At 40.8% G+C, this 60,002-nt stretch overlaps 2 protein-coding genes across 5 annotated transcripts; both read right to left on the reverse strand.

Annotated features, from left to right (window-relative positions):
- Positions 1-318: 318 nt before the first annotated feature.
- SLC19A2 (solute carrier family 19 member 2) lies at positions 319-11,635 on the reverse strand. The gene is made up of 6 exons (XM_059837970.1): positions 11,365-11,635; positions 10,595-11,200; positions 7,672-7,894; positions 4,048-4,240; positions 3,023-3,164; positions 319-2,788 (listed from the first exon to the last, which is right to left on the reverse strand). Exons 1-6 carry the CDS (start codon positions 11,548-11,550, stop codon positions 2,663-2,665), a joined length of 1,476 nt encoding a protein of 491 aa, XP_059693953.1. The 5' UTR covers positions 11,551-11,635; the 3' UTR covers positions 319-2,662.
- A 6,466-nt stretch (positions 11,636-18,101) lies between these two features.
- On the reverse strand, positions 18,102-56,985 carry F5 (coagulation factor V). 4 transcript variants are annotated; one of them, XM_059837966.1, is made up of 26 exons: positions 56,771-56,985; positions 53,547-53,732; positions 50,294-50,385; positions 49,187-49,309; positions 46,591-46,803; positions 43,654-43,797; positions 42,509-42,730; positions 41,812-41,977; positions 39,949-40,126; positions 38,783-38,885; positions 38,195-38,406; positions 37,290-37,440; positions 36,408-36,620; positions 32,722-34,663; positions 30,538-30,703; positions 29,143-29,376; positions 28,443-28,653; positions 27,480-27,659; positions 26,273-26,389; positions 25,718-25,789; positions 24,555-24,646; positions 22,751-22,906; positions 21,761-21,905; positions 21,461-21,609; positions 20,535-20,717; positions 18,102-19,710 (listed from the first exon to the last, which is right to left on the reverse strand). In XM_059837966.1, exons 2-26 carry the CDS (start codon positions 53,705-53,707, stop codon positions 19,483-19,485), a joined length of 5,853 nt encoding a protein of 1,950 aa, XP_059693949.1. In that variant the 5' UTR covers positions 53,708-53,732; positions 56,771-56,985; the 3' UTR covers positions 18,102-19,482. The 4 variants fall into 4 exon arrangements, with proteins under 4 accessions (XP_059693949.1, XP_059693951.1, XP_059693948.1 ...); XM_059837968.1 differs by lacking the exon at positions 53,547-53,732 and having other exon boundaries at positions 56,771-56,984; XM_059837965.1 differs by lacking the exon at positions 56,771-56,985 and having other exon boundaries at positions 53,547-53,802.
- Positions 56,986-60,002: the final 3,017 nt, after the last annotated feature.

The following is a 60,002-nucleotide window of genomic DNA, read 5'->3' on the forward strand; positions in this document are numbered from 1 at the left end:
AGTTAGACAGGAATGTCCTGACGAGGGCTACCCTGCATCGATGATCTCCCTCTGCAGGCCAGTCTGCACTGGATTTAGAGTGGTGCTTATGGACTGCTCAGCAATTAAGAATCCCCAAAACAAGACACTTGCACAGAGTTATGCAAACGTACACAAGCCAGCCAGCAACTATCAGCTTCTTGAAGCCTTGCTTCTTTTTGCATGTTTTGTTTTAGATTGTTTTTCTCTTTGTTACAAAGATGCTCAGAACAATCTGCAGCAGCAGTGCGATGGATCAGCAGGGAATCAAAATAGAAAAAAAACATCTTCCACACAGGATAGCTCAGAGTATTTTTATTTAACAAAAATAGCTGTTTAATTAGAAACCAACAACATCCACATGGTTACAGGTTTTCCTAGGCATCACCGTTAAGTCTGCATACAGCTCCAATCAGGCTCTATAGTCACCTCATCACCAAAGCAACAGCAGAGCTCAGAACCTGAACGACATCCAGGTGTGGCTGCAATAACTTGTGGGCCTGAAGACACACAGCGTAACAAGCCTTTCTATTGTAGTTGCCAGTTTCATTACTTTGGTACAAAAATTACTGATATTGCTGTAAGTCAATAGTTAATTTGTGACTTGCTTTTAAAATAACTGCGCTGTTCCCCATCAAAGATTTGACCTCTGTAGGAAAAGTATGATTAAAATTGAGCTGCTCCTTTTGGTCACTTGACAGGAGTGCTGTGTACCCATTCCCCCTGCTTTGCTCCAACTGCCATTAGACCAAGGAACTCAAAAGACAGACTATCCCTGTTCCAGTACAGCTCATCAGCTAGCATTTCATGGCTTCAGATTTTATTTTGTTTAAAAACAAAAAACCATAGAGAAAGGAATATATACATGGGTGGCTTCAAGTTTCCATTTCAGGATAAGGCAGTTAAGTTTACACATATAAATGCCAGTGCAGCTGAGCCCCTCTTTAGGGGGCTGTTTCAAGAGGCAGTGTGCAGAAAGAAAAGGTTTTGGGGAGTGCTCTCCCCTGAGCAGGTGGCCTGGAAGGGCTCCCTGGATCCCAGGCAACACATGCCAAACACATTAATCATGCACCTTGTGTAGTAAAGGCTGAGGCTCACAGAAAATGATGGGAAGTGTCCCAGCCAGGGGGAAAACACCTTCCCAACCCCAATACTGTGAAATCTCCTTGGCAGTAAAAGCAGATGATGAACCAAAGCTGCTTCTTCTGAAAGAAGAAAGGAGCTCTAACGAACACAGAGAGAAGGCATGGAGGGAAAGGCTGCATTGCACCTTCTCCCTTGCCACGTCTCCTGTACACTTAAACTCACCACAACTTGCACAGAAACAGGCACACTCCATAGGCATTTGTTGCTGTTCTGGTCATGCTGCCTGAGTAACCAGGTGCCCAAGCCCAGGACAACTGCACAACTCATCCTCAGTGTTGAAGCAATTTGGAAAAAATAAATTATTTTAAAAAACCGATATGAGGCAAGTCCCAAATTACTTAAACTGGACAAAAAAAAAAGAATTGCCTACTCTAAACATTCATTGTTCTGCTCATGTGGAAAGAAGAGGCAGAACTAGTGGACAGAGACCCACCAGAATCATAAAGGCATTTTAAAATAACAGTGGGAAAATGACAGACCATAAATCATCATTTTCCAAAGCCTCAGGCAGTCATTCTGCTAACTACCACAATTGAAGGTGTCAATTTAATCACCACAGCCACAATTTTCTAAAAGCACAAAGAATAGCTTAAAATCCTGTGAGTTACCTTCCTTCTCAGTGCTATGCTAACATACACCACCCCTGAAACCGTCCAGCCTGTGGGTTGTGAGGCAATGACTCCTATAATCACAGGAATCTGCAGCCCTAAGGGACAAAGTCAAAGTTAACCAAGGGTCCCATGGATTAGCATTTTGCCTATTTCAACTCCCTCTAAGTTTCCCCTCCAGTTACAGTCCTTCCTAGGAACAGGCCTTTGTGGAACAGGTAGTGCAGCTAATACCCCATCTACCAGTGCCACAAATTGCTCGAGGACAGAGTTATGTTTTTGGGGAAGCACCATGATCAACTAAGGTAAACCTCTGGCAGCAAGGATGACAGACAGGAACAGGAGAAACAGTACAAGCTCCTCTAGGAAGCATGTGCGTATGCAGAAATGTAAGTGTACCAGTCCTCAAAACAGAGCATCCAGCATCACAGGGCAGCTTCAGTGAGAGCCACACTGCAGAGCACAGTCCTCAGGCCACCTCCTATCCCAGGCCTGGGGCTCTCCACAGAGAGGTCTGTTAGTGTGCCCTCATTTCTGCCCTGTTACAGCACCTCATGACAGAGAGCAGCAGTTGACCAGACAATCATAAAACTGTCTGCAGATGGACAGTATTATACTAAAACTTCCCAAGGTTCTCATTCTTTGAGAAAACTTACTGTTCTTTGCTGCACATCCCATACATGCAACAGAAGAACAAAAGGCATTTTAGAAAGAAGATATTTGTTCTTACTTATGTAAGAGCTAATACATTTACCTTCTAAAATGTGCTACTAATATAGTATAAATATGGATCATATACCATTAAGGTGATTGCCTTGGGAAGAAAAGGCAGAGATTAAAAACAGACCTATATCTTCATACATAATCACCAAGAGTCTTTGCTTAGTGCACTACTGGCTTTCAGGAGATTTGCTTTGCACCTGCTCTTGTCTTCTGTAAGCTCCCACAATACTGCAGATGCCACTGACCAAGAACACCAGTGAGATGGCCGCAAAGTAAGAGGCATAAATCATGAACTGCAGAGAAGAGGAAAAGAAATAAAAACAAGTGGTTAAACCAACAGTTTCCAGATTCATAGGAATGTTAATAAAATAAATGAGTTCCCTTCCACTTCTAAAATATCAGGATTCAGTGGTTATTTCTCTGTCATATCCTTGACCCAGAAACAGGTAGCTGAGAAGCTTTACAGCTTGGTTTATCTTCCTCCCTTCCCCACCTCCCATCAATAATAGTAAGAGCATCTATCATACCTGGGTGAAGATGTCCAAGCCAAGACCACTGGCATCCACAACAATCACAGTGAGCAGAGTCTGAAGTGCTAAGGCAATGAAAGTATTAACCCCAAATACCAGGGCATACCGCTCCACACTGAGATTTGTAGCAATCTGGAACCTGGAAAGAAAGGGACAACCAGAAACATAAGGGAAAAAGCAGAGGAATGCATGAAGGGCAGGAATGTTTCTGAACAGAACAACTATGCAACTTGAGGAGTTACATTGACTGCTTTCATATTTTCCACAGCTAAATTACCTTGCTCAGATAGTGTCCTTTTCTAAATAGGATCACAATGGACTAACTTAATAGCTAGAAGAGACTCACCTACACATGCAACCCCTCTTTTTAAAAGCAAACAAACAAACAAACAACCCAACCCACCACTAAGGAAACTCTGTGGGTTTCAGTGTCACTGAAGCAGCCCAGCTGTCTGACGTAAAGGGTCTGGTCACATGGAGAAGATGTAACCCACTCTGACCCCAGAGAGCAGCTGGCAATCTCAAAGCTTCAGTCTGTTGCTCTGTGGTCCATAACCTTTTGCATCTTTCTAACCAGAGCTCCCTTTTTAGTTGCTAGTTTCAGCATCACCCCTCTCCTTGTGCTTGAGCTGTCTTGGAGTGATTTTGTGGTTCAAAACCAGCGAAGCTTTCCTCCCCAAAGTGACAAATAACATTGAAGTAGTTTTCCTATAGGTTAGGGGAAGTTGATGCTTCAATCCAGGCAAAACATTGTCCTTTCCTCATCTGTTAACACTTCACTCCAGCCATGTTTATGAAAAACGTCCCCCTAGCAATCAGCACGATCTAATATTTAGAAGCATTCACTTCAGTATCACAAGACTTTCAAGCTTGGGCACACTGCCAGCCAAATATATCTCCATGCTTCAATTTCCAACCTGACTCACAACACAAACCCTTGCAACAGACTTGTTACACAGGAAAGGCACCACTTTCACACCAGCTGTAACCTTGAGAGCAGTTTATGTTACAGAGATACTCACGTTGCTATGGTGATTAGCATCATGTAGATAATTCTGAAGATGACATAGGATGAATAGCACACCCAGATGTTACGAACAGTGTCCATGACATACACAGCAGCAGCAATAAGAAGGGAGAACAGGGCAAGTGCCACTTCACCCCACATTGCCCAGGATGTTTTTATGTGACCCACAACAACAACTGCAACTGCTCCTGTGAGGGGAAAGAAAGCATAAATCTTAGTAATTACAGTTGGAGCAATTTGGAGATGGTGCATTGGGAGCTCTACAGCCCCTAACAGCCAAACATGAATGAAGTGGAAGACACAAATGGGAATACCTCAGCAGCTCTCCTTCCTGACCCCTCCCTCACCTGGAACACTGCTGAAAACTCCCATTTACTTTTACAGAAACAATACAAAAAATACAATGCTGACTGCCTCTAAAGTCTCCTCTCTGGCTCCAGAAGCATGACAGCCCCAGGCCTAAGACCACTGCCACTCACTCCTCCGTGCTTGACTGTGGCAGTGCTGTCAATAATTGGGAAATTTCTGTTGAAAAATGCAAACCCTGGTTCTCAAAAGCATTCACCTAATTATTTACTGGTGCTTTAGCAGAGGGTAGGAGGGAGAAAGGTACTACTCACTTTAATGCATAGCTGATAGAGCTCTCTCCCAGGAAGCAGAAAAACCTACATTTTCTGTCATCTCCACACTGGGCTATAAGATTAAGTAAGACGAGGAGTCCAAATCCACATCTCCTGGAATGCAGCCTAATTACAGGTTATAATCATGTACTACTGATTGTGCCAGAACAATCCTTTACAACCCAGACAGGTTTGTAACTCTGGCTGGATTTTGTGAAGAGGGGATGGGAATAAAAGACAAATCAGAGGATGGGAGAGTATGTGGTATTTTATGCAATTCAATGAGCAGACAAGGTGTGTTTCAAGCATTATCACAGTTGCTACTACTGAGAATGTCTAAATACATATTACATTAATAAAAAATTCCCATTCCAAGTAGGCCTTGTTCTGCAAATAAGCCAAATAGCAACCAACAGCATAATGGTGGTACACAGCAAACCAGAGAAACAGCATACTGACAAAGGGAGGTTTACAGGACATCTGTGAAAAACAGGATTGTGTTCAGCAGTAGACCACTGCACAAAAGTGCTACAGTGCACTGTCTAAGCTCTTTGTAGCCCTTAGACGGCATGCTGTCTTAGAAAACCATTAAGCACACCAAGATTGCTTAGGCACCACCAGTTTGCACAAGCCTGCAATCCTGTCAGACCTTACACCAATCTTGCAGACTAGTGAAGAATGGCACTATGCCAAGGGAAAGGATTTATTTTCCCTCACTAAAGTCTGACTAACATCTTGTTCTTTGGAAGTCTGGCTCCTCCAGTAGCAAAACTCTGAAATGCAAAAAGAAGCTCAGTCCTAGAGCATTCTTCCTACTGTCTCAGCAATTCTGAAATTTGAGAACAGACATGAGGATCTCATGGAAATTCACAAAAATTGTACTCTCCTTATGTGCCAAGGTTGTATCAGCCTGATACCTAATTAAGACATTCAGTCTCTGTCCTTCAATGAGACACATTCAGCTGATCAGTGGTTTCACAACCCAACCTGATAAAGGATTGTCACACCGCAAAGAAGGTGCAGGGATGCAACCTAACAGTCAGCTGATCTCCCTAGAAGGGATACTAATTCTCTTTCCCAGGACAGGGATCTGACAGCTACATGAGTCACCATACCAACTTAAACCCGTCTGCAGGGTAGGGACGGCAAAAGCACCTTATGAAAAGGTTGCCAAACGTTGCTCCTAACTAAGAGCAATGAAAATGGCAAATCAGATCTGGGACACAGCAGGAAAGATTTCTAATACAGGGGAAAGAGTGAACAGCATGTTCTTCTGTAAGTCTGATGCCTCACTGAGTAAAGTTGAGTGCAATTCAGATTATCCACCTTCAAAAGGAATGCAACTCAAGCCAGGTTTGGTGCAAAGATGGGCACATTGTGTTCTTGCAGAATTAAGGAACAGAACAAAGAGCTTAACTTTACCAAAGAACAGCTAGAAAAACCTGGCTTGTCTGGCCCAGAGCAAAGTTTTTGTGCTAAAATACAACCTTGGCACGACATTAGAGATAAATAAACAGCTCATTAATAAATTCAAACTGGAAACCAGAAATTAGAGCATTTGCCCTAGCGCTAGGAAGTCAGGTCACTGCATGCTCATTCTTAATGGATGTTAGGACTTCCAGTCCTGTCACACACTTCAAGCTTTTAGTGGTGACTATTAATTCTTTAAACTGCTTCTTTCAAACAATTAATCTCTGTCAACTGGAAGGATTCTGTCTTTTGAGCTGTTCAGGCTAATTCGCCTGAAAACATCACCCAAAATGATTCAACTATTTATAAAAATGACACTTGAGAAAAAAAAAATCAAAATGGGAAACTAAAAACTTCAGTATTACAAGAGTTTAGGTCCATTGTTCACAGGACTTTTTAAACAGGACCTTGTTATCAAAGATGTTCATTATAAGGTTTGAAGAATACCCTTCCCCCCCCTTTTTTTTATTTTTTAAATTCTGCTGCTATTAGGCCACATTATGGGTCTTCTTTTCCTTGATAACAATTATTCTCCTACTGGGACAAAGGTAGGATGGTAGAGGAAGCCAATCCAAACAAGAAGTAAGAGCCACAGGCTCATGCTAGAGTGGAGAAACAATGTATGACAGCAAGGTATTTAAGGGCAGGTTTAGCACACCAAGGACTGAATAGACAAAGTCATCAAGTTGCCAACAGTTTCAAACCCAACAAACAATGGGTTGTGGACCAGCTTTTAGAACTATAAACCAGCCACAGCTTCCTACTGAACTTCAAGAAGGGGCTGAGCAAACCCAAGGAAGCACTAATAATTTGTTTGTGTACCTTGGTTTCTTTTGCCCCCAAGTAAGTGATGTGCACAGCAGATGATGGAACAATGACTCCATCAAATAAAAGAGATGCGCTGCAGCAACATCTAGAAAAACTCTGCAAGGGTATGTTAGTTTTTTTAAAACAGTATTGTCCTAGTTCTGGTAATGAAACAGTATTAAACAACTTCATAAACAAACACTTGTGTTCACTGACCTACCTGACCCTTTCAAGTCAACCAACTTCTTTCATCTTAATAGCTTCTGCTCCTAACAGTGCTGAAATGACTAACCATGGCTCACTGCATTCTGGGTACATACAGGAAACCTTCACAGGCTCCTGGAGAAAAACCAAAATCACAGGACCCCATGTCTGACTCTGAGTGGCTAAAACAAACACAACCCCACTGTTATGGTGACAGTCAAGAGCACACAGTCAGCCACATGCCTGGAGCCTTGTGCCAAGTATTTCAGAATGATGATTGCCTTGGGAGATTCCTCTAAACACCTACATACTGGATTACAAGAATCAGAGCTGCTCCAATGACTAACTCACAATGAGTACCCTACCTGTGCATGTCAGGGAAGATTCATCCCAAATACCAGGGTTTACCTCTCCTGCATGCTTGGGAGAACGCATGGCACTTCCAAATCATGCTCTAGTGACCTTGAGGGAAGCAAGACATTTCTCACAGCAGAGCAGGAGCTAAGCAGGAAGCTTACCCAGGAGCGTTGAGGCTGCTTCCACAGCACCATTGTAGATGTCTGCGCTGTGAGAAGGCAGCACCATCTCCCACAGGCCCTGAGCGTAGTTGATGACCTGAAAGTAGCCACAGGTGGACAGTGCCCACCACACGGACCAGCAGAGCATGGTCCTGGAGGAGTAGCACTGGAGGAAGTCCTGCCAGAGGTCTTTGAGCACCTTTGCGATGTCTACTTTCTGCTTCTACATAGATTGGAGAAGGAAGGGGAGAGAAATGTTAAGTCTTTTTTATGAACACTTTACACTGCTCCACAGAGTTGCCCCTTTCAGGTGGTCTGATCACTAGTGAGTGACAATACCGCTCTTGGATACAAACCCCCACACAGTAATGAATAAAAAGCTTTCCCATTCCACAGTCTCTGTGTCAAACAGGGCCGTACCCTTACCTGCAGAGGAAGGGTTCAGTCCCAAGCACCTCCCCTTCTCTGGCTCTGCCTGGCAGACAGCAGGGACTGCCACATATTATGTGAGCAACTGAAGGGTACCACAGAAGAAACACCAGAGAACCGGACACAATATCCACTTTGACAAGACAGGATCAGAAGCCTGTCTTGTCATGATTTACATCATAAAGGCAAAAAGTATCAATGGCACTTTTAAGTTCTGATTAAAATTCAACCAAATTTTGTAGCACAGAGAACGACATCTGTCCCCAAATAAGTTGATTTTCTTTAGAACAGCAGCAGAGGAAAAGAGCATGTCTTTACTTTGTAGACAAAAGCTCCTGGTTACATTCGCTGCACACACACATGTACAGACATAGAGTAGACTCTTTAGGGCAAGACCCCTCTGGTCTGAGTAGAGGACCAGTTACTTAATGCGAGACTGGGCAGAGCCCCAAGGCCCACACGGCATCTCAGGCCCCTGTGAACGTGGATTCCCTGCAGGGAAACACACAGAATTGTCACAGGACTGAGCTATTGCACATTGTGCTGTCACATGCCCAGTTTCAGAGTGGTTTCCAGACAGCAGCAGCAACTTTGAGCTCTTGGCATTATGCCCTTTCCCTGGGGGAATCATGCAGTATGTTCCTAGGAAAGACTATTTTCCATGAGCAGTAAAACTCATTTCAAAAGGTTTCTACTAAAAGCCCAAAAGACCACAGCCTGAAACCTGTCCTGAACTTCCTTTCTTCCACCCCTTCAAGTGTCACTGATTTCTAAGCATCTTTATTAAACACCACACAGTCCCACCAGTGCCTTGCCAATGGCATAACTCTTGCTTTGCATAAGCAAAACAAAACTCAACAGAACAACTTGGGAAAAAGTGACTTGTGGCAATGTGACCTTACACATAACTCCCATGCCGATGATTTCACACGAAGCACAAGTTTAGACACAGAAAAACAAGAGAATGGAACAGTCACACACAATGCAAAAACTGATATGGCTGCTCAGCCCCAAGCAAGTGTCTGGTAAGGCAGAAAGGCACACCTGCTCTGCCCTGCACTGGCAGTGCCTCTTCAGTACAATTATTCCTACAGCCATCCATGTTTGTGAAAAATGCCTGCTGTTACCTCAGCAAGAAGGACAATCATCATGCTCCAATGCTTCTCAGCCTTCAGCACCTGGTGTAAGTGACCTTAGGGGAGTTAGGCAGGTGTATTCCCTCCTTTTCTAAACTCTTCCCCACTACTTTGGTACTACATGTACTCTCACAGGAGAGGAGTAAGGTAAACAAAAGGAATGGATAAGTTACATGTTTATGGCACAGAATTTGTCTTAACAAATACCCTTCAACATGCAAACATAACTTAGGTAAAAACATCCTTGGTCACACATGATCATGCCGGATGGGTCAGGATTAAATCCCTGGAATGTTAATACTTTTAATTCCCAGCTGTAGCTGGAGAAGCAGAAAGCCCTGGATGCTGCCTCCCCCAAGCCAGCTAACTGTGGCTTACTTGCTAAGAAATACCCACTGGTGACTAATCCAGCAGCTGTGCTTACCTTCTTGCTTCTCCTCAGAAGCAGCGCAGCCTCCTTCTGTCTGAGGACAAGGCTGGCCTCTCCCCAGGGCCTCGAATCCCCCTGCCAGGAATCTTCACTTATTTGCATTTCCTGAAGCAATGAGGCCAGCAGGGACCTGCCCAGCAAGCAACTACACACACACACCACTCATACTGGGCCCCAAAACTGGAGGCTGCTCACCCATGGGACCCAGCACGTCTCTCACTGCACTTGTTTCCATACAAATGACTTTGCCAAGTTACGCAGCCCACAAAAGCCTCAAGTCAGGGCACTACCTTGGCATTCTCAGGGGCTGCATTAAGCTGATATTATGCAGATGTGCTTCCTGCAATTTCTCACATTCTGCCCTTCTATTACTAATCAATGTCTGCTTCCAAGTGCCTCCAAGAACTACTGCAGTTTCCTTCCTAGAGCAGCTTCCTTCCAGAGTCATACGATAAACCCCAATTATTACACAGCATACTGCAGCACAAATCACAAAACAGTTGGAGTAACAATGCCAAAATCTGAGTACATGAAGAATTGCCCCTTTTCTGCAAGTCACTGGGTGCATCCAGAAGCACACATAGAGTTTTGACATATGCTCAATATTTAGTGTCCCAGAGATGTCCCTTGCTTTGGACCACTGGATGGCAATCTGATGCCCAGAGCACTCAAACTGCAGCCTTGGTGAGACATGAAGAGCAGTTTCAGAAAAACTAAGGAGCAGACTACTATGCTCAAAGAGCAAAAGGATGACAGTAATAATTCTCCCTGTGCCATAAGTAAAGAAGAGGGATATGTAAAGGGATACTTTTTTGCTGTTATGAGATATGTATAGGAGATAATCTCTAGTGCTATGTAGGTATATGCAGGTGTGACAACCACATCAGTATGGCATCTTCTACTCATGTAAACTCAGGGCACAACTCACCTGTTTCTCTGCTGAATGACCCTCCCCATTTAAGGGAACTTTTGTCTCATCCTCCCAGCCAGGTGCCCTCTGCACATCGGGATGATCTTGGACAGCTGCTCCATTTTTACAGTCCATGACCTTCATTTCCAAACTACGCCGCTGACTTGATAGGTGGTGAAAGAAAAGGCTTTTTTGTGGCATGGGCAGGAACCACGCCGTGGCAAAGGCAATGGATATGCTGGTTAAGGAGACAACGTTCAAGCTGAAGAGGGACCATCCTGCCACTGACACAAGGACCTGCCCAGACACTGAGCCCACTGTGTAACCCACCAGGGTGGCACTTCGGCAGTAGCTGGTGACCTGCTGGTACAGGTTGATATCGACGACACTGTAGATGTAGGAATAATAGGCGATGTCGGTGGCAGTCCCCATCCCGTAGAAGAACTCAAGGAACTGGAAGGCCCATAGCCGCTGGGCGTACAGCAGCATGAACCAGGTGACGATGAGGCTCAGGCCCTGCAGCAGGACCACAGGCTTGTACCGCAGATAGTCCGTGGCCAGGAACACGGGGAAGAGCAGCGCCAGGTAGGAGTAAGTCCACACCGGGTAAATCTCGTTGAACACCTGCGGGAGGGAAAAGACGGCGGTAACCGCCAGCACTCCCGTACTGCGAACAAAGCACAGACATACAGACACACAGCACACAGACAGACACACACCCTGCGTGTTGGGCGGGGGGGGGGGGTGTTGGGAGAAGGAAGCCACCCGGGGACGCGGTACCGCGGTACCTGGGTCTCGGAGAGGTTCTTGTGCGGCCCCAGCAGGTACCGGGTGAGGAAGGGCTCCGACGGCCGAACGCTGCAGAAGAAGCCGTAGACGCAGAGCAGCGCTGTGGGCAGCGCCCAGCAGCAGGCATTGCCGCTGGCAGCCCGGGCGGAGCGCCGCGCCGGCCGCCCCCCGTGCGAGTTCGCCATGCCGGGCCCGGCCGAGCCGGGCCGGGCCGGGCAGCAGCCAGAGGCGCTGCCGGGGCCGGAGGCGCCGGTGGCGGGCACGTCCCGGTCACCTCCCGAGACGAGGCTCCGGCCCCGGCCCGCGGCGCTGAGCCCCACACTGATTGGCCAAACGTGCGGGGGGCGGGGCTACGCGCCGCGCTCGGATTGGGCAGACCGTCCCCGTGGGCGGGGCCAGCAGCCGCGCGGGCGGGAGGGGAGGGGCAGGGCCGGGGTCCCCGGGGGCCGCTCGGCCGCGGAGGTTCTCCTTGGTCCGTTCTTCCGGGGCAGGTGCGAACCTTCTTCGGAAAGCTGCTCCCACAGAGATCCCGGCCGGCTGTGCTGGGCTTGGTCGGGCTTTCCAGGCCCGGGCGCGTTCGGCCGGTGACCGCTGCTGTGTTCTTCCCTTTCGCGAGATAAGAGCTTGAATCACTTAAGTGGTTTAATAAAGCAGAACCTTGTTGTTCAACCAGAAGAAATAAAACTGTTGCATTCGATTTCGTTACCTAAAGTTTTGCCTATAGCTTTGCCAATCCTCTGAACTATTTTCTGTTTTTCTGTTCAATCTATTCCTTTCGATCTGCTTGATTTGCCTTTCCCTTAGCTTCACTCCCTTGATCTCCACGACATTGCTGCCACTCCTAGAGCTTCCTACTTTGTACCTACAGTTTGTTCTCCAAACTGGCTGATGCCACAGAGAATTCATACCAGGGGTCAAGCCTCCCACCTGTGCAATTGCATATTCTGCCTCCTAGGCATCTGGATATACAGAGCAAGAAGCCCCAGAACAGATTCCTTGTAGTGCAGAATTTTACTACTATTACTATTATATATTTATTACTATTTTATTACTGTAATCACCATAATCATGCCTTGGTAAACATAGCTACAAAGAGGATTTGGGCAGTAACATAACTCAGCTGTCTGTAAAACACAGTTAAATATTTTGGTCTTGATCATTGGGCATCAGTGTTTTGCTGCTTTTATCTTCTGGGTTTAGCAAAATGTCCTTTCTATTGTTCTCCACGTTCTCTTCTGTAGAAAACCTGTAAGATTTATTAGGAAAAAAAAAAAAATATGGCTATTTCACTACCTTTTATCTTGAAGTAAAACCCTACATACAAAGAATCAGTTCCTGCTAATATTGGCATCCATTTCAGCCACAGGCAAGGAACGGCTGATCTTTTCAAAGAGCATGGTTAGAGTGAAATGAGCCAAAACAATGACTGATAAATGCGTTGCCAGAGGTTCCCTCTCTCTTAGCAGCGCCTCTGTCCCGCTGGCATGTGGCCGAGGAGCAGGTAATGAAGGGATATGGGCTGTTAGCAAGATGGTGTGCACCTTCTGACTATTGCTTTGTGCCGAGCAGGGTCAGGAGGAAAGAACAAAACCTTGGAGTTCTTGGTGTGCCCTGCCTAGAGACAACAGTTCCCACAACTTCCAGACTGCTCACAGGATCTCATGGATGGCCTTGCTCTTTTCCAAAACAACAATCCTTAGAGCTGTGCCACTGGAGCTCAACTGCTGTTTCCAGTGTTACGAGTTACATCAGTTCAGCCCTTTTCCTTAAAAAAAATACACAGTCAGTCAGGCAAACGAAATTCCTCCTCCAAAAACTGCAACAGAAAAAGAAACTGCAAATTTTTTACTTAAGTGCTCCATGTTTTCTCAGGATTTTGGTTTTGTTTTCAAAAGAACTCACGTTGTTTTATTTTCATGGAATATTTACAGCCTTTGGGAACAAGATAAAATTTTATTCCCTGATTTTTTACTTCTATCTTTTCTGTCTCACTCTACATTTTCTCTTTCCATCTCCCCACTCTACTAGAAAAAGTACGGAAAGGTTAAACACGTTTGATAGTAAAAACCTGAACACTTCCAATATTTTTTACTAAGGTGAAAAACATAAGCTGTGAAAAGTAGAGTTTTTCACACTTTCCTTAATCTTATTTCCTTCTTCTCTCAACTTCTATGCCTGCATTGTATTGTGGAGGAGTTAATAAAATGTATGTGCATGTAAAGTTCTCCTAAAGTCTTGCCAAGTTGTTTAGAGAAAATCTTCTGTAAATTAAAAAATTTAAAAGTGCACTCTTGTGAAGCTGTTGTTCAGAATGTTTCCTCAGTATGTGAAAGCACTAAGATGGTACAAATATTTCAGAAATTACCCAGACAGAGAGAATAAAACAGATTTGTCTTTTGCTGAGTATGGAAGGAATAAAGGCACAGAAACATGACAAACAGCAGCAACCACTTTCTTTTTTTTAAATTATTTTGGCCATTGTAACTAATCTGGGGAAGTAGACTCCATTAACTGGTATCTGTGTTGGAGTGAAGCAGAATTAGCAAGAAGAAAGCAAAACTCCAAATTATTTCTGAAATGCAGGCTGATTAGTTTAGACCAAAGCCTGTAGATTATAGCAATCTGTTAGAACAGTAGACTAAATATAACTTTGAAGGCCTATGTCTTTCACTTCCAACCCCCAGTTGATCCTTTGATTATCTGGGGGCTTTCAACAGAAAACTCATAGATATTATGCAGCCATAAAGGGTCAATTTAAACCCCCTGTGCATGGTGGGGTGGGGGTGGGGGGATGAAGTGTTGTCGTTCACTGGAACCAGCTGATACAGAAGCCAGTCTAAAATCCAAGCTTCCAAGGCCTGCAGAAGCATAAGGACAAACAGCCATCTCTTCAAAATACAGGAGTCATTAGGAGACAGGTTACTATCAAAAGCCTCTGGCAGAGAACTTCCTTTCTGCCCTGCACACCACAGCAAGCTCTGCATTGTGTCCAATGCAGACTGAAGCAGAGAGTTGTTAGAGATGAGGCATTCATGGCTGAATTTGCTCAGGATACCAGAATAACTCCTGGGCTAAGATGGGTCATGTTGTACAGCACTATACATTTCCATTATGGATGTAATTGTTTAAAATATTTTGCAATCAGCTACACGAGGAAAAATGGAAAAGCCACTCAAGTCTGCTACAAACAGTGGAAAAATTGTCATGGGAAGTGCTAAAAGAGTGATGTTACAAAGTAAAACAATCACTTAAAAGAAATATATCCTGTACTTCTATTAAATGAAGAAGCAAATAGGTTGGTCTGAATTACTTGATGCTTGGTGTATGTAGGTCACAGTGGGCTAAACACAGTATTGCTCCTATTAGGAATGGTGTTACAGATGTGCCCAGGAACCCTGAGAATGATCCCATGGCCTGTTTTGGAGAGTGCTGTACAAACATTCAAGAAGATGGAGTCCCTACCGGGAGGAGATGGTAATTAAAGGATGATTCAAGCACTGGCTGTAACAAACAAATGGAGAATGGGGCACAGTAATGATAGGAAAGTGTAGGTGGATAAACTGGTTATGATGCAGAGCTAGCACGAATAAACACAGCAAGAAGAGGAATATTTTGCACTGATTAAGAGGAATAACTGACTCATACAAAATAGCAGTTGGTCCACATAGGACAGTGCTGCATCTCATTGCTCTGGTGCTTCATGGTAATATAGATAAACAGTCTTCCCTAGCCCATATGCGGGCATGGGGAGAGCCTTTCTCTTTCTCTCTCATGTATGTGCCAAAAAAATCTTCTCCTGTCATGAAAGACATCTTGTGAGTGTGAGTGCTTGTGAAGTTGCAAGCCCTCCTTTGTCCCTTAGCACCATCCTAAATGATCAACCCACTAGTATTCAAGGCCATTTCAGGGGGTGCTGGAGGATCCTCAGAATATTGGTTATTTGTCTGGAGTCCTGAACACATTCTCATTTGATGCTCTTTCTGCAGGGTTCTCCCGGCCCTTCACTCAGACATGCTCTTGCCATGCACCCTCACAGACATCTCTAATGTAAGAAGAGCCCCAAAGCCCAGATTCACCTTTGCATCTGTGCTGATGCACAGTTCAGGTTTCTGAGTGGATGCAGAAATAGGATCTGCATTGGTTTAATCCATGCAGCTTTGTCTCCTCAGACTCCTGGGCAGTTTGCAGACTCCTGGGCACCTTGGTGAAGGTGAGCTGGCCTGGCTTCAGTGCAGGTATCCCTGCAATGCAGGTGTTACATTCAGAACAACCAGCAGAAAAACTAGCAAAAATGGAGGTTACACCTCCTCTAAAAGGCTGAGGTGTCTGTACCCATCCACATGAGACTGCCTGCATCTTTGGACTGCACAGGGCACTCTGTACAAACCTGTCTGGATACTGGACTACTGCATCAGGCTCTGAAGAAACTACTGTGGTGCTGCTGTCAGTGTCTATTTCAGAGGTGCTCAACTGTGTTTACACATACTTCCAACCTCCTTTCCAGTCTAAGTGCAGACACAACCAGTTTCAGTGTCTGTGTGAAGGAGTACAGCCACCACCTCTGGAAAGAAAATGGAAACACTTGGTTGCACCTAGTAAAGGTGGTTGTGAGTAAAGCACAAGGCTTCAAGCACAGCCACCCACGTGGTATTGTCACTTGCAGATGGTCAACTTTGGACACCCTGCAGCTTCTTGGAAGCTGAAATGAGCATTAGAGGGCAGCAACTCCATTGTGACGCTGTTTGAGGCTAAAAGCAGTTGACTTTGGACCTTTGGATCAAAGGCCAGTGTGAAGGCATCCATCCAGATTTGTGAAGAAATTATTTGCTGTATTACTCTGAACTTTGGTACCACATTTCTCCCTGAGTCCAAAAGAGTTTATGTTTGTTAACCTTCATGCTGTCACATGCATCTTTAGTCTCTGAGAAAACTGCAGGAATTCTTGCTCTCCTTGTGTATTTTGCAAATAATCTCAACATACACAGAATTTAATTCCACAGGGCGTAAAAGGCTCTGCAGAACTGACTGGTTTAACTATAGATTTCCAAAAGGCTTAGCAAATTCAATCTAAGATGGCTGCTTAATAAAATTAAAATACTTTGTGTATGTGGTCCAGCTAGGGTAGAGTTAATTTTCTTCACAGCAGCCTGTATAGTGCTGTGTTTTGGTTTTTTGACTAAACGAGCACTGATAACACAGGTTGTTTTAGCTAGCACTGGCAGTGTTTGCTCAGCGCCAAGGCCTTTTCTTTTCCCCACCCTGCCCCACTGGTCAGGAGGCTGGGGCTGCCCAAGAGGCTGGGAGAGGACACAGCTGAGCCAGGGGATGTAATATCCCAGACCTTGTGACATTGTGCTCAGCAGGAAATGGAGGGGGAAAGGATAAGGATGAAGGGGGCATGTTCAGTTATGGACTTTGTCTTCCCAAGAAACTGTCAGGTGTGTTGAGGCCCTGCTTGGCTGGAAGCAGCTGAACATGTGTCTGTTGATGAGAAATGGCAAATGAATTCCTTATTGTGCCTTACTTGCATGTGCAGCTTTGATTTGCTTATCAAACTGCCTTCATACCAACCCACAAGTTTCCTCTCTTTTGCTCTGCCAATCCTCTCCCCCAGCCTGACGGGAAAGCCATCAAGTGACTGAGTGAGGACTTAGCTGCCAGCTGAGGCCAACCTGCTGCAGTCCTTTTTGGTGTCCCATGTGAGAGAAGAGGATTTTGAGATAACACCCCTGATCAGAGTGTGCTAAGTAGAATTTCTAGCTGTTATTGGCAGTAGCTCATACTTTTTGCCTTACTGTATATAAGAGTCTGGTACATTAGCGACTGGTTTGGACCTTTGCTATTTATTGTGGCACTTATCTTACTCTGCTGTGCAAGGGAACATTTTGTTATCAGCAACGGCCTCATGTCTGAGGTGGCACAGGGCCCAGACATCCCTGCTCTACTGGGCAGGCTGGAACACCACTGGGATAGGGTTAATTTCCATCATAGGTGCCAAAGGGTGTTGTGGCTTAGATTTGTGACTGGGGCAGTGTTCACAACACAGGGGTGATTTAGGTGGCACTGAACAGTGTCTGCACGCTGTGAAGGCCTTTGCTTTTTACCTCTCTGCTCAGGCTGGGCATAGACAAGGGGCTTGGGAGGAAATGCAAGCAGGACAGCTTATCCCAGCTAACCAAAGTACTGTTCATTAATAAGCAGAAGCAGAATCTTTAACTTGTAAAAAATTGATGCAGATGGACTGAATCATGCTCCTGCAATCAGTTTTGCAGTTATGTAACTTTACACAGAATTAGACATGTGTGTGTGTATATTTGTATAAAAAAAAATTAATTACTTATTTAGAACATTAAAGATCACTGCCCTCTAAAAAATAATTTCACAGTTATCACATGAAAACTTGGTTCTGCTGAAGTTAGCTAGCATTTTTGACTGTTTTTCAAGGTAAAACCTCATTCCGAAGTTTACAAGTCTTTCTCTTTTTTTCCTAGTGAATACGGCTTGTGTTGCAATTTCATGGTGGTGTCAAACAAAAATAAATTAAGCACAATTACAAAATACTAAGAAACCAACCTTAAAAGATGAAGGAATTACTCACACTGTTTCACCATTTGAAATTAATTCTAATTGGTGAATTAGAATTAATTCTAATTTCTAACTGAAAATTTTACTTTCCTGTTGCAAACTTTCACTATTACCAGATCTACTACTGTAGAGGCAAACATACAAAACAAAATTTTGATGCCTTTCATGCAACAATATTAGCTTTATTTTCCAGTGGAAAATTGCAACATTTCATGACATAGTAAAAAAAGAAAAAAAAATAGAAGAAAATGTTTGTTTAATTTTTACACTTTTTTCACTCCTGTTCTATCCCCTTATCTTTAAAATGCATGTTCTATAAGAGAAAGAAATGAAAGACTACTGAAATAAAACTGGCTAACACCATTCAAGGTTCAAAGACAAACTACTTTAAAAATCCAGCCTGCTGAATGGTACCTAGTGAGATAAGTGAAGTGCTGCAAATAAACAATTTACAGGATAGAAGTCCAGAACACTACTGAAAGCTTAGTTAAAATTCTGCTGGAATAATGAGTTCATGGACTGTGTATCTATTTTCAGATGTAGTTATCCTGGGAAAAATCCATGTAAAATCTATGCACAAGTGTATTTCCATTAGTGAAAATGCTGCTAAATTGTAAGAGAAGATGCAGCTGTTTCTATTACACAGTTTCATCCAATCCTCCTCTGCCACCCCCAGGCTGTACTGTCACTGAACAGCTCTAGTTCTCAAAGCTTTCCTCATCAAGGGAGCTCCCTCTCCCAACAGTCTAAAAGTGTATATGGGACTGAGCATCAAGGTGTTCTGAATTCTCATTTTGGTTCTCCCATTGCTGTTCCATCATCTGCCAGGTTAAATCACTTCCCTTCTTGTTTCTGGGATGGAAAGGCACTGCTGACCCCCTTTTCCCTTCCCAGGGCACTGAAAATGAATTCTGCGAAATCCACACCATTCAGGTGTGCTGCATATGCAAGAACCAAACCAACAATGCCAGCACACATTCTCTGAGAAGGGGTTGCACAAAACTTAATGCTGAGACATGTCCTGCCTTTGCCACAGTGTAGGTGAAAGACATGTGCAGGAGAGGCCACCCCTACAATAATTTCTCACCAAGGCACTGCTGGAACGCAGCACGACAGCTCCAGATCAGCACTGGTTTTCCCTCTCAGCCTTATGTATGGAGAACATCCACCTGCTATCGCTTTCTATTCCTCATCTGTGCTGCAAATGCATTTCAAAATGAGATAGTCAGGGCTCAGGATCAAGGCTAGAGTCTTCATTATAGGGATTTAGGACTTAAAATTAAGTAAAAAGTAAGACAGAGTACTGGTTATAATGAAGAAACGATAATACTAATCACAAGGGACTACTATTTCTTCCAGAGAAAAGAAGCTGAAAAGAGATTTTCCCAGAAAAAATAAGCTGTTTCCTAAAATGTGTATTTGTAGGAATGAAACACCTGCCAGAGAAATCTCTCAATCCTGCTGGTAAAACATTATGTTCCTTTGACAAAGGACATATCCAAACTACTAAGTGTGACTGTTTTAAGGGTTTCTTAATGAACAGGTTGTTCTGCAAGATGACTGCTGGCAGGATAAGAGCTCCCAGACTCATCAGTCCTCTTTGCAGCCAGACCCCCACCAAAATCGCAGCCATAGAGTTCTACCCGAAGAGCAATCCCACGGTACCATGTTTTTGGAACAATGCGGATGAACCTGGACAGGATGGGCGGGTTAAAAAAATTCTTGATGTGCCCATTGCTGTCTGCATTACCCAGGAAAACCTGCAAATACACAAACACAATTGGTTAAAAGGTGGCATTTGAAAAAACCCCTGCATTTTCTCTTTACAACAGTTCCAAGCTGTTGCATTAGTCACACCCAGGGTAGATGGACTGCCTCATTTCTGGTTTTAAACAAGACCACAACAAGTCTCTTCCTAATGTGCTGGGTTAAAAGTAGTTAAAGCCAGCAATAGCTGAGCCTGAATGGATTAAACAGCCTCTGTTTCCATCCACACCAGAAAATTTGCCATTCTAATTTCTAACTGACCAAATCCCCAAACTCCTCTTATTTCACCACTGCTAACAGCCCTTCTGGATTAAGTTGGTGTAAGGTAATACAGGAAAAAAATACTAAGTACTGTGTCTGCTCTGTGGGTACCTGAAGTTCTCCAGCTCTGATATATCAATACTGCTTACTAACATTAATTTCACTTTAAAAATCAGGGCAGAAATAAAAAAAGAAAACAAAGAAGCCGTGGGGAATCTGTTATTCACTCAAATTAAATGTCCTTGTGTATTCAAACTAAATGTTCTCCTTTAAAACAGCGTCAGCTCTTTTTATCACAATGCTGGCTGCATTCCCTGCAGATACAGTGTTCATTCCTTTTATTATGATTAATCACGATCTCTAAAATCAGATGGATACTGTGACATTATCTGTAGGAACCCCAGCTCCCTAGCACTTTACAGTCAGTGAGAATATCAATTTGGCTGGGCATTCTGCCTTTGAGCCTTGACTGTGTCCAGCACCTAAAACCAAACAATTCCATTCAATTCAATTCAAAACAACAAAACAATTCAATTGCCTGGGCTGACAGTGATACCTTTGGCATTGAGCTTGAACCCTCTGTGTAGGACTTCCACTCGGAGCCTTCATTGCTGTACAGAAGAACATAGGTTTTCACAAAGTTTTCAGCTGACATGGATGCGACCCCCTGCGTAGCAATAGCAGTTATCTTCTTAACTGTGAGGAGATCAATTTGCAGCCACTGTTGGTTGTTGTTAAACTACAATTGATATGAAAGTTTGTGTATTAGCAAATATATAAATGTCTGTATTTGCTTAAGTGAAAATCATGTTTACAGGTAGTTAAAACTGTATCAAAATGCATCAAAAAAGTACAGAAGAATAAAGCTGACGCAAGTCACAAGCATTCTTAGTGACCCATATAATTAACTTCATTACTACACGTAGTATGTTTGGAGTCTGAAGATTTACGCTTTAATTTCCAATACATAATGAAATATAACAGAGATTTACCTCCAGTGTTAAAACCTAATACTTAATACTAATACCAAATGCTTATACAAAAGAGCAGCTTCCATCAAATCTCAAGGTGCTTTATGAAGAAATGCAGCTCCATTTCAAAGACACAGAAGCTCACATGCCTTGCTGAAGGTCACTCACCCCCAAATCCACTAGGCTACACTGCCTATAAGCCAACCCGGAATGGGTTTCTTTAACCCCTTTGAGACAAATATTCAAATTGCACTCATCTTCTGAAATTAAATAGGCCATTTCCACAGACTGCAGACTGTGGCCCAGAGGAGAGCATCTATCTCTCAAAGTATTTCACTGCTTTTGCCAGAGGCTCAACAAATTTCTGCTGAAGAGTTGAGTGGTGCTCTTCCCAAAGGACGGTTGTGAAGTGACCAATCACGCTCAGCACTGCACAGAGAATGCAGGAAGCACCATGACCACACAGACAGCACCAATTTTCTTGTTGCCTTCACTGTTGTTCTCTTGTTACCTTGGCTCGCCAGGCATTCATCCTTCCATTCTGATTGAGACGAGCAAGTGAAGCATCCCATGTGTTAAACCAGGATGTCTTTGTAGATGAGGCTGTTATCTGGGTATTCTTGATCTTTCCACTTTCCATTCCAAGTGGCAAAGAACAGCCTGTTGAGAGGAGCACAGTGTCATATCCAGTACATCCAAGTGGCCACAGCAAAAGCAACAATTTTGGAATGGAGAAGACCCACAGTTTTAGCTTCCTTTAAAATATTAGGTCAAACATTTGCCAGAATGGAAGCAGTTAACCAATTCTTACCATCTACTTCACAGCCCAGAAGCTCCATGCGAAGAGTAGGCCTGTTGTAGACCTCAGTGGGGTAGAGTCTGATGTACCTAGCAATAATAGGGGGATCAATGATGTTCTCTTTTATGTCATAGGCATTGGAATTACCATCAAAAATCTGTGTAAAAGAAAAAAAAAAAAGAAAAAAACCACACATACTTAATTTAATGCAAAACACAAATTTGGATGCTGAAAGCCTTCTCTGTTACAAATGTAGTCTTTTTTATGCCCTTAGCCCCATCCACAATGATAGCACACCCTATGCTGCAGGCCACTTGAAATATCTCATGGTCCCATCTTAGCATATTTGGAAGTATCTGAAGGCCTCAGTTTAAATAAGCAACATTTTTTTAAATGTAAATCTATAAAAATGCATGAGCAAAGAGGCAAAAGGAGAGGTAAAAGACAACAGGCTTTCAATCTGGGAGTTGTACCACAGAACCTCAGCGTAAATTGAAGGGAGCTGTAATAGGTAGGGCTGGAGCAGGTGGGTGTAAGATGAACCTCTTTCAGCATACAATCACACTCACCACACAGGCCTTCTGCAGGCAAATCAGACAGTTCAACATTCAGCTGCTGGGACAGATCAAAGGAAGGGATAAGAAGCAGAATCTAACCCCAGATGAGGTAAAGGCCTGAGTTTTAGTTCAGCTTCCTGTTTTTTTTAAAAAAACTGCCACAGGCTTAGGAAATAATAGTAGGGAGAGATGTCTGTGAGAAAACCAGACTCCACACAGTCAAGGTCACAAGGCCAATCCAAACCGTAGTCCAGGCAGTGCCTCACAATTTGTCGTCTAGTCTGAATTTCATTAGTTTGTTAAATGCCCTTTGGGGCTTCCAGGTGTACCTATTAAGGCTCCAAAGGCCATAATTTTTTCCACTCTTTCTTAACATTAGACAAGACTCACTGTATCCCTCAGTGATGCTGCCTAGGTTGTTGCAAGCCCCATGGCACAGACAGACCTTTCCTGTTGGTGAGCTGTCTCCTTTGAAGGTGTTCCATATCCGTTTGTCTTTGCTGTAAACAAGAAAATACTTCTGGATGTACAAGGACTTAAAAAACTGCTTGGCTCCCTGTGTCTGTATCCCAGTGAGCAAAACTTGTCTTCGAAAGTCCACCTAGAAACAGAAAAGAGTGTTTATAAAGTCAATAATGTACAGCAAAACCCATATAATTCTTTGGCATTTTAATATGCACAACACTAACGTTCTCTAAAGGAATAAGAGATACCAGAGTGTCTATCGGAGATCTATCAAATTAATGCTCTCTCATTTAGTTTGTGTTTTTGTGTTTGCATTTAATTTCAGAGGCCATTTTACAGGGTTCAGCACTGCACCACAAAGGCACTTCAAAAGTATCTGTGTGTCTGTGGTAGGCACAATTCCCCCCCCCACCCCCCATTTTACAGATAGGTCAAGGATCACAGAGAAATTAAAGGCTCACGCTTATAGAAGCTACCTCTAATTTTTGATACCTAGGCTGCAGAAAGGCATATGACATTCCGAAGTGCTGAAAAGCCACCATTCCTGCTGATACCATATCTAACACTTAGCACATAAAAACAAATCTGGAAGGTGTACCTGTCAGCAGTAAAACTCATTCTCTGGGACATGCCCTCCATACCTCTGCACGCTTCACTGCAGTAACTTCAGCTTCCCACCACCACAGCCTCCTGTTAAATTCTTTCTCTTCCCAATGATATTTCCGGTTTCACATCAGATCTTCCAACCTTCTCCCCCTACTCCACTTTCATTAACTTGCCAGTATGTCAAATGTTGGCAAGTCAAACACAACAGCCACCTGCTGAACTCGAGTCTCTCTTGTCTTCCAACCAATTTTAATGAGATTTATAGGAAATCAGCTGTTCTCCCCAAATTTGGGTGCAAACAGGCTGTGTAGTGCAAAAGTCACTGGGATGGCAGAAAAACACACAAGTGAAGTGATTGAATGATATAGAGCTTGAAGTTGTTCGGGACTAGTTACATGACAGAAGTCACGTAGACATGCTCTGGATAGTTGAGAATTAGAAAAGTACCAGACCCGGCTAATCTGAGGCTCCGCACTTGTGAAGACGCTGTGGCCTTGAGTATAGCTGTAGTTTGACAGCTAGATGATGTAACCGAGAGTGAAGTGTGAGAAAAGAGAGATGTAAGTCTTAAAGAATGAGGGAGCAAGATAAGAATTGATATTTATAATATAACCAATAGACTGCTTAGCTTACAGAATATGCATGAGCTTATTACTTGTTGTGCTTAAATGTCTGATGCTCTAATCAATAAACGAAGCTTGCTGATTCTCACATTGACGTGTCCCCGAGCCTCCCTCACTATGACACGATGTCATAATTATAAGCTTAGTTTCCCTAAGTGAAGACAACTGAGCTCTGCCAAGTGGGACAGCAGCATACAAACTAAGCAAAAAACATCCTCAAGCCTTCATTCAGGTAATTTGATATTAAATGATCACTTAAACACAAACATACAAATATGTACTGTTAGACAGACAAAGATAAAATATAGCAGTAGAAAGAATGACTCCATTTACCTACAAAATGGTTGCAATCTAAATTGTGAAGGTAACTGTCCAGTTAAGGAGCCTCAACAGCAGCAGAGACTGAGTTATCCCAGGGAAGAAAAACAGTTCCTGGCATCAACAATCTTGCCACATCTTTTCAGTCTTCTCCAACAGCCTTCTCAGTGACAAGAGCAACTTGACCTTCTAAAATAAGCTGTAGGAAAATCATAACTCAATGATGTTGTACTTTACCTGGATCCAAGGCAGTACTTCTTCTACTGTAGTACTCCAAGCATTGTATGTTCCATAATTATTTAATCGGGCTAACTTAGGTTCCCAATAGTCTAGACAGAAAATATGAATAAAGCAAGAATTTTAAGAGACATTGAAAAAACATAAACTGAGGCTGCTATTAGCTTTAACTACACCATTTCCAACCCCCCACCCAAATGATTAAATAAAAAAAAAAAAAAAGAAAAAAAATACAAACAAGATATCTAAAACAAGAGATCCTAAAATCTAGGACATGGTCAGCATCTGTACCCGGCAAAGCTTTAAAGTTGGCAAAATGACAAAAATAATAACCTTTTATGTAATATACTGGTTATTTATTAATTTGGAACCAGGGTCTAGAGTTTGCTAAACAAGTTTTGGCCCCCAGCAGGATCAGACACAAAATGTGCTCTACATTCATGTGAGAGAGCTCCCCTCTGCATAACAAGGTTTCCAAGTTAAAAACTGGTATAGAATATATATTACAAAATGGCTTCCAAGCCTTCACAGCACTCAATGAGGAAACAAAGAAAGAAAATCAAATCCACAAAAAATTGGGTTTTACAAAATAAGTAACTTATTTTTTATTTCAGGGGAAAGGATGGGCATTCCTGCATGTGTGCATAACCTGTACACCTTGATTTGACACTGTCTGTGTAAAAGTCTACAGAAAGTCGCTAAGTAATGATCCCACTTTTGTACCACAGACAAACATGACAAATTAAAGACTCCGTAATTGCCCTGGATGTCAGGGTTCCCAAGTCTTTCATAACAGATATATTTTGTCCTTTCATATGTCATACCACAAGCAAATCTAAAAAGCTTTTTGAACGCTTGGTGTTATTTTCAAGCAGGGAATCCAAGGGACAAAAAGAATGCTGGATTTGTTCCTGATCAAGCAGCAGGCCACAGAAAGGGCACTCCCTGACTCTCAATCTTGTGACACTGACAGCAGACCTGTGTAATGATGGCTACCTAACAGAACTCCCTATTTCTGCTTGCAGCACTGGAGAGACTTTTAGCCTGACAACTGATTGCTGCTAAACTGATCTTGAAAGGCTTCACATCAGAGAAACCAAAAGAAGACAGAACTGCAACACTTTGCTGGGGGTGTTCAGGGACCTTTTCAGGGATAAACTCACCTATGTGATGTGAAGCATCGATCTGGGAATCAAGTATAACCCCACTTGCCAGGCCCATTGGAATCCTGCACTCTGAAGGGAGCACAGTAAATTTGTTGTTAAAGATAATGAGGACTATTCCAATATATATTCTGGTGAAATAACATCATTCAGGACAATAGTGTAATTCTAGTACACTATTAATTATAATAACTGTTATTATTATTATCTAGTAATTCTATAACATCACTCTTTTCCCAGAGAAGTCTAAATTAATCTCTGCAATTTCTCTCAACAGATTAATCCACTGGTCACTATAGGGAAACCTCAAAATCAAAGCTAGCATCCTAAAGGAATTAAGGTAGTAGGCTAAATAATTAAAAGTTAGCATTGCTGGAAGCTAAAAATTTTTGAAGAAAAATTTACAGTACAAAAAATTTACAGTAACCACTCCACAATGTCGTTGAATGTGTATAATTTCCTACTTTTTTTGCAGAACAACCTCCCAAATTTATTTTTAGTGATCCTGAAAGGGTAGAGAAGACTCTCCCAGCCAAAAACCACTGTAGTTCATACCTTTCTCTATAACCAAATAGGAAGTCTGCATTCCTGCTTGCTGGTATTCCCCCACTTCAGTGTCTAAAAGCCACCAGCCAGGTCTCTTTGGTTTCATTTCAATTGTTCTAAATGAGCCTTGAAAAAAGGAAATTAAATGTATCAGAAACATTTGCATTACAAGGCTGATGTCACTGAAGCTGAATTTTAAACCAAAGACCTTCCTAAGACCTAATTCAGAAAATTTAAATACACATTGCAATGAGAGCAGTAACTTCCACCATCTCAGAGATTTTTTTTTCTTAGCAAGCTCGTTCTAGCTGGAGACTGAGATTGGAATCAAGTTGCCAGATCAAAACCCAACCTTTGCTGATGGTGCAAAGTACAAAACCTTGGCTGCCTGTACATAACAGATATCTGCACACTAACTACAGTGTTGAACAGTGTAGTGAACAGTGTTTATTACATAATGCATGGGTGTTAAATCTGTGGTGTTGGTTATGATTCTTACTCCTGCTGTACCAGTGTGTTGTTCCAGTAATGAAAAGGATGTAAAGAAGCCAACAGCAGAAGCGGGAAAATTACAAGTATGGGCCCTCCCCTCACTTTCTTCATGCCCCAGGAATGCCAAGGATTGAGCAGAAAGTAGGTATGGTTTCAGTTGCCTGATGCACTTTTTAGAAAGCACAGGACATATTCTCATTGCTTTTCTTATATTTCTAGTTGCTGCAGACAATTCTTCAGATAATTCCAGCTAATTCTTGTTCCCATTTAAACAAAAATATGTAGATTTCACAATTAAAAGCACTGCCTTAAAAATATGGAAATAAAATATTGAATAAACTACCCCTAATGTTTACTAAAACTCCTAGTATTCCAAGCCAGTCCCATTATTTTGATGTCCGGGTTGTCTTTTTTTTTTTTTTTCCTCTTGAATTCTTGTAGCTGGCAACACAGGCTTCATAAGTGCTGTTATTGCACACTAGTACTGCTAACAGTGATGAGGCAAAGGACTTCATCCTGCAGTCTAATGAAAACTTACAGCTTACTTCTCCCTGGAGAGAGAATAAGAATTCTCCTAGGGCTCACAATTCTTCCTTCTGTTCTGTATCACTTACCCAGAAATTAAAATCCCCAAACTCTCACCATATTGGAGACCTTTAAACAGGTATGATAATTACAGACTCCAGAGGTCACCCCTTTGAACTTACTCTGCTCTGATGCTTACCTGGGAGGAGAGTGTATGTACCAAGCTGATGCTCTGGCTCTCCTTGTTCTATGAAAGTCTGTCCATGAAAATGAACAACATGAATGTCTTTTGGGCCACCCATATTCAGCAAGTGCCATCGGACTGTTTCACCTTCATACATCTTCAAGCCTTGCAAATTGTAGGTAATCCCATTAATGGCTGAAAAAAAAAAGATTGTTAGTCAGGAAAACTGCTCACAAAGTGGTCTCAAAGTGCTAGAAAGTAATTATTGAAATTAGCAAAATATTTAATTAAGCACTTGGGAAAAACATAGATTTTCCAATTTAAAGTGCAACACACTTTATAATCTATGTAAATCAATTCAGAAAATTCAGGGACCTCACCAGAAGATTTGAGCACAGCTTGGTAGCAACACGTGGCAGCCAGGAGAACAAAAATATTTAAATGTAAGATGGGAATATCAGGCCCAAAAGAAAGGACAGCTATCCAAAACTGTTTCTGAAGCTCCCATTTCCACAGGCAAAACTGACATATGTCTATATCCACAGAGAGGTGTATGAAGGGCTGTTATACAGTTGTTTCAAATTCCTCAATAGAACTCAATAGAACTACTTGATTGGTCAAATTATTAAAATATTTTTAAATTTCTTGCAAGAAGTTGTCAGGGTACTAGCTTCTTATTGCAAAGAAGACTTCTTTGTTTCTTTTTTTCTTTTAATGGGGGGGAATATATATGTGAATGCAAAAGAGAATTTTCTGTTGAAAGTTTCAGTAGAATATGTACTTTCTTCATTTTAATAGCAAATTTCCCATCACTGCTAATTTTTACATATAAACCCATGACTACTATGGTTACAAGGGATAACAAAAAAAAAGTGGGGGATTTATGCATGTTGAAAAGGACCGTGAGCTGAGATACTTCCCCTGACATCTTTCCCTCAACCCCAATAAACTGCATATTTGGCAAAATGAAATAGGTACCATAGAATTTGTGGCATTGCTGCATTTCTTGTGTCTTCTCATTACAAGGCCTTCCAGAATGTTTGTCAAAGTACCAGCTTTTCTCTTCATCAAAGACCATAAAAAGCAAGAAAAAGTCTCGGGTATATGTCCTGCTGCTGTTTGATTTGCTGAAAGCTCCTTTTTCACAGATCAGTATTGGCCCAATCAAGCCAGACTGAATGTCTTTCTCCTAGAAGGTAGTAAACATATATTAGAGGTAAAAGTGGATTTCCCAAAAGATGTAAAAAAAAACCCCATAGCATTCTGCAGGAATGCAACAGCCCCTAAATATCTAAAGCAGGTCCCAGAATTACTGCTCCCTTCTACCTTTACTCTTCCCTGCTCAGTCTACCAGAGCTGCCCACTTCAAATTCTTCCATACTTTATGTCCTGCTTTAACTGATTGCAAGAGATTAAATGTCAGGTAGGAACATCGAGTCCAAAAGAAAGGACAGCTATCAAAAAACATGTTCTGCAGCTTGCACTTCTGCAGCCATGCATCATTCAGAGATATTCAAATCCCAGCTGAACATTGGCTCTGGACAAACTACTCCAGCTGACCCTGCTTAAGTTGCAGTGGTGGACTGGATGATCTCTGGTGATACCTTCCAACACAAGTGTTTCTATGATTCTGTGATCAACCCCAGCAACACCACCACTTCTATTTCCATTCCCTTACCAGGTTTAAATCAGAGTAGTAGATCCAGGACCGACAAGCTGCTCCTGGCTGCACAGGGCCCGATCGCTGGTTTGCATACCATACATATATGTAGCTGTTATTTGGCTGAACTTCATCTTCCTTAAACCAAGCAGTAGATTCATCATCATAAACACTTCCCTCAGAGGACTTTTCATAGAGGACTCCATGGGCATGGAGGGAATATGGTCTGGATGCCAGATTCTTAAAATGAACCTAAAAAACCCCAAATAGATTCTGTTCAGCAAACTCAGGCCTAAACCAAAGTCCCCACACACTACACTCCCATGACCTCAAACCAGGTCAAACCATCTTTTGTATAAAGATTACAGGCTATGTTGTACATGAAAAAGCCAGCGGAGAGAGCTTTTGATCTCCATGCAGTCTCCACCTTTGATGCGGGTAGTTTTCTGAAAAATCACGAGTCTAGCTCCCTGTCTTCCACCAAACTGAGGCTCCTAGGACATTTACTGCTGCCCCCCCATACCTGGAGCTGCTTAGTTACTGCCAGCAGGGAAATGGGGAGTTTCTACCTTTATGCTTTCTTGCAGTTGTTGCAATATAGTAACTCTAGACCTCTGTATGTATCATTCTTGCTGAAATCAGTGCTTCCCACTTCTCCCAGAGAAACCCCATGATAGTGGGATTACATATTTATGTCTCCTTAGAGAATATCACTCCCAAGCTACAATATATTTTTCTTCTCTTACTTATGGTTTAAACATAGCTTGGTGAGTTCCTGTTGCACACCACTCCTACTGAAATAAGCAGAAAGCACTGAGATCTATCCTCCCTAAGTCCATCCCTGTGTGTTGGAAGACTGAATGAAGAAGGATGAGAGAAGGGAAATTTTTCAGCAGTGTGCTTTCTAATGCAAATATACCACAGCATATCCAGGGATATGGTTCCTCTTCATCCTTGTTGACAGTTCTAATAAAATCCTGCACATTTACATAGCAAAACTTTTTATAGGAAATTATATATTTTCCCAAAAAGCATATATGAATCTTGAACACATATGTACTAATTTTTAAGTTCAGACAACTCATTTTTCATTAACAATAAACCTAAATCTTATTTTACAGTAGACCAATGAGCCAGTATTTAATGTTGGGAAACATAAAGAAAAACAGAATTTAATTTGCTGTGGACAGGAGTGAAAAAAGATGTGTTTCAAAGAAACACATCACAGTGCTTACAAGCTCACAGTGCAATTTCTAGCTTTGAAAACTGTTTCCCCTCCATCATATTTTAAAAATTTGTGGTATTTTTAGATCCATTTTGTCATATTCCAAGATCTGTAAGAATCTTACCCTGCGCACACAATCAAAACTGTAAGAATCTTATCCTGCACACACAGTCAAAACATTGACCTACTAGTATAACATCATCCACTTCAGCCTGAATAACTGGTCCCAGGATGCCAAGATGTTCTGTATATTCATCTTCATCCTGAAGAGCTGAAAAGGTACTGTCTGTATAGCTCTGGAAAATCACCTTACGTCTGCTGCCATCTTTACAGGTTTTGTCATTCCTCATTGCACTGAAAGGAAAACCCCAATTAAAATCCCACACAGGGAATCAGAAATATTAGCTTTGATGAAGTCATACAGCAGAAACATTTTAGAATTCTGTGAATATAAAGAATAAACACTCAAATGGCTTCAAACTGTGTCAGGGAAGGTTTAGATTGGATATTAGCAAAAGTTTCTTCACCAAAAGGGTTGCCCAGGCAAGTGGGTGAGTCTTGGTCCTTGGAAGTGTTTAGAAGGTATGTGGATGTGGTTCTGAGGGACATGGTTTAGTGGTGAACCTGGCAGTGGCTGGGTTAAAGGCTGGACTCAATGGTCTTAAAGGTGTTTTCCAACCTTCTGTGAATCTACAAAGTGAGCTTTAGATGACTCTGAAAATCATGACTTGCAATGTTTAAGCAATTCAAGTTCCACAGTTGGATAAGAGATCCCTCAAGCATTTGGTAAACTATCCCTGAAAAACTCCAACAAGTCTCTCAAAACCCATCTGAGCTCTATTTTCATTTTTTCCTTAGCTTTAATAATCTGAATTGGAGCTTGGCTGAGTGTAGTGAGCCTATCACCTACACAGTACTGTCTCTCAGATCTTTTCATCTGATAATACCTGCATTTTGCATCACAGAGCTGGTGTGGTAAAATAAGCTTTTACACCTTCAAACTGTTGTTCAGATCTTAAACAGAAGTGCTGAAATACTATTATAATTCAAATCTTGCTTTATTATCAATTCTGCAAAAACCAGAAATTTAACATAAGTTACATAGGAGAAAAGCTGGGATTTAGCTCTTCAACACACTGAGACAGGATATGCCATGAGCTCTCCTAAATTCACTGGAACTATTCAGCTCACACCAGCTGAGGACGAACACCTCTGGAGAGACCTATATAGAGGTCTAAGTAAAAAAAAAAAATTGATTTTGCAAGTACCCAAAGAAACTGTCTTGTTTCTGCTATTTTTGCAAGTGCCATTTATATGGACTGAGATGAGGCAGGAGTGAATCTGGAGAATACTGAAAAAGTTTTATTTTTATTTCCATCAAATGAAATGGAAATTCAATCTGAGCAATAATCTATGTTTGGAGATTAATTGTGCATAATGAAAATATTCTTGCTCCTGTTTTGGCTGCTTTCGATAAAAATCCAAAGTTGTGCAAGTTTTGGTTCAGCTTTTGATGAAAAGTGACAAGGAATTCTATGCCTTGTTGGGTGAGCACTGATCCTAACCTGTATCAATTAAAAGAGTAAACTTTTAGTATAGTGTTTCTCTCAGTATATTCTCACATTCTTTGCTGTGGCACAGTAGCCAGTCTTGCCTGTCAAAATGTAAGAAAATCCCCCGGCATTAGGATTTGTGATCAAGTCACCTTCTGATTTCTGCAGGAGCAACAAAAATACTTTATGCAGCTTTGTTATTACTCTTACTATAAGGCAGACACCAGTGTGGTAAACACCTTGCAGCTTTCATATACTTTTTAATACTGCAGCCTTATGAAGTTGGAAAGAGCTGTTATCCCATTTTCCAACAGAGAACTGAGACACCAGAACCATTTTCCGCTAGTGCTAGAAACTGATTTAATTTGCCTATAAGCACATCCCATTCTAGATTCCATCAGTTAGTCCATTAAATTCCTGAAAAGACTTTACACAAGGAGGTCTCTGTCCTGTGTACATGTATCAAGAACTAAAGCACAAAGTAAACATTCAAGTACAACAAAACAAGCTGCAAGATTCCCTCTTGACAGTGAGCTTTACAGCTGATGTATTAAAGACTGTTACTAGTGAGTCTACAAAAGGGGGTTAAAAAAAAACAATGGAATTCTTAGCTGTTCTGTGCTTGATTATAGTCATCTCACTCTGACAGTTCTAAGGGGTGTGACTCTCTTGTGGAAAATTCTTATGGGTCTGCCACTGAAATGTCAGAAATCAAATGGCACATTACAGATATTTTTAAATTTATCAGCATGTGAATCAACATTCTGCCAGGATATTTCAGGATGGTGTGCCAAGTGAAAGCAAACGATTTAGGCAAACCTTTTCTTATATCCTGCATAGTTCCAGCAGACCTCTTCAGCTGCGATGTAATATCTCCTCTTATTGCCTCTGCTGCGCAGATAGTGCTCAGCAATGTCATCAGGGTTACGCTGCCTGCTGATGTTCACCTTGGGGTCTGTCATGTAGGGGTCATCAAAGCTCACATAATGGTACTCGTATTCTCCCCCCGAGCTCTCATCGCTGTAGGATTCTCCTATCACATATTCGTAGTCTCCGTCTGCTCGGGGAAGCCCGATTGTGATGGATGGCCTGAACTGCCGCGGGGTGAGGGTGCTGCCCAGTGACTCCCCATGGTGCCTGGCTCTGCTCACATCCACACTCTGGCTGACCTCACTGGCTGCCTTGGTGGCATCTGTGCAACACGGTGCTGCTGTGTGGTTGGTCCCACCCAGAAGCAACGCATGGCCAAACCCTGCTATGGAATTGCTGGGCTTTTTGGGGTTTCTACTCCTTGGGCTCAGCAAGTAGGTAATTTTTGCATCTTCCTTCTTTCTCCTTCGGATCTTGATGAAGGTTCCAGATGAAGTCAAAGTATTGTTGTTTCCCTCCTTTCCTTTCTGAGTTGGGTGAATGTGTCTCCCTTTCTGGTTTTCCCCCATTAGATGTGAGAACTCTTGATACTTCTTCATATCCTCCTTATTTATGGATGCTGTACTGTTTCTGCCATGATGATTTAACTTACCACCAGCAGATTTGTCTAAACTTGTCTCTAATCCCAGATTCATCTTTGCAGACACCAAATTCCATTCCTCACTAGTCATTTTATGTGAATATTTCCCAGCCCCGGGCAATGATGTTTCTAGTAAGTTCTTCACTACAGCAGGGCTGGAATTAGGACTTGTATTGTCTAACATATATTCTAAAGAAAAAACATTTCCTGGTTTATCTTTGGATATCCTGGGTTCAGAAAGGCTGGACGCATTAGACCCATCTCCTACTATGACGTCCAAATCCAATGTCAAGTTAACTGTGTGCATGGAATTTTCCATCTTCTTTCCCTCCTCTTCCAGATCATCATCATATTCATTTCGCAGTTGGCCAGTTCCCACCATGGCTTCATTGGATGTGTTATCTGTATGATGCACAGAATGAGGTGCATCAGTCTTGTCAGAAAATGAGACATTTTTATTTCGGACATGATTTAGAAGGGCATTCATCTTTTGAACAGAGTAAAACTTAATGGCCAGTGAGCTTCGCCTTTTCCTTTTCTTGTTAGTGGTATAATTTCCTCTTCCTGTGCTTTGCTCTTGATGTTTTTCTGGAAATGGTTTACTGTCCTTTCCACCAGCTGGAAACTCTTCTGCAGCATTTACTGGGCCTTCCCCACTGCTCAGCAAGTGTTCACCTGCAGACGTGTTACTGTGAGCTATTTCATGGTTGCTTTGGCTTCTATTCTCAAATACCAAGTCAGCTTCTCCATCACTTGTGGTAGCTAAAAATAAATCCTCTTCTGCTGTGATTGATGTGTGATTTGACTGGAATGTTTCGGCCTTGACTGGGGGAAGAGGAGTGATATGAGTTTCTAAGAACTTAGAGTTGTTTGTTGTTCCACTACTATTTATAGCTGTCAGACCTGAGCCAGCTGCCACCTCAGAACTCATGGCATCAATGTCTTCATACTGCTCCCAGGCCAGTGCTGTAAGATTCTGTTTTTCTTCATCACCTGCTGCCTTTCTTGAGCCTCGTATTGAGTAAAATGAAGCCAAATAATCCTGGTAATCCAGTTCCTCCTTGTTTCCCTCATTTTCTTGCACAACTTTCTCAGCTGAGGTGGTAACAGCCTTTCTTTCAGTCTTGGTGGGACTTAAAGCTACAAAATCAAATGTTTCATCTTCCTCATAGTCACATTTCGCATCCCTGAATCTCAGCCTCATGCCGTAACTCATTTCTGGGGTGCCCCAGGATGCCAAAAGCCAAGTACCTGCAGTTGAAATAAAAGTCTTATGAGACTGGACATTGTCTGTTATGTAAGTGGCCAAGACAAATAGTTTTGTTGCTTCTACAGCACCTGCTATAGCAGACTGCTAATCTTTATCTGGGATATTCATGAGCTCTCACTGCAATGAAAAATAATTATTAAATATAGACAAATAAGAGCACATATAAATACATCTAGGAGATGAAACTCTTTTCCATAGATTAAGCTGTAACTAGAACCTGAATCCAAAAATAACCCACAAAAGAGATGGATAGAAAGAAACAAATTAAAGGATCCTATGTTTAGATCTTGATCTAAGAGTGAGACCTCTCAAGACAAAGTTTCAATTTTAACCTGTCCTTACTGGTGCATGCACTGCTACATAGATAGAACATTCTGAGCAGAGCAAATGCATTCTGAGGCAATGATGGCAAACATCTGAAAACACAGTATTTTAAAAGCTTTTGGATGAATCATGGATGATCTTTAATAAGTAAAATAAGAATAAAGCAATTTGAATTTCCAATCTGACACAAGCTATTAAGCTGCCAATCTGAGGCATCTCCGATTAATTTAAAGATTTTAATAATTCCTCCAAAACTTCATCACAAGGTAAGTTCTCTATTGGAAACTAGAATCTTCAGTGAAGAAAATCAAATCTGTTTCCCTAAACAACATCAAATTAAGTTATTTGCTTGTTACACCCTGCTTTTGGAACTAGTAGAAACAACAGAATAGACAGAACTAACACCCTGAGAACCAGGGTTTTTTATTAAAAAGGTCACATAAAAGTCTTCCTGTATTGATCAGCTTGAATTGACCTGCACAGCTTTCCTGATTTCTAAGAACAGCAAATTTATCAAAGAAAATATGCCCTAGATGGAAAGAATAGCTTACATACCAAAATCAAGCAAAACTACAACTTTATTACTGGGGAAATTTCCATAAAGTCTTATAGAGTTCTAATGATCCTCTAGTCTTGAGCATTACAAGTCACTTATACATTTTTAAGTTATAAGGTCTTGATGCTGTGCAATACATAAAATATAATCTTTTTAAAAAGTAAGATATTTTAAATGGGATACTGATACTTAAACCTTGAGGGATTTTAGAATGATCACTCAAAGTGCACAGACTTCAATGACAAAGAATCTGTCCTTTTGGAAGTAATGCTTTAAACGTGGATTACATGGGTTCTGATGCCCCCTCTTCCAAGACATGGTGTTAATCCTAGCTAGATATTGAGATGCATCCCACAGACCAGTGACCCAGTTCAAGGAGGCAGACTTTACTGCTGCTGAATGACCTCAAGTCTAAGGTCAGGTGTAGCCATTTTGCCCAGTAATGACCAGCAGAATTTGACAGTTTCAGCCCATTTTAGACTGCTCAGAATAGGCAAGAATGTGGCAAACCTGGAAATCATACAATAGAGTCCATACCAGTTTCTGAGAAGAATCTTGCCTTAAAATTATCATTACTAACCCCAGTATTAATTGTGAAGTGAAAAAAAAAAAAAAACAAATCACAAGATAACCAACAAAAACAGCCTCAGTACAGCATACAGTTATGCTAAGTTGGTGCGGCCAGCAAGACTCCATGCACATCACTTGCACTGGGGAATGATTCAATGTTTTCTAGCACTGTGTTTATCAGAAAAGTTCTCTCACCTATTTAGGTAAGTCCTTATAGACTGGAGATTAAATAATGTCTTAGAAGAGCTGTCAAACACTACAGTTCCACCACTTACCACCATTGTCCATTTCCACTGTGACTGATTCTCCACTCATTGGGAAAAGGCTCAATGTATCCTCATATTTCCCTTGATACAGAAAAAAGTGTCCAGCAAGGCGAACAGAGACAATTTCATCCTGGGTGCCAACACTGAAAAAGTGCCACTGAACCACAGTATCTCGGCAAAATCCAAGGATTTCACTGCTGTCAGACACATAGCCATTTATTGCTAAAAGGAAAGCAAAGTAAAAGTGGTTGCAGTATTTTTGTTTTAAAACTTCCTCTTCTTTGATGTCAGTGCACTGGATTCATGTTTGCACTGGAAAGAGACTGGCACAGGGCTGAAACTGTGATAATTTCCATTTCTGAAAATATTATCTCTAAGGCAGCAGAGTGCTGCATCAAAATTTAGTTAACCCTTGTCTTTGCTTCAGGGTCCAGAGCCAGTCTAGCTACTAGTGGCAAGGCATGGGTAGGCCTTTTCCCCCTGGCAGCTAGCAATAAAACAAGGGAAAATGGCCTCAAGCTGCACCAGAGGAGGTTCAGGTTGAATATTAGGAAAAATTTATTCACTGAGTGGATAACCATTATAACAGGCTCCCAAAGGAAGTGGCAGAGTCATCATCTCTGGGAGTGTTCAAAAAACAAGTGAACGTGGCACTTTGCAATATGTCTTAGTGGGCATGCTGGTATTAGGTGAGAGGCTGGACTTGATCTTGGAGGTGTTTTCCAACCTAATTCTCTGATATTTCCTATTCCTGTCCAATGCCACCTGGCACAGTTAGAAGTTCTGACTCTCTGGAGGATTCCCCAGTCACATTTACTCTGAGAACAAGCAACCACTGACTGCTCAGGTTCATGTAAGCTTTCCTATTATTCATCTCAGTATTCCACTCACTGTGCATTATGTTCGAGTTATAGAACTTGGGATCATCCCTTTTAACAGTGGCTGGGTTGCTGCAGTACTCCTTGATGTTATCCTCTAGGTACCAGCTCTTATTTTCATCAAACACAGCAAACACTGCCTGCTGCTCCTCATCTGCCTTTTTCTGAAAGACAATCAACACAGCAGTTACAATTTATCAGCAGACACACATATTAAGAACCCAATCCTACAATCTCTTTCTTACTATGTAAGCAACATAAGCTTCATCAGAGTCCTGGTAAGTGTTATCCAAAGGTTATGTGGAAGGCAGTAGAGGCTCCAGACTTCAATCCTACTACTGCAACCAACCTGCAGTGGAATGCTGAGCAAGCCTCTAGCACTGGTGATACACAGATGGTTTATGACTGGGCTCTCTGTAACAGAACCAGACTTCTGGTTTGACCTGACAAAGCTTCTGACATTTTTTTCTCTCAAGTGATCCTTAAGTCTTTGCCAAGCAAGATTTCAATAACTGGTAAAGGGAAGCCCTCTCCCAGAACTCTCCCATGCTGTTTTGGTTGTTCTAGATTCATTGTGCCTGAGATTGTCAGATGCTGTGGAGTTGTCTCTGTTACAGAAAGGAATCAGGTAAGATATGAATATCTTCAGAGTACAAAAATATAATAACAGCAGGAAAATTTATTATCAAGTCTAGAAATAGACTTTAAAGTCAGGCTGACCTTTTCTTGACCTTTCTTTGAGCTTGCTAAGAAACACAGAACATAATTCCTTTACTGCTGCGGACAGTTACAGGACTGTTTCCTCAGGAGCCTATTGGTTTAACTGCTCTCCACAGAACAGTTCTCTAAGGGAAGTAAAACTAAATTCAGTGTAGAATAAATAGCATTATTTGAGCAAAATCTGCCCAAACAAGTTACCTGCACACCCTTTTGAGTCAGTGCTTCACTTTTACAAATCAGAAGTGGGCCAATCAGTCCAGAGGCTATATCTCTCTCAATATTTACAGCACTGTGATATAGCCTTGTAATACATTGTGCATCCTGTGCAGTGGGTTGATCTGTTTTAGCAATTTTCCACTCATAAGTGTACATATTCCCTGGTTCAACTCCTCTACTCTGGGTGCCATTGCCTATGGAAAAACAAGAACAGTAATGATACAAACTCAAGAGCCAAATCTTAGTATCAACCTGCACCTTCTAATGACATTGGTGTAGTTTGGCCATTAAAAGCTACCTTGAGATAACTGAAATTCAGCAAGAACTTTTGTCTCTCTAAAATCACAAACAAGAACAGAAAACTAATACAATAAATAGAGGGTATTTGTCTCTGCTTTGCAGATAATACCTTGGTTTCTCTATAAGGCAACACAGCAGATAAGCAGAGGCAGAGAACAGAACTGAGGTCTCCCAGTCATGCACATTCCTAGCCACAGCACCTCCTTCAAAGCAACAAAACCATCCATAACAGTTAGTGATATGCAAAAACATATTTCACAAAGTTTTTACTTGTGGGATCCAGAGGATAATCAGCTCCTTCTGCATTCTTTGCAAGTGTCACTCCATGGAAATAAATGCTGTAGGGTCGACTGGCCTTATTTTTGAAGACAATCTATATTAATAGGTAAATGAAAAAAAAATTAGGATTCAACAAATCCTTGTCTGAATACATAATGAAGTTACCACTACAGTAGAATTTGCCTGGCTTTAGCCCAGAAAGTGCCAGAAAGGCAAAAGGGTGTCTTAAGTAATGTTTCATATATAAACCCAAAGAATAAATGCTGTCACCATTCTGTTGGACTTTGTAGACCCCACTGAGTGAAATTCAGCTGCTTACAGCTGGGCTGTGGAAGGCATAAAAAGAGCATTTGATCTTCTAGCTACTAGGCACACACTGTCTCTGGATATATGAAGTTACTGACTGAAGTTCTTAAAACCTTCAATATGGGAGAAAAAAAATTTCAAACCAAAGCTTGTCCCAGTTTCTAAGACCCAGAGGGGATATGTATGGAAAAGGCAAAATATTCTGCCTATTCTTCACAAAATCAGGATTAAAAAAAGAAAAAAAGAAAGAGAAAAAGAGAAAAGAAAAAAAGGACCATGCTAAGCTCAAATTCAGAGCCACAGAGTCATGGTGGAAATTGACAGAAGTTAAAGATTATGCAACTTTGTGATGCATCATTAAATGACAACACAAAGACAAGTGGCAGCACAAGCTTGTAATGCAAATATTTTGTAGTTTCATGGTATAACCTCATGAAATAACATTTGATTATGGAAACTGATTACCTTTGTCTAAAACAGCCAGAAAAAAATATCAGCATAAGAAACAAGAGGCTCATGAAGTTTAGCCTCACATACAAATCCCCTAGGAAGTCTACCCAGGTCTAGGGCTTTTTTCCCATTTTGGACCAGTGTCAACACATATTTTACAGAGTGTGACTAAAGCATGTTTATGTTGTAAAATAAAGCACAATTATGGAAACTATAGAAGGAACACTGAAAAATGCAAGCTAAACACTGTTACTTGTGATCATACCTTTTAACAGGGCCAGTATTTGGAACATTAGCCATATTATTTGAAAGACAACAAAAATCAAACTATTTCCTTTGTATCTCTGCCTCAATGTAAAGCATATTCTAGCATAAATTCTCTCTGTATTTGTGTTACTTACTCTGACTTTATCATTGATTTGAGCTCTGATAATAGGGCCCAAGATTCCAGTTTCCTTGGGACAAGGATTTTCCAGACGTTTAGTGAAGCTGGCATCAGTATATTGTGTAAAAATAGCCTTTTTATACCTTTTACCTATGAGATTGGAGAAGTTGTCCAAGTGTTGTGATTTATAGTATCTTCAAAATAAAGGAAAAGAAAAATGATCAACAAAACTTGAATAGTAGCATCTGGTAAAATACAAAATTAGTATTCAACAACTGGTAGAAATCACACTGCTTGAAAAAAAAAATCCAAACCCTAAACTAACCTAATGCTTTTCACCCCAAATTCTAACCTAAATTAGGTAAGAAGAATCTTAGACTATTACTTGTATTTTGGCATTATATATGACCAATTAATATCAGAATTCACATTTAACTTAATTTAACAATGTACATACAAGTATGAAACAAACTGAAGCAGCAGGTACACTTCCAAGGTAAGATAGAAATCAACTGTTCTTCTTTTTCAAAGGCCTAGTTGAGCATGGAGGAAAAAACCCAATTTGCTCACAGTAGCAAAGACTCCAGGAGAAACAGGAACAGAATTTTAATCCCAGTCAGGCACTATACAGTAAGTAGTGTTATATTGATGTTTCAAACTTTTTTTTTGCTGTCATTCACACTTCAAAAAAGGTTACTGAAAAGAGATAAATGCAGTTTTGAACAAAGGAGGAAAAATCAGAGCACTGAGATGGTTAAGTAAGGCAGTGTGTCAGGAAAGATATAAAAGTTTGTTCTGTGCAGTTCAAGAGCACATAAGGGAAGCAAATCATGCCAAAGGAGAATGAGTTGTGCAAACAACTGTATTTCTAGGGAGGCATATGAAACTATAACCCTTAAAGAATAAGCAATTTGTTTGTTCTGCTTAAATCCTTAAAGATTCTTATGAATATCATCTTGTGAAGGCTCATAAAGGCACAAATAACACTGGGGAACTGACAGATTGCAAATTTAACCCCACAGTGCACAGACAGCACTGTATACTAGGACATCAGGTATGTTACAGAATTCCCTCTATTTGTCTTAAGTTGAGCAAAATAGACCAATATGCTTATTTATTATGACTTGTATTCCATCTACATTGGTACTACGCAGACATCATTTACAGAGAGTTGTTTCTCCTGTTCCTTAAACACTTTATTGTACTGAACTTTTAAAAACTTTTAATCTCCAGAAATATTCCCTCCCTCCCTTTCTCCTCCTTTTAAGGATTGTTTATTTCACCAGAATTGATGATGAAAAGTATTTTAGAAAATAATCTTGTATGCTACTTTGGACAATTCCTCAGTCATCTTGTTATTTTGGGGTCCCTGTGAGAGGATAAAGAAGGTGCCTACTGTTGGGCTTCTCAGCAAAGAAAGTCACTGACACTGGTGAGAGTCCAGTGAAGGGCCACCATGGTGATTACGGAGCCAGAGCACTTGGCATAGAAGCAAAATTCCAGTTTCTTCAGTCAGGCAAAGACATAGCTAAGGGAGCATCTTATGTTTAACCTCAACTACCAAATTGACATTACAGAGAAAGCAGGACCACATGCTTCTCAAAGCTGCATGGTGAAGAGATGAGACACAATGGCCACAAAGTGCTACATGAGGAAGAACATAAAGACGAAAGGAAAAACTTTCTCACTGTGAAGTTGCAAAGATGCCAAGAGAAGCTGACAGGTCCCTGTACTTGGAAACAATAAAAATGCAACTGCATAAGGTCCAGTGCAACTGGATCCAGCTTTGCTGTTGGATAACAAGAGGTTCTTTCCAACCACAATTATCCTGTGATTTGATGTTAACATTCCCTATTATACTGACAAACTAGTATTTTACCTATCAAGGCTGTCTGGAATTCTTGGGGCATAATCCCAGGTAACTTCTTCTGCAGCAATGAAATAGTTCCAGGTTTTGACCATAAGACGTTCTCTATAGGAGAGACGACTCTTCTTCACCTCTTTGTCCCCACAGTCCCTTACAGTGAGGTAACCGTGCATTCCAGCTAATTGAGAGGAAACAGGACCACAGTGATTTCCCATCTGAGGAACTCTTACCACTTCAGCTGGTTTTTACCCCCAAAAGATATCTCCAGCTCTTATAAGAGAGATATTTTTCTCATTCTTTAAAACAGAATTCTGATCATTGCTAAAAGATACCATTTTCAAATGGCAAACAGAAAATATTTTCATCACATTGAAGTACCCTTAGCTGAAAGTACTCAGTTTCTGAGGAAATGGCTGGTTTTTTACTAATTTTATAGTGGTCCTTATCTGAACAGTTCACAGAGACTTAGATGCTGGAATATTTAATCACTGTTGCTCTGTGCTGTGGACACTGCAGTAAAGCTGCAGATAAGAACATCTTTCAGTTCACCATGCACTTCCAACAGAATGCCTGGTTCTTGGTCAGTTTCTTAGTGAAATGACAAAACCAACTGAAACAGTTTAACTGTACTGTTGTAAAACAGCTGAAGCCATTTGGGACATGGAGAAGAACAGCTTTACAGGTGCCTAATAACTAGAAGTTTCCTTGCCTTGCAGGTGCTTTTGGACAAGAGAAGATATGAGCCACCTTCCTTCCTCAGTCACTGTCATGTTTACGGTGGTTGAGGCTCCTCCCACCAAGTTAACAGCAGAAACTCGGTGATGTTTTTGCTCCATGGACTGGCCATTGATGTGAATGGAGAAGATTTCTGGCTTGGAACTCATTCCTATCAAGTGCCAGCTAATGTTGTCATATGCACAAGCCTCTAAATCTGAAAGAGACATGAGATTAGGGTTCAGAATACAGGCAAACCATGCAAGTTCCCCATGCACCCTAGGATTGAAGTGAGTCTTCACTGAAAACACTAAAAAAATTGCTGTGATGAATGTTTGCAACAAGAGGAAGTTTCAGAAGCGTATGAATGGAACAGATACCAAAATCATGTGTCAGTGGAAGACAGATCTTTAAATCCTACCTGCAAGTGACAAACTGACTCACAACAAGCTGGCAAAAAATGGAAAAAAAACCAGTGCCTTCTTTGAGAAAGCCGACCTGTCCTTGCTTGGGGAGTGAGGGGAAAACAGGGCAGGGAATGCAAAGAACAAAGCAAGGATTGAAGCTGAAGATTGATGTGGTACCTAGTGACAGAACTACTTTCTTCAATATTTCCTTAAAAAATTCCCACTTAAGACAACTTTTATATTTGCTCAATGGATGGGAGAGAGCTATTAAAGTTTTTTCTTAGGAAAACAAGAGAAAAGCCCCACTACCATCTTCCTAGTCTTTTCACTTAATTGTGTCTTTTAATGACGACTGACTTTTCACTTCCAGGAAGTTTTGCATCCAGTATGTTCTATATGCTGTAGAACCAACAATTCACTTAAATCACTCTCTCACCATCAGCTTGTTAAAAAAGTGAGGAGCTTATTAAATCTTTTTTTTTTTTAAGTTAGTAATCCTTTTCTTCAAGCAGAAGTCTTCTTAGAGGTAATCTCATTGTTCCTCTCAGTAATCTAGTGTTACTTCCTTTCAGCAGCACAGTTTTTCTTCCAGAATTTAGATGCTCACAGACACATTCTAAAAAAGGCTGTGTCCCTTTCCTCCACATTCCCATTCTTGTGCATAAAAAGCAACTAAAGGTAATATTCAGTGTTCATAAATGTTAGTTTCATTTCATATAAGCTGGAACAGTACCTGGTAAAGTTCCATCAGTATAGCCATTAATTGTATACTTGACTGACGCTGATTTTTGCCAACTCTTGTTCTCGTCAAACACACCAAACATCAGTACATATTCCCTGTCAAAATGTTTCTGTGACCCATCCTCATTTAGACTTCCTGTGAAGGAGAAACAACAGGTCTTAACTTGAAGCAGAAATAAAGCAGATTTCACATGCAGTTGCATTAATATATATTTAATGAGCTTGTTTCACCTGTTAGCATGTACTGGCTGAGCCTGATCAAAACAAAGCCTTAAGAATGCTCATAATGTGATTTTATTTCTGGAAGTACTTTTGGATTGGGTAACCACAAAATCAAAAGTCTGAAGTATTCCAGAGAAGATAAACATCATGCAATGAATTGTCTCAGACAATTTCTGGCAATGTGTTGCAGAGATCACCTTAAAGAAGGGGAGTGTCAAATGCCTTCAGTTCACAATCAGATGCTGCCCTCTCTTTTCAGACTGTGTGACAAGGAGAAGAGAGATGGCAGAGTCACCAGCAGTGGGAACAGCACTTTTTCAAGCACTGAGGTCATCAGCACCTTTAAAAAGCTTAAAACCAACCACTCAGCAAACAACGTTTACACACAAAAGACTTCAACAGACACTGGATCAGTTACAAGAAACTGTCCTGGGTGGATTTGTGATACAGATGCAATTTTTGTCAAGAAGTAGAATTCATTCTGGACATGCCACACAGAACTGCTGTGATTTTTACTGATTCTTTCTGTAGACTGCTCACATCAAAAACTTCCACTTGCTACCTTCAAAACATAATCTGGTGCCTCTGGATTGCAAGAATGAAAAATTTGCAACCTTATTGATTATTCTACCTAGGAAAAGTGCAGTAGAAGAAATTATCCTTAATACTTTTTTTTTTTAATTATGGGAAGCTACAAAGTTCTGGTTTTCTTCACAAAAAAAGCCTCAGATCAACAGAGGAATTTATCTACTTGCCACACAAAGAACATTCAGGCAGCGCTTTAACTCAAAAGTCCGCTTTTCATAATCTTAACCACCTCTTAAATGTGTCAGACTTTGGGGAACTGACCCCAACCAGCAGCCAAACATCCACTTCAATGCCTTCCCATCCCCAATGTGACAGGAGAGAGAACAGGAGGAACAAAAATTAGAAAATTCATCGGTCAATAAAGATGGTTCACAGGTGAAGAAAAGAGGGAAAACAACAACCAACACAGAAAAAAATCACTCATCATCTCCCACAAGCTGACTAATCAGTATCTCAAAAACTAGCATCTTGGAAGTCAACACTCCTCATTCTCCCCACACTGTTGTTTCCTCCTCTGTCTCCATTTTTTATTGTAGAATGATGTTAATGGTAGAAAAGAACCCTTTGGCCAATCTGTTTCATCTGTCCAGATGGGTCTCCTCCCAACCTCTTGTCCACCCCAAACCCACCACTTGGGGAGGTCTGAGCAGGAAAAAGAGAAAGCTTTGACAGTTTGCAAGCACTGCTCAGCAACAGCTCAAACATGGATGAGTGTATTATTGATGCTATTAAGCCACAAATCCAAAACACAGCACCATATGAGCTGCTGTGAAGAAACTGAACTCCATGCCTGGCAGTCCAAATACACAGATACATTGCACATTTACCAGACATAGTGCCCAGTCAAAAATCTGTGTACAGAAATCTTAAAAATATGCATAGCGAGCTGTTTGTCTTTGTTCTAGCCAGAAATATACACACAAATTTTCTTGAAGGCAGTGGTCACACCAGTCCATCTCCTATTCAAGCCCAAAATGCATGAATTTGAGAAGCCAGAGAAAGAAGTAGTTTCAAAGTACTTGCCCAGATTAGCTGAACCAGTATGCCATAAAATATGCATATACGCAGAAACCCAAAGAAAGAAAACCCAAGAAAAATCAGGAAAATAACAAGTTCTAGATAATACTAAAAGCACCAATCATAAAAAAAATCAGGAGGAACATAATTAATACTAATGCAACTCCTTTGAGGTGATAAGAGTAGGTGTGTTCTGCATTAAAATGGGTATCTATGGGTGAAGAGACTGTCCTTGTGCAACCCACACGGAACCAGTGTTCTGTTTACTTTCAGGGAACCTTTGATGTCCAAGTCCATGCAGTTTAGTCTACACAAATTTTTGACTCAAACTAAATCAGGCTAAATAACTCGCAGCATGTTTACCACAAAAAGGATATATAATTTGGAAAAACCTTGGATTTAAGGGACCAGTAAGTAGTTTAGGTACTTTACACAGTGGCATGTTGTTTCAGTCATCCCTCAAACGAGGGAGATGTATCTAGCAGCTATTTACAAGTGCTACAAGACACCAGTTATTAGTGGAAATGGAATTCAATGGTTCAGACTGCTAAAATCCAAAGTCTCTGATCACATGCAAAAACAATTTTAAGACTTAAAATCTGTTCAAATTTGGCCATGTCTTCAAATGACTAGCAAAAGACACACTGCTCTGCAATTTTAAAGCCAGGTTACAGAAGAAAGAGTGGTCCAGGTTCTTGTTCAGACAGCCTTTAAAAGACAGTGGGTAAAACAATTATTTCCTGCCTTATTCTCTGAAATGGCCAAACCATTTTGAACAAAGTTTTAGAAAATATTTATTCTTAGACAGGACATTTGAGGTCATATGTTTAGCAATTAAGCAACTGCAGATGCAACCAGTGCAGGCAAATATATCTATATAATGATGTTTTCTGCCCATTCTATAATTATAGCATGCAACTGCATGAAAGCTGGCATTTAAAAACTCTAACATCTAAAAGAATGATGCTAAAAACCATTCATTTTACACTGCATGTAAAGATGTGAAAAAGAAAATAATATATAATCTCTCATTATCATACATTATCACCTTGTTAGAAATGAAAATATATTACCTTATAGTAGTCTTACAGCATTTAATTACCTTTCTTACAGATCAGCAATGCTCCAACCAGACCAGAGTTAAAATCCATTGCCATGTTCTCATGAGAATAGTAAGCATAAGTAAGACAAGGAAGGTCAGCCTCTCTCGGACCAACTTCTTCTGGTATATCCCACACATATGTGTAGAGCTGGCCTGGAAGTACAGCATCATCTCGTTTTTCTGCAGGTGTTGTTCTGTCATCATACAGGGAGCCTGCCAAGAAAAGAGTCAGTAGGGTGGCATGAAGAAAAAGAGCAATCAAAATGCTTGGAATATCTTCCTACAATCAGCTCCAAAAGCTTGGCTTGATCTTGCTTTTATGATACTTCAGCTCCAAAGAGATAACTCATGATCCCACTTACACATTGCTGAGAGTAGCATGGGGAGAGTAGCTAATCCACCACCATCCTGTTTCTTACAGATTAAAGATTTCCTAGAAGCATTATCACTGCCAAAAGCTTGGGCTCATCATCAGTCTGAGTAGGGTTAGGATGGGAAGAAGCTTCAGCCTCTGCTCACTAATGCTCTGCAGAGGAATGCTGCCCACTCTGTCACCTTTCTAACTGTCTCTCAAAGCCACTGCATGAACTGGCACTGCCTTGCTGCCTTAGTGTCGTGGTTTGAGGGGAAATGGTTTTTTTTTGGAATGGTGTGGTCATGCCAGTCGGTGTCCAGATTTTAATATTGGCACCTGGTTTGTCCACTGAGGGCATGGATATGCCTCTGAGAGCACAGGGGGTTAAAAGCTGTGAACTCCCACTGGAAGTTCCTTTTGAGTTCCGGTCCTGGGTCCTGGACCAGAGGAGACCTCCCCTGTCCAGCTCCGAGCTGGGCATGGCGGGGGGAGGGGAGCTATGTGGCTGGAGGGAGGTAGGCCAGGCCTGGGCCGAAGGGTGGAGGAGCATTGCACTGCGAGGGCTTCGGGCAGCCATCCCCCATTCCACCCCTCCCCCCACCCCCCTCGGAGGAAGAGAGACAGAGCAGACTGTGCTTGTGATAGCGCGGCTGGAGTGAAGGAGAAGGGCAGCCAGCCGTGGGAGTTCATGAACCAAACCGGCAGAGCCTGGGACTTTTAACTCTTCTTGGGACGATGGAAACCTTGCAAATGCTGATTCCTCCTGGAGTTGGTGAGATTGAGAGAACTTGAGAAGAATTCTAGGTGGGAGGAGATGATGGAGTGGCTTTTGGCTGGACTTTTCTTGGATAGCTATGGACAGAACCCTTGAGTTCCTGTGACACAGAGACTGCATCTAGGGGGAGGCAATGGCTCAGAGCCAGGAGAGTGCGGTGATGTGAAGGTGTGTGAACAGAGACGACGGGTGAGGAGGGTGGTGGTGGTGCCCTCCGTCTTCGAAGAAGAAGAAGAGGAAGATGATCTCTGTTCAAGAGACCCCTCAGCCCCAGGGGGTGAAACATGGGGGGGACAGGTGTCCCAAAAGGAGAGGGACTGTGCTCTTTTTTGGAACTGGACAAAGCATCCTTAAAGGGAAAAAACCCTAGAAGCAGCTCTGGTCCATGTGCAGTGGTGAGAGCACTGGACATGGAAGGAAGAGGTCACGATGGCAAAATGTTCTCCAGGCGGTGCCACACGTGACACGGAAACACGAGAAGTTTTGACTGTTTCCTGGGTGAAGTCTGTGGTGCAAGAGGGACTCCTCTCTTCTCAAAGAATTGAGATTTGATTATCCAAAGGGTGGTAACGGAATTAGGAAATTTGGTGAGGGGAGGAGGAGGAAATTTGGAAGGTTTTCATCCTGTGTTCTGTGTGTTTTTTCCCTGTAGTTTTATGTTAATAAAGTTTTCTTCCTTTCAATCGTAAGTTGGAGCCTGCTCGGCTCTGTCTCTGATCACATCTCACAGTAGATACCACGAAAAGAGGTTTTCTCATGGAAGCACTGGCATTTTGCCAGGCTCAGACCATGACACTTAGGCCTTCTGTATACTGCACATCCACATATGGAGGCATTAATGGCTTGTGTCTGTGCCTGCCATATGCAACAGATCTGCAATATGACACAGGGGAGACAGAGAATTGAAATCTGAAGTGCAAAAGTTACACTAATTAATATGACAGTCAAACTGCCCATCCCTTCCAATAAGATGTTCTGTTCAACTCCATGAGATGGAGCTGCAAAACTCCTTTTGCATCCACACAACAACCAGCCTTGCATAAATTTGTAAACTGCGGGTCAAAGCTCTGGCTCAGCACCCATGGCAGGGCAATCCAGGAAGCATGAGCAACCAAACTCACTTTGTGCCGGTACTTTTATTTTACTGTCCATTTGCTCATAGTTTATCATCTCTTTTTGCTGGTCTCATGAAGGTGTGGAGCAAAGCACCACAAAGCTGAGCATTAAATCCTGAGTATCAGAACAGCATGATCAGCACTGTTAGGAAACTGTGCTCATGACATTCACATTCCTACTGTAACAGTGATGAACAAGAAAGGAGCTAACAATGGAGGTGAAGGTGCAATCCAGAATCAACAGATATTTGTGTTACACATGGCTTCACACATTGATCTGGATCCCTGTCAACATTTCATGCAGTAATCTACAAGCAAATGAGCAAAACATGAAGTTTCAGGAGTACTTACCTTCTTCATTTTTGCTGTAAACTAGGCCTTGAGGATGAATGCTGACTGGCTTGTCAGCCATATTTTTAAGGTGAACCACTAAAGTATCTCCCACTTCAGCACGCAGGGTTGGTCCCAGAAGTCCTGTAGTTATTTAAGATAAAGAAAGAGGAAAATATTAATAAAACAGTATGTTGAGTGAAACAAAGAATTTTCTCCCCCTTCAAAAAATACTAGCTCTCAAAATACAAGTCCCAAAATTAACACAGAGAATGTAATAACACTGCAATGAAGATTTACCCATAAAAAGGCATATGGGAACTTAAAGCCTATAGTGCATAATCCAAAATGTTATAAATTTTGCATCTGGCAACTAGCACTTAAAAATCACAGGAAAATAAGGGGAAAAAAGTTATTTACAGATACAGAAACTCTATCAAAAGATTCATCCTGAGGTTCATTGAAAATTTCTAGATGTCTTTCACATAAAATTTCATTAAATAGTTTTAGAAAATTTTATAGCTTAAGAGTTTAGAGAAAGGCATTCAAACACATTACTTCAAGTAGCACTCTGAATGCCAGAAGTCACAGAACAAAGAGATCTTTCAATTCCCAAATGTTATTCAAGTAAATAATCATTTCCACACTGCAAATTTCTTGAGGCATTTCCTGCAAAAGATTTCAAGAGCTGGTATCCCTACTCCCCAAGTTGCAAAAATAAGCAATTAAAAAAGCTGCTAAGACAACTTTTGGCTTGTTAGTCTCTTTTTTTGTAAACTATTTTGTACATATTTAGTTTCAGGCCTCAGGTTCCTTCACAAGGAATTCATATTGTCATCGCTGTGGCTGTGCCAAATCTAAATGCATGTGGTAAATTTCATCAGATGCTGAAAACAAAGGGAACAACTTTGTATGGTGCAACTGATTTCCAGACAGCCACATCCTCTGAAAGCCCAGCCTCTCTAATGCCTTTGGAAGCCTCATTCCTGCACTGTAGAGACCTCATCCCCTGTGCCTATTTGGTTTATGTGCAAATAATGAATGCAAAAATACAAGCTTGCTTAAGTTGCCACTGGCTTTAAAATAAGGAACAAATCAAAATACTCAGAACATTTCCTTCCTGTTTACCTGCAAATGTATTTGCTGGTTTTTCTTTTTTAAAATCCACTTCATATTCTCTGTAAGAAATTTTCTTAAATACAGGATCTGAATGTTCCAATCTGAAACCAAAAGAGTTACAAAAAATATTGAAAGGACAAAGATTCTCACAGATGCCATTGCTGTTTGATGAAAATCTCAAAAAATGAGTCTTGGAAATATATTTAATTGCTTGCACATTTTGCTGAAGGCAAAGCACACAGTCCAACTCTTTGTAGTGTCTTCACATCTCTCTCTTACTCTATTGAATTTATGATGTTCCCAAACCAAATAATGTCATATAGGGCATCCAATATCCATACCTAGAACATTCACCAATGATTTTACAGGTGTTTTTTATGGGTCCTTTTGATTCTACAAAGGCATAAAGATGCCTTTGTTTTGCCCAAGACACAGAAGATGTCTCAACCATACTTAACCTAGAAAGCATCTGACAAAACAGAGGAAAGAAACCTGAATTTATGTTTATTCAGCCCTATGTTTGAACTTTAAGACTCACCTGAAGGGTTTTAAAACAGCATTAACAGCAAGCACCTGCCACAGGAATGACTCTGAAGGCAAGCACAAAGGTGTTCTCTGACAATAACCAAAGATGTCACAGCAAGTTAGAAAAGGAGAAACACTGCAAAGTGCCCTTAGTGTTGTTACATAAACAATTTGACACCCAGGAGACCACACAATGTTTTCTTAGAAAATATTTAGGCAAGCAGAAGGAAACCAGCTAACGACACTTCTGCAATGGAAATAATGACGAGAAGAGGGCTGAAAGGGTAACAGCCCTTCACATTTATTGGTTGATTTACTATAGTATGTATGATGACTGAATTCAATAGTAATTCCACTTGCTCTCTTTGTAATGCCCTTTCAGGCACATTTGACATTGAGGAGCTGATGGGCTGCACAAGCATGGGGAGGCTGAGCAGAGAGAACCCACTTCAGTGACATCCCGAGTCCATAAGGGGGAGATGCTTTTGGAAGAGAACTCTTGTAAATTCCTCTGCACCCCTTTCTCACCACAGCAGAGTCAGGCAGAAGCAACTGGTGTTTCAATTAATTCCCCCCGATAAAATTTAATCAATTAATTCCCACCATGATAAAATTTTGTATAACTCTTTAAGGGGAAGGATGGGATCCATAACTTTCATTGACAAGAGCTGCCCTAATGTGGCCGTGTTCATGAGAATATGCATGTAAGACTGTAGGGTAGAAAAGGAAATTTATCAGTGCCAATTGTATAGTAAGGAGGAATAAAATAGCTAGCACACTAACACTTCAGAAACATCACACTATGCAAGCAGGTCTAGTTACAAAACTTCCAGGAATTGCAGCAGCAACACTGCAAGATTCACAGATAATACATATGCGCTTCATACTGAAGTGACTTATAAATAAATAGCACTTGTAACATAGTAACAAACCTCTGCAAAGATAAAACTGACACTCAGAGAAATAAGGTGCTCTTTTCTAGTCAAAATTAAGGAAAGAGCTCAGGAAGAACCCATTTTCCTTTCAGCCTCTCAAGTTATTTATAAATAAAAGTGTCAAAGTATCAATCAGATTCTTACACTGCATATAGACATTCAGCTTCTACTGAAATCAGCACAAGTTACATACCCCAATGCCTTTGGAACCCAAGCCATCAAGCCATTAACTCTTCCTCAGTAAGTATATTTGTGTTGTGAGGTCTTTTGTTTTTCTGGGGTTTTTTGGTTTTTTTTTTTTAAGTTCATGGTTTTGTTGGGTTTTGTTTGCTTGTTTGTTTTGGGTTTTTATAAGCTCTATAAAATTCATTAGACCCATGTGGGATGTTACTGGCTCTAAATAGTTAGGCAAGGTAACCCAATAGACACTGCATATAAAATACTGCTAGGTTATCTCAGAGAACTTCAGCTGAGGTTTTAGACAGTCTAGTGAGTCTTTACTGGATGAAAACACTCCATCTGCAATGTGAATTTAACCAAACAGCAGTTGATGCTTACATTGATGCACCCAGCGTAGAAGAGAATGAAGTTTAAACTAGTAAATGCATATGTCCAGGTCAATACTTAAATGGCAGCTGGCTTCATGTTCCTATCATTAAATCCTATTTTCTTCTGTCTTGCCAGTTTGACATTATGCTTATACCACCTCTATTAAACTTTCAAGGAGGTTTTAAAATCACAGGAACTTTGCTATAATTAGATCTTGGAAAAAAAAAAAGTTAGAAAGTCGTAATCTGAACTGGAAGTATCTTTTCCATATTATCCTGAAATGCAATACATGTTTAGGGGAAAAAAAAACCTCACAAAAAAACCCCCAAAAAACCAAAAAAACCAACCAAAAAACCCAAAAAAAACAACCCAAACAAGTCATCCACCTATATATATAAAAAAAAGGAGCAGTATAAAAAACCCCCTTTTAATGTAGGAGGACAAGTAATTTTTATCTAATTTTAATGTTTCATTTTTAATAGTTCCCTCCCATATTTAAACACAGCTTGAAATTATATCAAAGTTCTGAAATCTGTAGCATTGCACTTGCAGTGTTTATAATCCTAAGGACAGTAGTAGCAATAAAAATAACAAATTTTATATTCTGGATTGGTGGATGCAGGTAGACTGGCCACTGTGCAATGCTAACTGAAAAAAAAAAAAAAATCAGTATTTTCACTTAATAAAACAGAGAAATGCTTCATCTTACCACCTTTACTAATCAGAATGTACATTTCACAAAAGTCCTGAACAACTCAGAAATGGTACAACTAGTTCCAAAGTTCATCTGGCTCTGATTTAAGTGAAAGTGTTTGCATCAAAACTGGAACATAATTATTCCTTCAGCAAATTCTAAAGTCCTAAAGTTTTTGACATCGTACCAAACCATGGCTCAACTTAACATTGCTCAACATCCATGTACCTAAAATAAATACATTAAAAAACCCCAAGCAGCCAACATTAAGCTATGCAAAAATGACAAAAGCAAATCTTGGAGCTTATTTAACAGAAGTGTTCTGAAAACATAAAAATAATTCTATCCTCTAATGCAGCAAATAAAAAGGAGCTTTTAATATGTCACTGACTCTAGTTCAGATCATGCTGTTTAAGGTCAACCAAGTTCCTCTGAAATCAACAGATTGTGCTCCAAAGTCCTCCTGGTCTCTGCAATTCCACAAGAGATGACAGACAAAAACCACTTTTCAGTCCCAAGGGAGGACTAATTTCATCCTTCTTATCCTGTACTTTGTTACCTGGACTTTTCCTCAGGTTGTGGTTTGTAGGTCCAGCTGGTTATCTGTACAGCTATATAGTGCTCTCTGACCTTCACAGTTCCTGCCACATGCTGCTCTGAGTCTGGCCACCATGAACCAAGCAGAAGCAAGAGAAAAAGCTGCAAGCAGTGCAGAGTCATGGTAGAGATGCCTGTTAAAGCTGCTCTGGAAGACAAGGCAGAAACCACTGCTTTTATTGCTGTTGTTGCTTCTAACTTCCCCTTAGAAATGAAATAATTATGATGCAACAGGGTAACAACATTTGCTATGCTCAGGTCATTGCTCTTCACCTCTGCCTCCCCTTACTAACAGGGATCCAATAGAGATAAAAAACTGTTTAAACTCTCTTCCTTCCCCTCCTCCACACCACCTCCAGCAAGAGAAAAGCACCAAGGAGAAGAAGCTTCAGCCCCACTAGGTGGTTGGGTCATTGTGTACTGAGGCAGCAGGATATCAGAGGTAGAAGATAATTTAGATTACTTCAATTACAGGATGTTTGACTTACGTGGTTAGGAAGAAGGGGGGTATATTTTCTATCTTCCCAGAAAACAGAAACCCAGCACATGGCTGGCACTGATGGAAATTTCCCAGGTAGATGCTAGACCTCCTAAGAAATCATTCCCAGGTTAAAAGCAAAATACTGAAGGATTAGGTACGGGGAGTAGAATTGGGTGCAGAGCTAAAATCTCGTTCAGATCACCATGCACTGCATGCTCAGAAAAGTAAGGTAGCTTGATTCTCACTACACTCCCAGATACCTCAGGTAATAGGTAACCAATGGGCTTCTCAGTGGCAGCTACCAGGTCAGACAGGAGACTTTTAATCTAGTCTTGACTAGGGTCTGTTGGCATTTAGCTAACAAGATTAGGAAAATACCTTTTGATAAGATAATTACCAATGTCAACTGTATTACCAAAAATGTTTCCCTGCTTTTGCCAGTACTAAGAAGCTGGTCAAAACAACAGATAAGTTGTTCATGTTTCCCACACACTCAATTACTAGAAAAAGAAAAAATCCTATCTGTTTTTTTGTTGTGGCCAAAAACTAAAAACAATATTTTCAATAATGTTTTCCTAATATTTTGATGAAAAAATTACCTACACCCCCAAATCAAAATAACTCCAGTCCAGAACTAGACAAAAAGGACAACATTTCATTTTGGACTACTTCAAAAGAAAACCTGATCAATTCTAGGTTTGATATATATTTTTAACAGCAGAATGGCCTAACTGGCAGCTTGGTTAATTCTATCCAAACTATGGTACCATAAGGACTTGAAAGAAATAGGGGAGATGGCTCAAAAAAAAAAAAAAAAAAAAAAAGATGAAGACCAACAGCTAAATGCTTACTACTAAACATCAGGATCATTCGGTGCATAAACCTGAGAACAATCATGCTCATTTAGACAGCACATGACTACCAACATGGTATGTTTCTTTAAACAAATCTTCTTGTGATTCTGTCTAATGAACTAAGTGTCTGCATTAGAAATATCCATTATAAGTAGGCTTCTAAGAATTTTTCCTTTTAATAAAAAGGAAAAAAAGCTGAAATATTGCAGGCTAAAAATTAATACCCAGATTACATGATTAACACCCCCTGCTTTGTGTCTGTAACCTGGGAATCATCAAAGCTGACGTCAGTTGGTTACTTCCCTTTTATCCATTTTGAGGAATTTGGGAGTTGTATTTTTGAAATTTCTTAGTCAATGAATTATGCAGCATTACTCTAAAGGTAAGAATTTCTTTCATAAGTGTGGCTGATCATATTGATAGCTTTAAAGATCAGAATCAAATTGAACTAGAGATACTTTCCATTAAGCTACATTGACTACCATTTGTTACCCTTCTTTAATCCTTTAAGAACAAGAAATCCAATATTGGCTGCTTGCTTATTTTCTCCTCTTCTCTCATTTTAAGTATCAATGTAACATTGACTTGTCTGAAATCATCTGCATAAGCCTTAGGTTTTTTTCTTTTTTCTTTTATTTAAGCTATTCCATCACATCATATCTTCTAAGCTTTATGAAGTTTCAGTGCTCTGAAAATCATTATTAATAATCCAAAGATGTTGGTTCCTTCCACCTGATCATTAATTTCTAATATTTGCAATTATATCCTGTCTGACATTGTGAAAGCCTAATACATATATATAATTTTTTAAAAACTAGTATTGGTTGCCTGCAAGCTATTACTACTAGTCCATCACAAGTGACTACAGAATAGATTCTTTCAGGCTGGAATCTTCCAAGACAATGCAAGTTTATTGGTTATTCATATATTTAGCTGTGATCTTTTTTTCTACTTCACAACAATGCACATGCTGCAAACTTCATATTTTATCCTCATTGCTTATTGACATGTTCAAGTGTAAATTACAAGTCAACAACATAAAAAAATCATGTGGTCAAAAGCCATGCATGCAGAATGTGGGTCCAGCGCAGGCTGGCACGACAATCTCTGCAGCACAATGAACAAGGCTATTCCCAAAATAAAGCACAACCTTTGGGATGTACTGATTCTGAAATGCCAAATGAAAATCAGGCATGGAAAGAGAAGCCTAAGCAATATCTTTTAACACTAAGAGCAGAATTGCATCTTCCAAATGGGCAAGATTATTGTCTATTCTGACACCCAATAATTATGGTCCTGATTTCTTGTTATGCTACATGTGAAAACATACTAAGGGTGTACTTGCAGATCTGCTCTAAAAGCTGACCAATAAAATTAACTGGCAGTGCCAGTTTTCCACCCAGGCTGGGTGAAATAGCCTAGGCTGATTCTGAGCAATGACGAACAGATCTTTAAAAAGAGATGTAAAGTGGTGATATGCAACTTGCTGCAAACAACAAATTAGGATCCACAACAAACTTGTTTCTACTTCATCAAAATAAATACCCCAAGTGTCAGCAGGCAGGCAGGCAGTCATATCCTGATGCCTGCCATCAGCTTTCACAACTGGAGACAGACAGAGAGCTAGTACAGCGAAGAAAAAGTTATGCAACAATTGTGGAATTGCTCGCTAAAAATGCCCTAAGAGAGATCTCTCTCTCATTCAAACACACCAATCAATGCACAGTGGCCCAGCAGCGTACTTGGTTTCGTGCAGGGTGAACAGGCTTCGTGGGCAAACAAGGAGTTAATTATTGAATCGGCAGTGAATACATGGTTCTGAAGTAGGTAAAAGACAGAAGGGGCACTTACCAAATCTGCCAGGCACTAACGGGAACAGAGGCTACCAGCCGAATAGCTTCACTTCTCCAAGTGGGTGCTAAAGCCAAGAAAGGTTAACCTGTGAAAGAGCTCAGTTTAGAAGCCGAAAGCAGACGTGCTATGCCAAAAAACATATAAGGAGGCAAAAAGAAAAGATGGAAGAGAAATGAAGGCTTTCTTTCAGAGAACAAGTCACACAAAAGAAGATGTATGTCTCTTGAAGACAGCCCACACAAGAACACATTGTGTACACTGCTAAAGGTAGGCAGGCTGTGTGACTTCTGTGGTCATAAACAAACTAAAAGACATTAAGAACGTAGAAGGGCATTTCAGTTTGCCTTGGCACTTCAGAAGTGCTTCAGAAGACAAATAATCATGTTAATTTAAACCTAAGTAGATTAATATTTTTAACTTGTATTTCTCCTTAGCAGAAAAGCAAATGTCCCTTGTTAGAACTGGGTGTTTCTCCAGTTGATGTTTACCAAAACAAATTATTTAGCAGGACTGTAAACTATTTGTACAGAGATGCTGAATTCAGTATTGTTATAGGGAAAAAAAATAAACATGTTTATTTTCTAAACACTGTAAAACCCAATTTCAGGGCTTTAACGAATCTGTCTAAAACCACTGGCTTGTGGTCTAAAAAAAATCCTTTTAAGGAACAAACAAGAATATACAAGCTTCCACTCTCCAAAATCTGCATTAATGATATTTCACTTAAAATTTTGGATTGATTCAAGTGAAGCCCATTTTTTTCTTCCTGTGTGTTTAATTTTTGCCAGAAAAATTTTGGTTTGACTCAACAAACAATTTTGCTCCTACTCATTGTTTGTGTCTCTTGTGTTCCAGTTTGTCTTCTTTACTAAGAGATTTCTGTATTTGCCCAAGCTTGCAACTGATATGCACCATGGGAGCAGCTGGCCTCATGCTAAGTCAGTCTAGCAGCATATTCATCTTGGAGTTCTTTCTGTAGAGAACAACAGTAAGGATACCAGTGCAAGAGTTTGTAGCTAGGAAGATTCATATTCTTTTCATCCTAGATCATCGCTGCAACTGAAACTGGACTATCAAAAAAGAGAGAGCCTCTTATCAAGTTGTACACACCTACTTCCAACAATAAAGATGATATTCTGATATTCTGAATGAATTAAATTTTTCATCCTTTATACAGTTGAATTTCCTACATCTAGATTTTTTTTTTCCCCAAATAATAGACTTAAAACATATCTTGCAAGTTATGGCATAAAAGGCTATTTTTCACTAGTAAAGCAGATAGGCATGTTTCAGAAAGAAACATGAAATCAGTAAGCTCTTAGCACAGTAAGACACTAAATGGTAAGTGTCCCTACAGACCTCACAACATAGACAAATTCAAAGCATTCTAGTTCTCTGGCAATGGCTCAAGCTGTTGGTTAGCAAGCTGGTTAAACAAACTCTACTTTCCCACACCTAAAAATGCTGCCGCAGAAGGACAAAGTTGAAATTGCCCTGTTTGTTTAACACTATTTCCATCTTTCATTACTTGTAGCTGAGGCTTTGATCAAACTTTTAAAATATTAATACAGAACTGCACTGCACACTTACTGCTTTGATTTTTATCTTCCACATGTATTTTTTATTGGAAGCAAGTATTTATTGGTATTTTAAAATTTTTTACTATTATTATACTATTTTTACACTTCATGTACATTGAAGACTAGGTATCTGAAGTTTGACAATAGGCTGTGATGGTCATTATTTTACATCTCTGTGAGGTTATTCCCTTTGCATCATAACTCATTCACTCTGCCTAATCAGTAGAATTAAAATTTCACCCACACCTTCACTGCATGCAGCACCTGTAAACAAGAACATACCCAAAGTCCAATATCACAAAACAAAAGGCAAGCAAAAGCCATAAGAACTGTAAGGTGTGTCGTAGGAAAGTGAGCAGAGCAGAACTCCTCAGAGTTCTTCTGATGCCAACAAAAAATTCAGGTAATTAATAATCATGTAGGATTTGACAGGAGCTTTAATTGAAGTTACTATGTTTAAATGTTTATAGTAGTTCCTACAGCAGCAATCTTGGCTTCTATCAGGAATTTTAAACACTAATCCCAAAGGAAGAGGAGGATTAAGGTACATTACAACTGCTACAAGTGCACCCAGATTAAATTTGCTTATAAGTACAGCCACTTTGATAAGCAGCCAAGCAGAACACCATGTCTTAGTCACCATGGACTGGCTTTTGCAACACCAGACAGTGGAGGGCTAAAAATGCCATAAGGCACTTAGTATCACAGTGATGATGGAAGCCATTGGCAAGTTTTCTTCAGTTCTGCTGTGCCTCTTTTTCTGGTACGGTCAGAGAAAAAGGCCTTCTTTGGTTTATACATTAAAAATAAAAAATTATGCCACTTGCTTTCATCAAAAGCCTGACAAGGAGGAATGTGGTATAACTTAACTTACTGGAGACTTATGAAACTAATTCACCTTCTTACAGGAGAAGAATAGAGTTCTTCTAGGGAAAAGGATGTTTCAAAAGATTCTGATGCATCAAAGGAAAAAAATATACATCACTACTGGTTATTTTAAGTCATACTCCCTCTCTTTGCTCCCCTATTTATTGGGTGGAGGACAGATGCTTCCTTTGTTACCAGAAAGCCCAAAACATCTTTTGAGATTAGCCTCCTAGGCAAATTCCTATGGCATGACTCAGTGGGTGTGTTTAAGTTTTTAACAGGTTTCAGTCAGCATTACTCTTCACTTACATAGACATTGCTTAAGATATGTCCAAAAAAGAAGAAGTGAAGACATATCAAGAGAAAAGTCAATTTTAGCATGGAACACACAACCTGATTATGTGTTCCCATGTAAGTAAGAGCATGGTACAAAGAACAGCAAAAACAGGGATCAGCTGTGCCAGCAGTGGGACCAATCTTCCTACCCAACAGTAAATTCAGTCCACTGCACACACCCAACTTCTGATTACCTTGCATAATGAAAGATGGATGCTTGGGAGACAAAAGTGCTTTCCTGAAAGGCAGTTTAAGTGAATCTAATGACTATAAATATATGCACAAATATATATACAGAGACATGATGGTCCTTTCCTCCAAGTTTCATTACATAAACCTAAACATTTTAAAGGGCATAAAGTGGCTGCTAAAGCCTGGATCCCTCTGCAATATCTGGATCCACAAACAACTCTATGCATGTTCATCCCAAGGAGGAAACCATGCTG

Source organism: Haemorhous mexicanus, chromosome 2 (genome assembly GCF_027477595.1).
Source record: "Haemorhous mexicanus isolate bHaeMex1 chromosome 2, bHaeMex1.pri, whole genome shotgun sequence".
Classification (NCBI taxonomy): domain Eukaryota; kingdom Metazoa; phylum Chordata; class Aves; order Passeriformes; family Fringillidae; genus Haemorhous; species Haemorhous mexicanus.

Bases quoted from the DNA above. Each gene is read 5' to 3' on its own strand.
- F5 (XM_059837966.1), bottom strand. From the start codon at position 53,707: ATGACTCTGCACTGCTTGCAGCTTTTTCTCTTGCTTCTGCTTGGTTCA. The intron at 38,886-39,948 runs GTAAGTAACACA...CTATTAATATAG, and splicing joins AAATCAATGATAAAGTCAGA to ATTGTCTTCAAAAATAAGGC. The intron at 36,621-37,289 runs GTGAGTGGAATA...CTTTCCTTTTAG, and splicing joins TAACTCGAACATAATGCACA to CAATAAATGGCTATGTGTCT.
- SLC19A2 (XM_059837970.1), bottom strand. From the start codon at position 11,550: ATGGCGAACTCGCACGGGGGGCGGCCGGCGCGGCGCTCCGCCCGGGCT. The intron at 7,895-10,594 runs GTGAGTTGTGCC...CAATCTATGTAG, and splicing joins GTCATTCAGCAGAGAAACAG to AAGCAGAAAGTAGACATCGC. The intron at 3,165-4,047 runs GTGAGTATCTCT...CTTTCTTTCCAG, and splicing joins ATGCTAATCACCATAGCAAC to GTTCCAGATTGCTACAAATC.